The following is a 59990-nucleotide window of genomic DNA, read 5'->3' as shown; positions in this document are numbered from 1 at the left end:
CCCCCCTTTTTCCCCCCCCCCCCCCCAGGGGTCAGAAGGAGCCATACTCCCCGGCCGCATTCTAGAGGGAGCAGTCCTAGCTCTCCCCGTCTATCGCTGGGGTCTGATGTCCCCCCAGTTCCTTCTCCCCCCCCATTTTCTTGGAAGAAAAGATGCAGGCCTGTTTCAAAGCTAAGCATGATCGGTCAGAGGCATCCTTTTTTTGAAATGTAATTCCCCCCCCCCCCCCCCCACCCCAAGTGAAAATCCCAAAGGGGCTCCATTTGGTACAAAATACATGGGTATTCAGAAGAAAGGGAAGCCTGATGAGGGAGATCCCACCATTCCAGGGGCTCCTTGGCTGTTCCTTACTCTTGGTGGCTCTAAGTTATTCCAGAAGGAAAGTTGGGAAAACTGGCAGCAGCTTCAGAGATGAGGTTTGCAGCCTAAACGGAGGGAAATGCCTCTGAGGACGATCGCTTGTTTCTCCTTTAGGGATAAAAGTTCCAGGTGGGGTGGATGGAGCGAGCCCGCTGCCCCGGAAGGGTCATTGTGTTTATTTTTTTATTTTATTTCATCAGCTGGTAAAGTGAAATTGGGAGCATTAGATGAGTACATTCATAATCGCTAACATAGTCATTGGAACAGCACAGTCTGGGTTTGGCTTAGCAGCCTAAGTTTGACCTTTTGTCATCTCTCGGTGACAAAAGGTCTTGTGAGCATGAAGAGTTGGCTAAATTCTCCTTTCGGTAACTGATGGTGTCGCTTTCACCGTTTTATAGAACTGAGAAGTCTTTCCTGGAATGGGTGAGGGGTCCTCCTCTTTGCCAGATCACGCAGTGTGTGTGCGTGGAATTTAGTGACGTTTTGAGAAGACTATAGAGTAGTTCATCTAAGAACTTTTACAGACGCACGATGTCCAGTGTGGCCATTCTGCAGAGGCTCTGAGTAAGAATATGGGGTTAAGTTTTGTGTCTGAAGGACAGCGTGAGGGCGCCTGTGTCCTTGTTTAGTGTGAGGGGGTCAGGGTTACACTCTGAAAATCACCTTCCAGAAAAGTGATCGACTCCTAGGACCCTCCTAGCGTGGTGATGAGGCCGTGGAAGGAAATGAGCAGTTGTCCGTGCTGTCAGAAACGGGGTGAGAGGGAGAAGAGAAGTTGCTGTTTGAAGATGTGGAGTTTGCCTCCCCTCCTCCCTAAATGGGAATTGCACCTACAAAGTCACATGGCCTTTTTTCTTTTTTTTTCACAAGTACAAATATTTAAAGAAAGGTTCCTTCCCCAGAGGTCACCTGGGGAAGCCGTATAGTTTTCTCCTCTGTAATGAGCGTAAATGTTTTGAATGTAAGCTACTTAGGATCTTTCTAGGAAGTAAGCAAGACATAAGTTGAAATTAGGAATATCCATATTCCACTGCTGTGCATTCAGAAAAATGAATTGCTTACTCGAAAGCAAATCTGGGAAAAAGTCTAAACTTTTTTTCTTTAATATAATTTTTATTAATTTCAGAGAGAGGGAGGGTGAGAGAGAAACATCAGTGATGAGAGAATCATTGATCGGCTGCCTCCTGCACGCCCCCGCCTGGGGATCGAGCCCACAACCTGGGCATGTGCCTGACCAGGAATCCTGGTTCATAGGTCGACGCTCAACCACTGAACCACTCCGGCTGGGCAACGTCTAATCTTTTGAGTGAGGGCAGCATTTTTCAAATGAGTGCAACTTCCTGCGTTTTTTATCTTTTATTTTGAAAGGAACAGCATTCACGTGTACACATAAGTAACAGTACGTTCATCTAGGTTACCCTTCAGTCACCCTTTTAGAGGACTTTATGGGGTCAGTGGCTGATAGTTGTCCCCTGTTGGGAGGATTTGCACTATACATTGTTTAGGGAACCCAACATGGAAGCCGAAGCTTATTTTTACGGAGAGAAACTAAAGCACGAAGAACTCCGCTAACATCACTATGTTGAACTGACCCTTAGCCAGAACTCTTGTTTCCTATTTCTTCTGTCTCTTACTGCTCGTTTTAGCATTGTAAGTCCCAGTGTTCTGGAATAAGACAGGAGGCCCCTTGGAGCTCTAGTTAGTGAAGTATTGTTTCTTGTTTCTTCTCGATGCAAGTTCTTTTCAGGGAGCGGCAGAAACCACCTTGCTGCCCTAAACCGGTTTGGCTCAGTGGATAGAGCGTTGGCCTGCGGACTCAAGGGTCCCAGGTTCGATTCCGGTCAAGGGCATGTACCTTGGTTGCAGGCACATCCCCAGTAGGGGTTCCTAATTAGGAGTTAAGAGCTGTACTGTATTTTTAAAAGCAAGGCCCAGAGAGAGCATGCTGTGTGCGTAGGGTCAGGTGTTCAGGAGGGGGTGCAGCTAGGTTTAGGACTCTGTTCCTCTCCTGGGAGACAGGGGCACAGTTAGGACATTTGCGGGATACTTGACTTCTTGATGTACTGGGAGGATTGACGCACACTCACTAGAAGTCAGAGTACTTGTTGCTGGAGATTTTTGGGGTACTCTTCTGAAAGGAAATACTTGACTTTGGTGGCTGCTGGGTGAAGTGTGGATACAGATGGGGTTCTGATTTGTATCCTCAGCAGCACGTTTAATGCACAAGTGAAATGTTCCTTTACTTTCTTGGTTTGAAGCCTCAGGCCAGTGTTTTTTTTGTTTGTTTGTTTTTGTTTTTTAAATATATTTTATTGATTTTTTACAGAGAGGAAGGGAGAGAGATAGAGAGTCAGAAACATCGATGAGAGAGAAACATCAATCAGCTGCCTCCTGCACATCTCCTACTGGGGATGTGCCCGCAACCCAGATACATGCCCTTGACCGGAATCGAACCCGGGACCCTTCAGTCCGCAGGCCGACGCTCTATCCACTGAGCCAAACTGGTTTCGGCTCAGGCCAGTGTTTTTACATTTTTAAATCCATGCAATTCCTCTAAGTCTCATGACCACTTGCCATTTTTTAGTTGATGGTTTATTCCTTTAATATATTAGATTTTTTTGGAGAGTAAACCATGTGTTAAAATAGTATCTTGATATACCTTGATACCCATTTTTATGTATAGAGCATGGATCCAGATGACTAGTCTCTAGAACCTACTTTTAGGATCTGCTGCCTCAAAATCAGGGTGATATAGTGTGAGAAGTGCTAAAAATGGAGGGCAGAAGATGGGGGTTCTAGAAGCGGCTTAACTTACACCCCCTTGACTTTTTTCTCATCTGTAAAATGGGTATGCCTTTCTTGTTTAACTCACAGGGTTGTTGGGAGAATCAAATGAGATCTAGATAAATGGGCAGGTGGATGGAGGATAGTGTTTAGTAATCTACAAAGTTTTCTCTCCTGACAGAGGCTTGGGAAACAAGCTGCCTGGATTCAGATGTTAATGCCAGAACTTAGAAGCTCTGTGTTCTTGAGCCGTTATTTAAACTCTGTGCCTCTGTGTTAAAAATACTCTTCTCAGAGTACTATTAAATGTTGTTGTTTTTTTTTAATCCTCACCCTAGGATATTTTTTCCATTGGTTTTTAGAAAAAGTGGAAGGGAGAGGGAGAGACAGAGAGAGACACATCAATTGATTGCCTCCCGCATGCCCCCAACCAGGGCCAGGAGCCTGCAACCGAGGTATGTGTCCTTGACTGGAATCAAACTCAGGACCCCTCAGTCCACAGGCCGACGCTCTATCCACTGAGCCAAACTGGCTAGGGCAGTACTATTAAATGTTGATTAAAATGTGCTTAACACAGTGCCTGGCACTTATAAAGCAATACAAATAATAACAATATGCCAGCTGGGGCAAGTGAATGTTTTTAGGGGACAGAACCAGTAGTAGAAAGGACTACCATTCTCGTGATGAGATTCAAAAAGCCTGCTGTATGCATCACCTTTTTAAATTAAAAAAAAAATTAAATCCTGAGAATAAACAGTTAGCCTCAAGGAGCTGATAATGTAATTGGAAAGATGAAACTTGAAAGATTAGGGGGAAAGTTGCTGTGAAGAAATAACATTGCTCAGATAGTGTTTACGTTTAGGTCAGTTCCAGCAGGTTTTAGAGATGCTACCAAGATGAAGTAAATGCCACCATCCAGGCTGAACTTTCTTCCTTCCTTTATCCTGCATTCCTGGCAGCCAGAGTTCTTTGTAATTATTTATTGTAGATGATGAAATTTGTAACTCAGTGGGGCAATCGTGGCTTTGGTAATGGAATAAAAGTAAATCCAGATTTGAAAGTTCTGAGCTGTAGTCCTGTCTGTCTTGAATTATCACTTAATTTGAGATGTAAAGAAGTTAAAATGGGCCGAAACCGGTCTGGCTCAGTGGATAGAGTGTCAGCCTGCGGACTGAAAGGTCCCGGGTTCGATTCCGGTCAAGGGCATGTACCTGGGTTGCGGGCACATCCCCAGTAGGAGATGTGCAGGAGGCAGCTGATCAATGTTTCTCTCTCATCGATCTTTCTAACTCTCTATCTCTCTCCCTTCCTCTCTGTAAAAAATGAATAAAATATATTTTTAACAACAACAAAAAAAAGGAGTTAAAATGGAACTTTGCCTGTTAGTATTTGCTGGGATTTATTCTTATACCTTTGATGGTAGATGTTAGTTTACATATCCTGTATAATAAAAGGCTAATATGCAAATTGACCAAACGGCAGAACGACCGGCTGCTGTGATGTGCACTGACCACCAGGGGGCAGATGCTCAACGCAGGAGCTTCCTCCTGGTGGTCAATGCGCTCCCACATGGGGAGTGCCACTCAGCCAGAAGCTGGGCTCATGGCTGGCAAGTGCAGCAGCGGTGGCGGGAACTTCTCCCGCCTCCACAGCAGCGCTAAGGATGTCCAACTGCTGCGGGGAGCAGGCCTAAACCATCAGTCGGACATCCCCAAGGGCACCCCCCCATTGCATGAATTTTGTGCACCGGGCCTCTAGTTCAATCATAATTAAATACTAATAATTGAAATCATTTTCACATCTGGCTTTTTAAAAAAAAATATTTTTATTCATTTCAGAGAGGTAGGGAGAGATAGAAACATCAATGATGAGAGAGAATCGATCAGCTGCTTCCTGCATGCCCCTTCTGGCGATCAAGCCCACAACCGGAGCATGTGCCCTTGACCAGAATCGAACCCAGGACCCTTCAGTCCAAAGGCCAACGCTCTATCCACTGAAACAAACCAGCTAGGGCCTGGCTTTTTAAAAAGTAGCTCTGAGTAACTAAATAGGAGAGATTACTAACTGTCAACTTTGTGTTTCCAAGTATGCCATTACTAAACTTGTCTTTTCTTTTAAAATGTGGAAGTGTTGGTACATAAGAATAGAGAAAAAGTACCTTCGTCTTGGATTACATCCAACAAGGTTCTGAATAGCTGGGACTCCACTGTGTGGGCAGAAACCTGAAAAGGTCCTCCCTCCCTTCTTTCTTTCCTTCCTTCCTTCCTTCCTTCCTTCCTTCCTTCCTTCCTTCCTTCCTCTCTCCCTTCCTCCCTCCCTCCCTCCCTCCCTCCCTCCCTCCCTCCCTCCCTCCCTTTCAGAGCTTATGCATAGAAAATTTTAAATGAGTTTTTCCATTAAATATTCTCTCTAGGTGTGTGCCAAAATTCATTTATTTTGAAACTTGATTTAATACTTTATTTCTTTTTAAAAGCTATGTGCCATTTTCTCTACTAGATTTTGAGTAAAAAACAAATTTTTGTTGTTCGGAAAACGGCTAAGCTGATTCAGTTAGAATCTTTTAAACACATAATCTCGGACTTGTAATAAATGAACCTTAGTTGGGAGAGACTTTTTCTAGCCTGCGAGATGAAATGATGAGATTGTCATGGAAATGTATGCATTTTCTCCACTGGCCGTTACTGATGGTGAATGAGTGCAAACACCGGTCTAGAGAGTCAGAGCATCCTCGTTCCTGTAAAATTCATGATCTGTTTTCCTTAGGGTGCGAGGGTCCCCCCCTTATAAATCCTTTCTTTTTCTCTCCAGTTCTATTTGTAGAATTAAAGTGGTCACTTTCACTCCCTGAGAGCTCATTGGTTTTGTAGCTTCTGAAGCATCTCCCAGGTTCCGAGGACTATGCTGAGGCTAAAGGGAGTTACCTGGAGTCTGTTCCTGTGGAGACCAGGTGCCCGTGCTCTGGAGGGCACGTCCTGGGCTGTAGGTCACTGCCTTTCGCAATCCCTTGGTCTCTCGTCAGTATGCTAGGACTCCAGCTGTTGCGTGACTCCGCCCTGCTGTCCCCAATCTCTTGTTTGGGAAGTTGTTAGACAGGTGACGTTTGAGCAGAAAATATGTTTGCGTGCTCTGTAAGTTACCTTTAGACATAATGAAAGATATCTTCATCTTGCCCAGGAACAAGGCGCCTGTCTGACCTGTTGCTGAATAACAGGAGAGCCAAGCAAAGTTTTATATGTGGCACCGTGATAAAAGCAACTCTTTTAATGGGTTACCCCTGTACAGTCCACTGGTAGAAAAGGAGGGCTTTTGGTGTATATAGGCTTCTGGCTGTGGTTGATTTTTTTATTATTATCTTTAGTCCTCACCTGAGGATATGTTGTTATTGATTTTAGAGAGCGAGAGAGAGAAATATCAGTGTGAGAGAGAAATATTGATCAGTTGCCTCCCATATGTGCCCTGACCAGGAATCAAACCCGTAACTTTTTGTGTACAGCACAACACTCCAACCAACTGAGCCACCCAGCCAGGGCTGTGGTTGTTTTGTTTGTCTGTTGTTTCCTGTGGTAACTCACACAGATCTGTAATTGCTTTCCTAAAGTGGATAATAAAACTAGAATTTTTTTTTACATTCACTATACTGGTAGCATTGGCAGAATTTATAGATAATGATAACCAGCCTTTAGTTTTCTTTAAACTTTTTGACATAATTTCAGACCTGCAGAAGAGTTGTAAGAATTCCTATATACTTTCACCCAGATTTCTCAAATGTTAACTTTTGCTTTATTCTTCTCTCATGTTCTCTCTCTCTCTCTCTCTCTCTCTCTCTCTCTCTCACACACACACACACACACACATCTGTGTGTGTGTATATATATACTTATTTTACTTATTTTTTAAAAGTGCTTGAGAGTAAATTGCAGTCATCCCTCCTTTGGTGTGTATTTCCTAAAATCAAGGACAACTTCTTACATAACCCACAGTGCCAGGATCAAAAATCAGAAATTAGCATTGGTATGATGCTGTTAGCGAAACTGTAGTCCCCATTCACATTTGTCAGTTGTCTTTATAATGTTCTTTATATGAAAGAAAATCCCAGATCATGTGCTGCATTCAGTTGTCTTATCTTTTTAGTCGAACAGTTGTTCAGACTACTTATTGTGTAGAATGTCCTTCTGTGGCTTCAAGTTGGAATGCTTCATTTTCCCAAAGTATTGAGCCTCCCTAATTATGAAACTGGGAATAAGGACTAAGATGGCTAAGTGGAGATGGGGAAGGGACACCGTAGCCAGATCTGCTGGGAAGCCTGGCAGAGTGGAGTGGGCATGATCGCTGGCAGCTGCCATGGAAGGATGCAGCGAGATCCAGTCTCTCAGTTGAGCACCGCGTTTATAGGCGTGGCAGATGCTCCGTGTTTCATAATCTGCTCCCTCTCTGTTTGGTTCAAAGCTGTAGCTTAGTGACCAACAATAGATGGAGGTTTCTCTGACATGTGTATTATGTTATATCCTCCCCCTCCACCACCAACACACACACACACACACACACACACACACACACGGGCTTTTTATATCTTGTTTCATGGCAGATCCACTGGCCTCTGCCTGTGCTGTTGTAACAGTGTCTCAGATGGAATGCCCCTTTTCCTTAGTTATGTTAGTTACGTAGCCACACTAGGGAAATGAAAGCACAGTGGCTTCCAGTGAGACCTGCAGTCAGACTGTCTAGATGGGATTCCTGCCCCCTCTCTTTACTACTAGCCGTGTGACCTTGGGCCACTAGCTCAGCTTGGCTGAATCCAGTACAGGGGACTTTTGTGAAGATGAAATATGACTTATTACTAACTACAAATTTGAAAATAATAAAGCTGGCATTTATTGGGTGCTTACTATGTGCCAGTGCTGTGCTATGCTTTATAAAACATTGTTGATTGTGATATGCTTATTTTCCTTCCTCAAACTCTAGCCCCCGTAAGATAAGACGCAACATGTGTGCCCTAGCCGGTTTGGCTCAGTGGACAGAGCGTCGGGCCTGCGGACTGAAGGGTCCCAGGTTCGATTCCAGCCAAGGGCACATGCCCAGGTTGTGGACTTGATTCCCTCCCCAGTCGGGGGCATGCAAGAGGCAGCCAATCAATGATTGTCTCTCGATGTTTCTACCTACCTTCCTCTCTGAAATCAATAAAAAATATATTAAAAAGAAAAAAGAAGTAATGTGCAATGCCAGTATTTCTGATTAAAGTCTTGAAACTTTCCTGTCGGGCAGATTGAAAGATTAGCAGTAGCAGAGGTTTTCAATCACTGCTGCATCAGATCAGTTTTCTCCTGTTGCTGATCCAACATCTCTTTCTTTGGGAATGGGGTCTGTTGGGAATTTTTACTGGCTCGGTGCTGATTTCAGATCCTAGATATTAAGGAAATGGGAGTGGCGACAGGAAATGGGAGCCAGCAGCTGGGAAACAAGTTTGTAACTTGATGTCAGTGAACTGGTCTTCGCTCCTGTAAGACAAAATTACATGTAACTCGTTGGAAGAGCAGGTGTCTCACCATTTTGTTTAAGTTTTTCCATTCGTGGGTGCATGATATACAGCTGTTCAGAGCTATAACATTTTCCACTTGGCAGTTAACCCAGTAAGCATTTTATTTTTAAAGTATGACATGGTGTTCAAAAATTTTAAGTGCCCTACTTAAAGATTTGACATAAGCTATAAGTCTGTAAATTGTTTAACTTAATCCTATAAGCTCTTATGGGCAGATCCATTTTATCTCCATTTTTTTTCTCTTCTATTTAGACGTGCTTTTGAACATAACCCCGTGTACAAGATAGTGCACTATCTATTTGATTAGCTAATGTTGTTTTAAAGCTCTAATGATTTTCAAGGGAGTCTTACTTCTGATTACTCTTGTGTATTTAAGCCAGTGAAGAAAAAGAAGATAAAACGAGAGGTTAAGATTCTGGAGAACCTTCGTGGTGGAACAAATATCATTAAGCTGATTGACACTGTGAAGGACCCTGTGGTAGGTGCCTGATGGTTGGGGGAGAGGGAGAGAGAGAGAGAGTGTGTGTGTGTGTGTGTGTGTGTGTGTGAGAGAGAGAGAGAGAGAGAGAGAGAGAGAGAGAGAGAGTGTGTGTGTGTGTGTGTGTGTGTGTGTGTGTGTGAGAGAGAGAGAGAGAGAGAGAGACCCTAAAATACTGAGAAATATTATATAGTGAGGATGATTGTGTTTGTCTTTTCTACTGAATGATTTTGAAAACCAGAAAAAAAATCATGGTGGCCCAATGTGCAAATAGCCACCACCACTTCCATAGAACCTAACCTGTCTGCTAGATAGGCAAATCCCTGCCTAGGTGTATTACCTCATTATCCTGATTCAGCTTACAGATGTTTGCTGACTATCTCCTTTAAGACCCTGCTTTTCTCCCAGTTTTGAAACTTATTCCTACCAATCAGCATTATTTTACCTTCTGTTGAAAATCTGGGGTCACAGAAGGAAGAACTGAGAATCTCCACGTGGACACCTGGCGTAGAGAGCTGAGCAGGTCCCGGGCCCACTGACCTTCCAGGAGGCGAGCTTGCTGGTTCTCATGCTGGTCTTGAATTCAGCATCCACTGTTAGGGGCCACATTGTATATCCAGAAACATCTGAAATAGTTTGTTAAAATGCTTAATTTTGAGCCATTTTAGTAGAGCTGTTTACTTTTTTGTCTCTTCCCAGGAGTGACTTAACCTTTTGTCTCTTCCCAGGAGTGACTTAACCTTTATGATTAAGGCTTTTTTGGTATCGCTTCCCATCCCATTTCTGTTCTTCACCTGCTATACCTCAGATATGTCCGTTCTCCCATGATAGCTTGTGTTTATTGTCTTTGCTTCTACCGGCTAAAGACATCCTCATAATAATGTGGTAGCTAACATGTGTGTGCCAGCACTGTTCTGAGTGTTTAACTATCTCATCCTGTAATCCTCACAGCAGTCCAGTGGGGGTAGGTGCTGTTGTCTGCATTGTCACACTGTGCAGATAAGAAAACTGAAGTCTACAGAGGTTAAGTAATTTGCCCAAAATTGCACAGGGCTGCTGACCTGAAGAATAAGGAAAGTTTTTACTTTGGTCCCTGAAAAGACTGAGAAGGATGGTCATATTCTAGACCCCATCTAATTGGCACAATATATCCCCGCCTGATCAGCTCAGATTGATTCTGCAGTGACACGGAGCTTGGTGATAGCTGTCTCACTGCTTTTGTAATCTGTTACTGAAAGTGTGTGTGTGTGTTACACATATGTAACCAGTAATTGAAGTGGACGAAACAACCAGGGAACCCTCTCCCTCACCTGTAGAGAGGTCTGGTGGTGAAACCCTCAGCGTGGGCTAGTGGGGACCCTTTGGCCGGGACTGCCGCTCATCCTGGCAAAGGCCCGTGTCCGTGCACTGGCCTGTCACCTAGGTAACTTTCATCTGCTTCCTTTGGCAAAACTTTCCGGCTGGAAAGATTTCTCGGATGATTGTTTCTTCCTATAATGCTCTTAAGCCCCTGCTTTTCTCCCAATTTCGAAAGCTTATTACTGCCAATTCGCATTATTTTACCTCACTTAAGTAAACTAGACATTTGAAAATCTGTTTACAACAAGGAAATATTGACTATTTTGTATTCATTGCATCAAAGATTATAGTGCTTTAAAAATACTTGAGGAAGTAATTTCACATTGTGGCTTACTGATAATTATAGATAATTTCCTTTCGGATCCTGAAAAGACCTGTGCTAGAGCCCCAAGACCTATGATAATTCTATAAAATGCGTCTGGCTCGCTAAACCAAGATGAAAACATGTCGCTCCTTTCGTAGTTGGCAAACTGAAACCTCAAGAGTATAAATCTTCGCATTAACGTGCCAGGCCCGGTGGACAGGTTGGTCAGAGAATGTGCCCCTTTTAAAAACAAACAAAGAAACAAACAGAACTTTATTATGAAAAATTCCACCATTTACAAAAGTAAAGTGAGTAATATCATGAACCTGCCTGCACACAGCACTCAGTTTTAGCACTAAGTCAGCTCCTGGCCAACTTCGTTTCGTCCATACCCCGCCCACTTCCCCACCCTCCCATTGCCCACCATCCTGTTATTTTGAAGCAAATTCCAGGCATAAAATTTCAAGAGGATACTTTCTTGCTAGTCTCTCCCTGGGGGGTGAATCCTTTTCATCTAAGTGGGATTTGAGGATGGGCTGTACGACAGAAGAAACTACATTTATTGTTTGAATATTTAATAATTTATATTTTTTTCTTGCAGTCAAAGACACCAGCTTTGGTATTTGAATATATCAATAATACAGATTTTAAGGTACGTACTTTTTCTTTCTGCTTGCAGGGGTTTTGGGGGTGGGTGGTGGCAATAAGAACTGCTGATACTCTAGAACACGAGGGCAGAAAGGTCATTGGTGAGAGCAGGAAATCACACATTGGATTCCTTCTGGCATGACTCCAGGATGCAGACAGTGGTTAGAGCTCTCGCATTTGGTGTAGTTACTCATCACCCTTTGCCTCGCTTGCTCTGGGAATAGCTGCTGGGCTGGGTCTGAGCTAATGCTTCCACTCCTCTTTGAGATGACAGCTTTAGGTAGATGTTACCTTTGATTTTCTTAGGAATCTTACTTACATTGCTGATAGGAAGTGATGAGTGGATGCAGGGCTTGTGAAAAGAAGCAATACATTGGATTCAGACTCTCAGATGGTGTGTGTTCATGCACACTGTATACAGAGCAGATGGCGCAGAAAAGCCCTGCCCTGGTTATTTACGTTTCTTTTTTCTTTTTCTTTCTTTCTTTTTTTTTTTTTTGCATTTGCACATTTTATTAAGATACCCGACTCTTAAATTATTTCTTTAACTGGAAGCATCTCTGGAGAGAACATGCACCATCTGTAGGCATTTAAAAAGATACTCATTTTCCCTCTCCTGGACTTGAGCGCCCAGCCCCCCAGTTCACCAGCAGGAAGCGCTAAAGCCCCAGCCTTTGCCTTGGGGCGGGGGGGGGGGGGGGGCACGCAGGGGAGGGGTGCAGCAGTCCCTACCCCCTGGGTCCATTCAGGTCCGGGTGCTCCCAGACACCTCGGGGGCTCCTGGGGCATCTGTGCCAGGCAGCCTCGTACAGTTCTTATATTTATATTAATTTGGGCTATGATGTGTTCTTCAAAAGCAGAGTATTAAGCCGGTTTTTCATGAATTTGTTTTTAGTGTTTTCCAAACACCGAAACCTTAACTCATGTCAAGGTTTGGGGGCCAGGCATGCTGGACATAGTAGAGCACAATATGAAAACCAATATGAGAAGAGAAAGTTTTTTAAAAATCAAAAGCGGTGTTGATTTTAGGGGCATTTAGAGATTTTTCAGTGATTACAACTCTGCCAGTGAATAAAAGCTTGTGGTTTTGTTGGGATGGAAGTTAGGGACATCAAATCAGCAGTTGAAATACGCTGTCAGGAGTGATGCTTTGGGGTGAAAATAAAAGAACCTTACCTTCGCACTTAGTTTTTCTTAGGTAATCACTCTAAAAGGGCTCTGAAGTTAATCAGTGAACAATAAGCACTTATAAAACAATAAGCAAGTTTTATATACAGTGTTGCATTCCTCATATGTAACAAGTTTCCTTGTGACTCCAATAGTGAACTCTAAAAAGTGGGGTATACATTTTTTTCATTAATTTGCTATGAGTGACCCTGGTTTATCAAGGTGTGTGTGTGTGTGTGTGTGTGTGTGTGTGTGTGTGTGTGTGTGTTTCTGAAGAAATAAACAGGCTTTCATGAAGCCAAACATCTTTCTAATGCAAACATTTCAAAGCCAATCTTCATGGAGCTTCATATTAAAATCCCTTAGTTTTAAATGCCTCTGCTTCCTAATGAGTTCTTACCAGCTGTCCAGCCACATGTAAAATTTCACTTCAGCATTTGTGTTTCTTGAATTGCCAGGTGGATTTGACAACTGGCAGAAGGTCAGTGTTTAATTCCCTAGAGAAATCTGACTTCTTACAAAGGGGATGTTTGGATGGGATACATTGTCTAGGAGCTTTTTCAAAAAGGATCATGGGATTTTAATGTTTTTAGAGGCTTGCGTATCTGAAAACATCTTTATTTTATCCTCCCAACTAACGTATTTTCCACAGTTTAGAATTCTAGGTTGTAATTAATAATTTCCTCAGCCTTTTGAAGAGATTGTTCTGCTCTTACCACTGAAGCCATTGTGGTTTCGTCGTCTGTGATTGTCTCTTGTTTTTCTCTGGAAGCCTGCAGGGTCTCCCTTCCTGCCCAGGCTCTGAAGCTGCCCCGTGACATGCTTTTATATGGGTCGCTTTCATCCTTCGTTTTGGATACTAACTGGGCGTTTTCAATCTAGAAACTCGTGTCCTTCTGTTTCAGAAAAGTATTTTTCATGTTCTTTGATTTTCTTCCCTTCTTTGTTCTCACTTTCTCAAACTCATTCGGATGTTAGACTTCCTATCGTAGAGCTCTGTTTTGTTCTCCGGACCTTTTAAAATAGTATCCTGTTCTTTTATGTTTTATGTAATATCTTCTATTTTCTCACTGAGAAAATGTGTCTTTTCCCCCCATTATGTTTTCTTCATGCCTTTTCTCTGGTTTTCAAATTCTTTTTTTTTGGTGAGTTTCTATGCTCATACATGTATCTGAAATGTCATGGAGTTTTTGTGTGTGTGTTTTTTTTTAAGATGTGTTTATTGATTTTAGAAAGAGGGGAAGCAAAAGGGAGAGACAGAAACATCAGTGTAGAGAGAAACATCAACCTTGATCAGCTGCCTCCTGCTGGGGATGGAGCCCACAACCCGGGCATGTGCCCTGACCAGGAATTGAACTGGTGACCTCTTGGTTCATGGGTCAGTTCAACCATTGAGCCACGCCGGCCGGGCTCCATCTTTCCTGAAGTCTGTAAACCCCAAGCACTATTTTCGCTACATTTCATGGTTATGGAACTCACTTCTGTATCATTTTCAAAGCAGAAATACAAAGTCCCATCTTGTGGATTTGGGTTTTTCTCTCCAAACTTTACTTTGAACATTTTTAGACCTGAAAATTGGAAAGAGTAGCACAGTCAGTACCCTTATGCTACTCGCCTAGATTTACCAGTTAATATTTTGTCACATTTGCAGTTATTTCTCCTCCCCCCCCCCCCCCCGCCACTCCCCTCTTTATCTCTGTCTTTTTGCTGAAGTCATCTTAAAGTTAGTTGCCGACATTGTGTTACTTCACTCCTCAATATGCTAGCACTGGGTGGAGGATATTTTCCTACATGACCACAGTGCACTTAAGAAATTTAATATTTATGCAGTCATGCCACCTAATAGACAGTATAGAGTCCATACTAAAAGGTGTCCCAGCGATTACTGTCCTGGGAATGTCCTTTTCAGCTGTATGGTTGTGAGCATATGATCCAGAACCCACTTTTAAAAAAATTATTTTATTATTGATTCCTAATTTGATCACACCGTGTCCAGAGAACCTGATCCATATAATGTTTATTATTGGGAATTTTTTGATGATTGATGCTTGTGACTTTAGTACATGGTCAGTTTTTATATCAAGCTTGGTAATTTAGTTCAGATCTTTTAGGGCCTTATTTATTTTTTCCCTTGATATTTCATTTTATGGTAGAGGTACTGTTTTGGTCGATTTCTCCTGGAAATCATCAGGTATAACACTTCATGTGTGTCAAAGTGATAATAAAAGATACATGGTAATACTTAGAATGTGTTAGGCCTAAGCACTATATTCAGCTAGTGTTTTTTTGTACTGTATAAAATTGATATTGGATGGAGTAGTTGGAATGCTGTGTTGGCAGACCAAGGACATTCATTTACACAGATGTGTGATATAGATACCACATGATACCACCTTCCACAGATAACACCCAGTTAGTAAAATAGTCCATATTCATTTCTGGAAATAATCTACCCCAGGCCTCTGAGGGGTAGTAAATGCTGTTTTCCCTTTAATGGCCTATTTATTGACTTGAGGTTCAACTTGGCATCATCTCTGGGAGGGATCTCCTGAACTCTCACGGGAGAAGCTGACGTGACACGCAGAGATGGTGTCTTCGCCTGGTTTTGTACATACAGGTTGGGGGGGTGCTGGGGAGAACAAAATACTTGAGTGTTGGGCTGCTACGCAGTTGAATCTCCTGAGAAATGGTGCAGAGGTGTTTGTGCCCTTGTGCCTGAGTGCAGCTGGGCCCAACCGGGCCAGCCTCAGTGGGCACCACCGGTATGTGTACTGTAACGTCTGGTTCCATTCTCTGTGGTGCCCGAGCTGGCTGCTGCCTGGGGTTGATGAAATCAGACAGCCTTACTAGGCTGGAGGGAGAGTCACTGATTTAAAAGGGGACATTTGAAAAAAGTCCTGGTGTTCTTAGAAGTTGTTAAGTTTGATTTTTAGCAAATCAAAAAAAAATTGTTTTGAACAGGTAATGTATTTGCCTATATCTAAAATAGGAACTGGTATGCAGAAAAAATCTATTCCCCTGTGCCTCAGTGTCCATCCTTCCCCACCCCCCATATATATGAAACCACTTTTTATTAATCTCCTCATTCTTACAGAAGGAAGCAAGTGTGAATATGTAGTTTTATTCCCCACTCCTCCCCCTGTATTACACAGACACTGTTCTCTGTTCCTGAAGAGCTTCTCTCTTTATTGCTTGAGTCTTCCAATAAAGGAGAAACAAAACATCCTATGTAATAAAGAGCTAATATGCTAATTAGACCAAACAGCCGGACGACCTTCTGGACGAAGCTGGGGCTGTGCGGGCCGGCCGAGGCTGTGAGGGCCGAGCCCCTTGCATGAATTTCGTGCATCGGGCCTCTAGTATTTCATAAAGGTGTGCTGATTAATTTCATCGGAAGTGCTGCTTGGACCGATGGGGAGTGAGATCTACTTGGAATTGATGATCAAAAGTAATAATAGAGTTTTGACAAGGGTTCGTGTTTTAATGAACCTGATTCATAAAAACTACTCTGCCTTTTAGAAATTGAAAAATTTCAAAAATCTCCCAGTGGGTGGGTCTTTGGATTATCAATCATGAAAATGTTCATTTGTGAATCAGTTGTTTAACATTTCACTCCACCTCTCCTTTTTTCTTTTCCCTAAAACATTGATTTAGTTAGTTCTCATCAATATTGCCTATGAAGTGTTCTCTTTTCCCAGCCTGGTATTGGTTTGGGAGGAGTGGAGGGTATCGATTTTTTAAGTCTCGCCATTTTCAAATGCTGTAGCAGTTGGTTTTCCTCGTGTTTCTTTCGTGAACAGGCTGTCTTGCCGCTGTTTTCCCACATGGGCTGATGCAGTTTTTCAGGGTCTCCTATCCACAGAACTGCGTCTACACTCAGCGGTTGCCAGCCAGTGGTCTGCGGACCGCTGCTGGTCCGTGAGGTCCGGAAGGTTGTCGACCACTGCTCTACAGCCGCAGTGGGGCGGGTTTGTTTGACGTGCGGTTGGACAACTGCGGCTTCATATCAAGACAGTGCGATTGTGGGGGTTGAAATCAGGGAGCATTAAACATGCTTTTAAAGGATCCAAGTTGGAATAAATGGTTTTCTTCCCTGGAATTCCTTTCTTCTTTCTTTGGAAGGCTGAAGGATTAGACCCTCTGTAGTCTGTGTCCCCATTTGTTGCAGGTCAGGGAGTAAAACGTTCTGGGATTCTTTAGTGACTCATGCTTAAAGTTGACAGAGAATAATGACCAACATTTGGATGACAAGATGTAATGACACTAACATAACTTTGTTTTCTGAAATCTGTTTCAGCAACTTTACCAGATCCTGACAGACTTTGATATCCGGTTTTATATGTATGAACTACTTAAAGTAAGTGGCATCCGTGGACAGTGAATTCTGTTCAGGCTTACTCATTAAGGGGGGAGTTTTTGAGAGGACAGAGAACGAGCAGGATGTTTCTTGATACCCAGAGTACTTGGAGGTTTTGTTTGTTTGTTGTTTTGGGGTGGGTTTTTTTCCTTGAGGCCTCCATCATGGGTTCTTTACGTAGAAAGTTTCCAGTGGAACTGACAGAGATGGCCAAGTCCAGGGGCATCATAGCGGAGATTAGAGCCTCCGTCTTCAGAGCTCTTATTGCCCTTGGGTTTCCTTTTGCTGCTTAATATTTACTATTGATTTTACTGCATAAGAAATCACCCAAACTTAGCGACTTTTAACAGATAGTTTATTATTTCTCATAATTCTGTGGGTTGGCTGGGTGAGTCTTTTGGTCTGGGAAAACTTAACTGGGCCAGTTGGTCAAGATGGTCTAGGGTGGTCCAGGATGGCCTTGTTCACGTCTGGATGGCAGCTGGAGTAACTGAGGCCTCGTCCCCCAGGAGGCTAGTCTGGGCCCTTCCCGTGCAGGTCTGGCAGCAAGAGTGTAAGTGCCATGTAAGCACTCCTCTGTGTCATGTTTCTGATTGTTGACCAGAACAAGTCACGTGGCTAAGCCTAGACTCAACGGGTGGGAAGTGGATCCCACCTCTCGATGGACGGAGCATTGAGGTCACATTGTGGAGGGACGTGGATACCAGGGTAGCAGGCATTCCTGGCCGTCTCTTTCTTGCCGTCTCTTACAATCCCCTTCTTATATGAGACAACCCAGCTTCCAGCCCTGGCTAGTTAACCTTGACATGCAGGGAGAGTGATGGCTGGACCTTCTAGGAGACTTACTAATCCCAAGACTGAGATTTTCAAGCGTTACTGATTGATGGAGAAGTGCTCTCTTGTAGTTTGTCTAGGTAAACATTTAGGTAAAGAATTCTAAAAAGGTTTAGGAAATGGAGTGGACCGATGTTTCCTAAGTTTTTTAATGTCATGAAGCACTAAGAATCTAATGAAAACAGTGAAATCACTCCAGAAGTGCCTGTGTAAGTTTTAGGAGGGGTGTGGATCTCAAATTAAGAACCTCTGAAAGAACATAGAAGTGACGGAGGTGTTGGCGTTATTGAAAAATGCCAAGATGGAGTTTTGATGGAATTGGGAATCATTGCTTGAACAAAATACCAAGAGTTTGAGGTAGGCCAGCACCCCAAAGGTAAGGTTGAAACCTGGCACAGTGGCCCATAGACCAGGTAAGACATCCAGTGACGCAGGTCTTCACAGCTGCTCATCCGGGCGGCGGCCGGTGTCTGGTGTCCTCTCCGTTTTTCAGGGGCAGCAGCGAGGTGGTAGGGTCGTACTTTCTGCTGACGAGGCATGGAACTCCAGATGAAATTGGGAAAACGTCCTTCGTGCTTAGTGGTCAGAAACGACCAGATTTTAAAACTGAAAGAATTCCCCCAAGGAATTTAAAACCATGCCAGTAGCTCCACAGGGAGTCTGACTAGTAAACTTGGCAAAAGAATTAATCCCCTTTGTGAATTTCCTTTCATCGGGCAAATCTCACATCCCAGGGTGCGTCCTAGTTCATCTGGGCAAAGACTAGGCAAGATAACAAAACCAGCACTCACTAGATGTTCTCTCTGGGGGAGGCGGGACAGGGATGGAGAAGAGGCAACATTTAAACGTTGAAAATGTAGAAACAGGTTGAAGGCTGCCATGATTGCTCGTGACTCACCATTTGGGCAGAGTCGGTCTGGTTCAGATTCAGGGAGGTCTGTCCTCAGGAGCCCTGGTCTATCTCAGAGGCACGGCCACGGGAGTCTTGCTACAGCTTTGCTTTAAAACAAAACAAAAGAGAAAATCAAATTGAAGTAGAACCTACATAAACGAAGTGACTAAATCTTAAGTGTACAGTTTTTTTGGATTTTACCTAAGTGAAACCTTTACCCAAATCTACACAGAACTATGCCGTCCAGAATAGCTTCGGCCTGCAGGTAGGCATTTAAATTAAGTAAACTTCTTAGCTTTGTTATTCACATTCCAAATACCCAGTGGCCTCGTGTGGCTGTGGTTACCGTATTGGACAGTGCGGAGAGAGAGTGTTTCTTTATCGCAGGAAGTTCTGTTGGACAGGGCTGGTGGGGAATGGTATGAAAACCCATAAAGGCTCTCTTGTCCCCCTTCTATTCAGTGTCCCCTTCGCTGAAGATTATAGTCTGACCTCTACCACTATAGTTTAGTTTTTATTTTTAGTTATTTTTCGAGAGAGGAGGGGGGGCGGGTAAAATCAATTTTTGTTGTTCCACCTATTTATGCATTCATTGATTGATTCTTGTGTGTGCCCTGACCGGGGATGGAGCCCACAAGCTTGCTGTATTGGGATGATGCTCTAACCAACTGAGCTACCTTTCCAGGGCAATCACCACAGTTTAGTTTTGCCTGTTTTTGACCTTCATATAAAAAGCATCGGACACTGTAGACTCTTTTGTGTCTAGGGAAAGGGAAATTGGTTTATACCTGGAATGCTGGAGCTAGGGATCATTCCCTGGCTTCTGGCTTCCCTCCCACACAAGGATGCCTGGTACAGTGCCCTTGCTAGTCTAGGCCAGTGGTTCTCAGTCAGGTCCGCTTCGTACCCAGGTCATTTGGCAGTCTGGAACTGTCTGGTTTTCACAATTGGAGGGGTGCTATTGTAACCTGGTATGTAGTGGGGATTCTGCCTGACATCCTACAGTGTGCGGGGCAGCTTCCCGTAACGAAGAATTATCTGGTCCAAAATGTCAGCAGTACCAAGGTTGAGAAACCCTCATCTTGTCCCATGGAAAACTCCAAGAGCCCTCCGTGCCAAGCACAGAGTAGGCACCCTGAGATGCTGGGTTGCTGTCAGTATCACTCAAGGAGGATATTACGGGACTCAGGCAGGCTTCAGGTGCTTTTTAAGACAAGCTAAAGGGCCTACTATTGAAATTCATAAGAATAGTTATATTGTGTAAGAAAAGGGAGGTTCAGGGGCAAAAACTTTTTTTTTTTTTAGTTGCTTAAACATTTGTATTTTTATTGAATTTTTAAAAAATTTCTGCCCAGTTACGACAAATAGGAAACCGCATTTACAATTCACAAACTGTGGCATGAAAAATAACACACATCCCATCACCCATCAGGAATGACACCAAGCCCTTTCCATTTTTCCAGTCATAAGAGTCCATCACACTAGTGTCAGATATGAGCACTGTCATTTTTTTCTTGGAAGGGGAAGAACAATCCTGGCAGCACTTTTTTTTTCTTTTCTTTTTTTAATTTAAAACAAAAACAACCCTCCTCTTCTTGGCGGGGTCTGGCGTGCGGTCCCAGTCCCCGTAATGTATGGAGGCAGAGGGTAGGGGCTCCTGCCCCCTCGGCAGCACGTCTCCGGTGCCAATGGTTTCCAGTCCGCCGGTTCTATCCTCAAGCGCCGGGACACCGGGAAACTAACTAAATAAATAAAACAAGAACAGCCCAAATAAAAAATGGATGAAAGATTTGAGTCAACATTTGTCCAAAGAAGATAAAGGCTGACAAGCACAAGGAAAGATGTTCAACTTGATCACTCAATGAGGGAAATACAAATCAAAACTGCAGTGAGATGCCACTGCAGACCTACGAGAACGGCCATAATCAGAAAGGTGGACAAGGACAAGTGTGGGGCGGATGTAGAGGAACTGGAACCCTCACGCATTGCTGATGGGGATGTGATGTAAAATGGTGCAGCTACTTTGGAAAACAACTAGGGCAGATTTCTTGAAAGTTTAATGTAAAACCTACATGCAATCCAGCACTTGCACCTTTAGGAATCCACCCAAGAGAAATGAAAGCTTGTGTCACCTCAAAGACTTGTACATGAACTTAAGCAGCAAATTCATAAGAGCCAAAAAGTGGGAACCACCCACTGCACCAGCTGGTACAGTCACACAGTGGAATACTGCTCAGCCAGAAGAAAAGCAATATGGGTGAATCTCAGAAACATCTGAGTGAATGAAGATGGAGTACTGTATATTGTATTGTTTTATGAATGTCTAAAGGGCAGATAGATCATAGCAACAGATAGCAGATTAGTGGTTGGGAACAGAGCATGGGAGGAGGAGTAGAGGGCAGAGGGGAGTGGGGATTGAGTGAAGGCAAGCTTGAGAGGAAGGGAAAGGGAGAGAGAGAGAGAAACATCAATGATGAGAGAATCATTGATCAGCTGCCTCCTGCACACCCCCACTGGGGATCATGCCCGCCACCTGGGCATGTGCCCTGACGGGGAATCAAACCATGACCTTCTGATTCATAGGTTGACGCTCAACCACTGAGCCACACCTGCCGGGCTATAATCATAATTCTTAAAGACCAGCTGGCTCAGGGATTGCTTTTAAGGGTAATACTAATATTAGAATGTGTGTTAGCCTAGAAACCCCCCATAAGACACTTACTAAAAAACAAGCCACGCTGAAAAATATATTTAGGTGTCATGCTTCATGTCCACGTGGACTCTTGCGTGTCATTGAACCTCTATGAGAGGTGACTCCGGTGAGGTTCCCAGGTCTGATTTTAAACACATAAAATCAGAACAGATTAATGTCTGATTCCTAAACCCAGGTGGCTAGCTGCAAGTAGGAGAGGAGTTTTTGTATGTTTGTTTGTTAATCCTCACCCAAGGGTATTTTTCCCATTGATTAGTGTGGTGGGGAAAGGGAGAGAGAGAGATAGAGAGAGAGAGAAAGAGAAAGAGAAACAAGGAACCTGCAATCCAGGTACATGCGAGAATTGAACCTTTGACCCTTCAATGCACAGGTTGATACTCTTACCACTGAGTCAAACTGGCCAGGGCTCATTTCCCCCATTTTAAGAAACCGCCGTCAAAACCTTGACGTTGCCTCTTTAGCCTTCTACCAGCTGCCAGCGTGGTTTGCAGAGAGCAAGGGCTGCCTCCTGAGGCCTGTTTCTTCTCTTTTGTTACAGACAGTAAGCTGCCCCTGGGGAGACTATCCAAGTCGAGCTGTCAAGCAAATGCGAATATGATTGCCATGTGGGGGTGGTAGAGGGTTTGCTTACCTTTCTCTGTGCTTTCTTACCTAATAGGCTCTGGATTACTGCCACAGCAAGGGAATCATGCACAGGGATGTGAAACCTCACAATGTCATGATAGATCACCAACAGAAAAAGGTACCATACCAGCTAGGCAGCCGCCAGCCTTCCATTGGAAGGTGTAGACCACCCCCTGGCCAGGACTTAGGTGGTTTCTGGAGACCCGTGCTATTGGCAGACTGGTGATACTGTTATTTCCCAGTCTCCCGGTGTGGGTTCCTACTTTGCATACGTGTAGTACACAAGGAACATAGCCGAGCCTGACTGTACTCACTTGTTTATTGTTGTCATGGTTTTCTGGGGGGCCTCAAGAAAGAAACTGCAGCTGATGGTTTCTACTGCTTCATGACCCCTCAGACCATCTGCCTGGCCTTAAAAATATAATCGATCCCTCTTATTTTCAATGCTCAATGCTGGTCGTCCCTGATTGTTGAGTAAATGAATCACCTAGTAGATAATGAGAAGCTAGAGCAGTGCCTCAATCCTGGAATGGGGCATGTACCTCCACCCTTTCTGTTACAACTACAGCTTATAATGAAAGCTGTTGATGATGGGGGATGTGCTGCCCATACAGGTTGTATGGAGCCAGAGAGAAGCTTAAGCTCTATTGATCTCAAGAGAATAAGCCAGGATAATTTAAATTTTAAAAAAGAAAAAGCAAATACGATTCTGAGTGCCGTGCTCAGAAATGACCTCTTATGCAGTTACTGAAAGTATAATTTTTTTGCCAGTGCACTTGCTAACATTTTTTCATACGGCCAAATAATTACCATTTCCGGTGGTGTGGCCCTGTTCTAAGGCACAGGCATCTAGAAACTCTCCTTTCACATGTTTTATTTCCGTCATATTTGTAGCTGCGACTGATAGACTGGGGTCTGGCAGAGTTCTACCATCCTGCTCAGGAGTACAATGTCCGCGTGGCCTCCAGGTACTTCAAGGGACCAGAGCTCCTTGTGGACTACCAGGTAAAGTGGTTAGCGGAGTGCCGCTGGGCTCTTTTTGTGTTTCCTTAAGGGCTTTTCCTTTTTCCTGTTTTTTTGTTGTTGTTGCTGTTGTTTAAAATATATTTTTATTGATTTCAGAGAGGAAGGTAGAGGGAGAGAGAAATAGAAACATCAATGATGACAGAGAGTCAGTGATTGGCTGCCTCCTGCAAGTCTCCTATTGGGGATTGAGCCTGCAACCCAGGCATGTGCCTTGACAGGGAATCAAACCGTGACCTCCTGGTTCATAGGTCAACGCTCAACCACTGGGCCACCCGGCCGGGCTTCTTGGTTTTTATTGAGTCAGTTTGGATACATTCAAAGCCTGGTCTTTGTTCCATCCCAGAATGATCATGGCTGATTTTCCACAGCTACCTCTTTTTTTTTTTTTTGGCTCAGGAAAATGGAGCACCTGTGACTGACTGCTTGTCCTTATTTCCTCAGATGTATGATTATAGCTTGGACATGTGGAGTTTGGGCTGTATGTTAGCGAGCATGATCTTTCGAAAGGAACCCTTCTTCCACGGACAGGACAACTATGACCAGGTGAGCGACACCATCTGGCTCCTATCCATTTGGGGGCAGATGCCAAGAAAATAGCATCCCTTGATAGGGTGCTGTCCTTGAGCCACTGGTTCTCTCTCAGTGTCCTCATACACGCTTTTCTTCAGGGTGAAGGATTTCACAAAATTCGCCTGCTGTTACCCGGTCTCCAAAGATAGATGACGCTTACCTTATGCCCAACTTCAAAGTGAGCCTGTGCAGTCAGGCACCTCCTTACCTAATAAAACTAGATTCTAGTCACTAAATTTGATGTCCCCAGAATCGTCAGCTTCTAGATGATTCCTGTAGTAGGTTGCATTATTCTTTCAAAGGCATTTTGGAAATCTGCATTCATGTGTGTTCGTGTCCTTGGGTCTGCTGCCCGTCTGCCCGGGCTTGGGTCTGTACCTGGTCCCTGGGGAAGTCGTGGGTGGAAAGTCTGGTTCCCTGTCACAGCGTCCTCACGGGCGTGCACGGAGTTCTGTGCGCGGTGATTTGGTCAGTTTGTTTGTGTTTCAGCTTGTTCGCATTGCCAAGGTCCTGGGGACAGATGAGCTGTATGGGTATCTGAAGAAGTATCACATAGACCTAGACCCACACTTCAACGATATCCTGGGACAGTAAGTAAGAGGGAGAGGAGGGGAGGGGTGTTAACTCACCCCCTGCAGAAGGGGAAGGGTTGTCGAAATCACTGTCCAAAGCTCTTCCCCTTTCTAATTGTATCAAAATCAAGTAGCCTTCTATCCACCCCCGCCCCCCGTGCATTTCTTTAACTTATTTTGAGATATTTGGGCATTGTTTACATGTGTCTTCTAATAGTTTTACTTTTCTAAGAGATAGCCTGCTTATCAATATAAAATTACAATATTACAGAAAAAACGTTTTCTGGCTTAACATATGCTTATTTTAATGGAAAAATCGTAGAAATTTGTGATTCTTTGAATAAGAAACCATTTCTTTTGTTCTCTGTAATGGATTATTTATAAGGTAATTTTAAAGCCTATTTTCAGATAGAGTTGAAAATGTGTTGAAATTTTTCAAATAGTATTTTATGAAACCCATGTTTCTAAGGCCAGCAGCTCTAAATATAATGACTGAGCAATAACAATTTTTCAGTCACCTCTGTGCCTCGCCCAGAATTGACTAAAGCCATCTAAATCTTTTACATCCGAATCAGATGTAAACGTCTTAATGAATTCATCAGTCATGGAGCACTGTTTTGTTTGAGGATCATACAGATGTTAGCAAGTGCACTGGCTGGGATCATAGCTGTAGGGGCGGGGCAGGTAGCCAGAATGAGATTTAAGGAGCTTGTAATGAGTGCCGTACTCTCTGATTTTGTTGGTTTTGGCCCCACTACATAAGGATCTTGTTGAACTTCGTTTCAGAACGCTAATGCTCCCCTTTTCTTCACAGACATTCACGGAAACGCTGGGAAAACTTTATACATAGCGAGAACAGACACCTCGTCAGCCCCGAGGCCCTAGATCTTCTGGACAAACTTCTGCGATACGACCATCAGCAGAGACTGACTGCCAAAGAGGCCATGGAGCACCCGTACTTCTGTGAGTCTCCAGGCGCTTTGCAGAGGCCCCCTTTTTAAAGGAAAAGTTCTTACACCCTTTATCTTTGAGGCTGGTCAAGGGAATTCTAGGTATTTGAATTAATGCCGTTGGAATTCGGCCTCATTAGTTCTAGACCATTGAGACAACTTGGCAGGTCTGCTTCTTGATCCCGGAGGTATTTGCTTGTAGCTCCCTCGAGTCTGGTCTGTTAGACCAGCGGTCTCCAACCGGTGGTCCGTGAGGTCCGAAAGGTTGGCGAGCACTGTGTTAGGCCCTTCCCTGTGGCTGAGTTGGTAGATCACAAGTTTTCAAATATATACTTTTTTCTTGGAAACTAATCAAAGATATCACACACACACCCCCAGCACACACAGAAAAACAAGTAATTAGTTGAAAGTAATGTAACTATTAGTATATTTTAAAGGAAATAAGTTAAATAAATAAAAAGAATTTGCAGAAAGGAAAGCTGGTATGAAAAGACGTCACTAAAATTCTATCTGAATTATTGATTAAGAGGATGTGTATAAATTCCATTTGTGTGGTTGCTTGTTGTTCTGCATGCGTGCAGTTCTCTGCACTGATAAGGCACGTCTCACACTTTATTCTCAGCAGTGTGGGGTGGGTTAGGCCAGTCAGGAGACTGAGAATAAGGGAGGTTAAGAGACTGAGAATAAGGGAGATTAAGCTACCTGTCGCAATTCACTGTGTGAGTTGACCAACACTTTCAGCCTATCTGTTTCCCCTCTGCAATTAACTGAAACTTGCCTGAAGTTGACATCGCTCTTTGGTCTTGGAACCTATTGGCCCATAAGCATTAGAAGAACCTATTGGCCCATAAGCATTAGAAGATAGCAAATTTGAAAGGTCTCACCCTTCAGTGGTCCAGGGCACAGAAATCTATTTCTACCCTTTGAGTTGATGGAATTCAGAGCACTGATGTTTACAATATGTAATTCATGATCTGTCTACTTTTCTGAATACTCATGCTTCTATTTAAAAAAATTTTTTTAGCTACTACAGTGGGGCCTTGACTTACGAGTTTAATTCGTTCCGAGACCGAGCTCGTTAAGGAGCTCATTAATTCAAATTACTCTTATCAACTCAATGCCGAGAGACAGCTGGTATCTCAAAAAACTTGTTAGTCGGGACACTCGTAAGTCAAGGCCCCACTGTATTGCTTAAAATGGTTAGGTCATCTAAATATATGTGTGTGTGTGTGTGTGTGTGTGTGTATTATTTTTAAAATTTTTATTTTTTTAAAAAGTATATTTTTATTGATTTCAGAGAGGAAGGGAGAGAGAGATAGAAACATCAATGATGAGAGAGAATCATTGGTTGGCTGCCTCCTGCACACCCCACACTGGGGATCCAGCCTGCAACCCGGGCATGTGCCCTGACTGGGAATCAAACGGTGACTTCCTGGTTCATAGGTCGACATGAACCACTGAGCCATACTGACTGGGCAAAATGGTTAGGTCTTCTAATGGCTCTTTTCATTCACCCTTTTCTCTGAAGTGCCTATTATTGTGCATGCATTGAAGAAATTGGGGGTTGGGTATGATATTAGTATTCAAGGAAAATAGCACATAAGAAAGTGAGTAGAAATTTGAGCAGTGGGAGATGAGTGTCTGTGCCGCTCTTTGTGAGTCTGAGTCATTGAACTTGACTCTGAGGAAGTATGAGTGCTCACCCTGATCATTTTTCAGTACCTGGTTCTTCTATAACCACATGCTGCCATTTCCCCCGCCCTCCTGGTCCTGCCTTTCCCGGCAGTGTGTCCTCTCTGGCTCACTGTGGAAGGCGGGGCTCGGGGTGATGTTCCCTCCCTCCCCGCCCAGCCTTGCTGACTGGCCCTTTGCCTTGCAGACCCCGTGGTGAAGGAGCAGTCCCAGCCCTGTGCGGACAACGCTGTACTTTCCAGTGGTCTCACGGCGGCCCGATGAAGACTGGAAAGCGACGGGTAATGCGGCATTGATGCTTGCCAATAAAACCAAGCAACACAACACAAACCTTGAAGGAAAACTCCAGTGTGATACAAAGAAATTCTAGTCATTCCTTCTAAACGCAAAGAAGAGTAAAGACCTAAAAGTTTGTCAAAAAGAAAGAAACTCCCCAGTCCTAGTCTCCAGGGCGCTGACGCTCCGGCAGCGAGCGAGACGCTGCCCCTAGTTCAGGATCTGAGGGGCCTCTCCCTGTGGAATGCACGGGAGACGGGAGACTCGGAGTTGTACACTCACCTGTGTTTCACAGGAGACCGCCCGCTCTGAATGTCTGACTTCCTGTCTATTCCACTGTGGTCTGGGTTTCCTTGGGTGAGATTCAGGCTCGAGTTTTAGCCACACGTCAGCAGCCTGTACTGACACACCAGCCTCACTTACGAACAGGAGATATTAAAACAGCGACAGTATTTTTTTTTAACTCTTTTACAAATTCATGTTTTATGTATTTTTTTATGACATGAGCTCTCTAGGAAATGTACCTCAGCCCTGCAGTTTCCTCTAAGCCTATTAATTTGGGAGCAAACTGCAGTCACTCTCATGAGTCCCCTTGGGTGTCAGCAGACGTCACTTTAAACCCTGTGATGCCACGAACAGGTCCATCGTCTCTTCAGAAGTTAGATGCTAAGTGCATAACTTGGAGCTCACTGTAACCTTTGTTGATTTGCCTAACCATAAAATCTTGTTGCTATTTTTTTTTTGTGTAGCTTTTTTTTTTTTTTTTTTGCAGCCTTGTAAGAAAGCCTCACCATTTCCCAGCACACCCCTGTGTGTGCACCTATTTTAACGCATCTCTGAAACAAAGACGTTTTGTTCACAACCATAACTAAAGCTGGGAGGTCGGTCTTTAGACAGGTCAGGGGGGAGAGGGAGGAAAAAGGTTCTATGAGAATTTATTCAGGAATGACCTATTGGGCGAAGAAAAAAATATATATCCCCATCCCACCCCCTTTTTGCCTCTTTTTATCCCCGTGAGAAGTAATTCCCCGCTGTAATCAGGGTACTCTGCATTTCTAAGCTCTGATGGGTAATACGTGAATGTGATGGCAATGACAAGTCCCTCTCGCCTGCAGGTACGTGGGCAGGGCCACCCACGGCCCAGGCGGCGAGGGTCTTGGGGGAGGAAGTGGAGTTCCCGGAGTGAGTAGCAAAGCCTGGGATCCATGTGCCAGCCTTCACGTTAGCAAAGGAAGCTAGATTTTGTTTTAAAAAGTAAAAATAGTGCTGATTTCATTTGGGGGACTTGACATTAACATGATTTGCAAGCAGTCCCCGCCCCCCAGCTGCAGAGCCGCGCCACAGCTATGGGGACTCGCACAGCTAGGCTGGAGCTGGAGGGGTCTGCCACCACGTCACATTAGGGTTTCTTTATTAACTATTTAATAATGCCATACGTTTTTATAAGGGTAGATTGTTTGTTTGAAAGCATCTGTTTACATTCCATATTCCAATAAAATCATATTGGTATTGGTAGCAGGTCCTATCTCTAAATGTAGATTCTATTTTTGTCATTTGGTTGGTGGGAACTTGAAATACAAATAAAACTCTTATTTATAGAGTTGAGCTTACAGATTAAAAAATAAGATCCCAAAGCCAGGAAATGAATCCCGCTAAGGTTCTCATACATATACTACCTGCCTGCATTGCACATTCTGTGTATTAATGTCTGCATTTGTTCTGTCTGAAAATGAAAGACAAGGCACAAGCTCTTGGCTGAACCTAGATCACCGTGTCAGGCAGTAAAACTCTGGGATTGTCGGAAGCCTTCTCACGGGCCCTCTGAGGCAACACGGAGCTGTTGTTTATTTATCAGGGAGATGTGCCACTGTGTGTCTTTCCTGCCCCGCCCCTTCGTTCCCACGCTCTCCTCCCACACCTGTAAGTTGCCTGTCTGGACCAGGCCGGGAGCCGAGAGGAGGGCTTGGTGAGGTAGTGACCAGTGGGCCCCAGAGGCAGGACAGCATCTGGAGCAGAGCCGGCGGTCACTTGTCCTCTCTCTCCTTTGCTCGTAACTCGGTAGGTGCAGACGCTCACCTGCCTGCCCTGGCTCTGCAGCCGCCGCTTGGACAGGAGCAGTGCTTCCTTTATGCACACAGTTTCCGTTGCTCCCACCTGTCCTTTCCCTGTCTTCATGCCTTAGACATGCGGCAGGACGGAGTTTAAAACGCCCACTCCTTTCTCGTCTGGCCTCGACCAGCTTGCTGGCTGCTGCCACTGTGGGTTGTGTTTTTCCCTAAACAAGTGAGTCCAGTCCAGACCTTTTCTCTTAACCTCTGCCCAAACCATGGTGTGTCCACATGGACCTGGCTCCGCTGGTATTTGAGAGCATGTCCCCGGGTTAGGAGGTGGTCTTGGAGAGTTCTGAGAAAGAGGGGTGAGTGTGTGTGCGTGTGCGTGTGTGCCTGTGTGTGTGTGAGTCTAATATTTAGACTAAGCTATGGTAGATCTACCCACCCCCTATCCTTTTCAGTTAGCTATATTTCTTAATTCATCTCAGTAATTTTCATTTGATATTTTGTTTGCTTCATTACCTTATAACAGGTTAAAAGTGCCTATGATAAGGACTTATTATTTCCTAAAGAAAAGCAAAAAATGTGGGGAACAGGGTAGTGTTACACTGTCATCTCAGGTACTGCCTGTGTTTAAGAACATAGATGTGGTGCGGTGAGGAAAATGGCTCCTGTGCGATGTACAGGCGGGTAGCACAGTCTGGCCCCGCGAGCAGGGCTGCAGGGGTTCCTCCAGCTGAGGCGGCCGCGGGGAGGGCAGAACTGCCGATCGATCTTTTCACCTGTGGTTCACTTGCAGTTCACTCTCCCCTGGGTCATATCAGCTGGCCTGCTCCTGTCCCCTCCCGTCCCTGTGGTAGGGGCTGGGCGGGAGCAGCCGTCACATGTATAGTGCAGACCAAGCATTCGTGGGCCTTCTCACAGTGAGGCGCGTGCCGAGGCCAGTTCTGTGGGCACTTAACCGGTACTCACTCGCTGGGTCTCCTCACAGACCCTCTAGCACATCGGTACTCACGAGGCTCAAAGCAGATGTTTCCCCTTGCAAAGAGGAAGGTGCTCAGACGGATTCATTAGAGGAGACGGCTGAGCTGGGGATCCTTGGGGCTGGGAGAGGCCGGGCCAGCCGGCTGTTAAAGGAGAAGCTGAACCAGTAACAGTCGAAAGAGGGAATGTGACTCCTGAGGGGAGAGGACCTGGGGGCACAAAGGTCATGTTCTGGGTGCGCCCTGAGGCGGGCACTCCCCCTGGATTGGTGCCAGTGGGACCACAAGGTGCTCTCCAGGCAGATGCTGAGTCCCAGTGAGCTGGCGGCGGGGGCTCAGCCTGGGCCTACTCAGGGAAAGGACAGGTTCTCCCAGGTGCTGCGTGGCTGAGGATGGGAGCAAAATTACTTTGGGACACAAGCAACAATTGGAGGAGTTTTTGTATATGCACTGAAGTGGATCTAAGAGCCCAGTTAATATATCCTTTAATGCCAGGTCAGAGGAAATGGTTTGTTTAGAAACCTGCATTACTGCATGAGCACCCACCGGGAAAGCAAACCCCCCTCCTACCATTGAACAGGAGTGGGTACCAACCTGGCGGAGTCACGGAGATAGAAACCTTTTTGAAAGCAAAAGCTGGGTCCACACGAGCACACAGGAAGCCAAAGTTTGTCAGCGAGCTGAACTCTAAGACGGGAACAGGGAGGGGAGGTGGTGGGGAAACACCAGCTGAGAAAGCCAGCCATGGCATGTGCTTCTGAGCCACATGGATGTGTTGATGAACACGGCCCCACGCAGGCCGTGAGGTGAGGCGATGGGGCTGTGCAGGTGGGCAGACTTTTGTGTGGAGACTCAACCATGTGCTACAAATGTGATACTTAATTCCTGAACTACATGTATTGAGGATTGTTTTTAAAAAACCAACTTTCATTGACTCAATAAATTAACCGTTTTTTCACTTGCTGGCTTTTCGTGCTGTGAATGGTGACTGAGAGGTGGGGACAGGAACTTGGCACCCCGTGCAAAGCTTGGGTAAATCAAGACCCCTGGAGCCGACTCGCCTTCCGTTTGCCAAAAAGCAGCGCCCCCTGGCTGCGATCCTTACAGATGACCACGTCAGACACAGGGGTGGCCCCCTAGGTGCATCACTGGATGCTGATGCACGATTTCTGTGCTGCAGCCCTTAGCGGGAAGAAAAACGCCCTGGGAAATCCTATTTTGCTTAAATAAAGATGTTGGTCACCCACCTTCCCCAGAGGGCAACAAGCCCCTGCTCTGCGGACCTTAAGCTTGTGTTTCCTGTCTCGGGGGAGAGGTGGGGTCACCCTGGAACTGCAGAGATGTATGTGGTGGTGGCAGTAATCCGCTCGGTGTGAAGACAGCGGGAGGCGTGTCGGCGAGGGGACCTATTGCTGGTTCTTGGTTCTTGCTTCTGAACTGCACCCCTCAGACACCTGCTTCTTGGGGCTGGCCTGTTTTCTCCCCCAACCTGAGCCTTCATGGCAGTGCTCTGCGTTTAGGAACGTCTCCCCACCCCGTTCCTTGCAGCACTCGCGGGCATGTGCTGTTGTTTGGCAGACGGCGGTGTCTTTAATTAATGTTCTTTTTCTCCCCGACTGGTCCCTCTGTGGCGTTGGATGCTTGGAAATCAGTTTCTGAAGCGCTGAAAGGCAAACTAATTTCTTACCCGTATGCACCACGTGGCCTCAAATACTGAGCAGTAGAGCTCTTTACCCCGAGTTCACGGACCGATGTTCCTGTGACCGCCGCCCAGGTGCGCAGTCCTTCCCCTCGGGGCTGAGGTACCGTTCTGAGACTCAGAATTCTGCTGGCATCTCGCCTCCCACCCCACTGCGCTGGACATGGGAGGAGGGACGGTGTTCAGGCCACGCTTTCGGGAGAGTAAACACGGCGGGCAAAGGCAGGCTTACAGCTGTGAGCACACTGCCCTTGTGCCATTCTTTTGAGTTGATGAAGCTCTTGTAATAATCCTAACCTGCACGTCTTTTTCCATACGAACAGCTGTAAACCTACTTTGCTCACCCCTGTATGAGCCAGTTCCCCAGAGAAATACAGTCCTCTAACTCTTAGTCCCACGCTGTCTTCAGTGACGTGGATCAGATCTGATGGGGCTCCAGAGGTGGCCTGCGCAACTTGTGGCCAGGTTCCCACAGGACGGTCAGCGTCCCGGACCTGAGAGGCGGGGAAGAGACTTGGTCACCCCCGTGGTGTCCAGAACTTTCCCCTTGCTCTCGCACAAGGCCGTGCAAAGGCTGCCTCTTGATGGTGGTCAGAAGAGCAAGTTTGGAAAGGGTACCCCTCCAAACCCGATTTCAGGGTCTCCCTAGGTTTCCCGCAAAGTGGCACAGGAAAGGCAGGCTTGCACACACTTCCCGGCCCCCTCCTGGAGGAAGCCACGGACAAGGGAGGCCTGTCCTCACTCCCGGTCAGATTGATTAATGCGTCTTTCCCCTCCTCCCATCTCTTTCCCCAGGTCTGTTGCGGTTCCTCTCACTTTTCCATAAGCAGAACAAGAACCAAATCAAACGTCTTAACGTGTGTAGAGAGATCACGTGCCGTGAGCAGACACAAACGGTGGCGGGTTTGGCGAGCACGAACTAGACCAACCGAAGGGCAGCCCACCACCGTATATCAAACCTCACTTCCGAATGTAAAAGGTTCCCACGCCTTTGGCTTCCGGTTGACTTCCTCCTGACCCAGAAAGCATGGGAAATGTGAAGGGTATGCAAATGGTTGTTGGTTACTGTTGCTCCCCCGCGCCCCTGGACGGTCCCGTGGCCGCCTGGTTTCCAGCAGACCACAGACTCCGCAGCGGGGGCGCGGGGGCTTATATGGCATGATGGGCAGTTACATATTATAATTTTAAAAGTATATATTATTGAATAAAAGGTTTTAAAAGAAATGTATGGAGAGTTTTCAGTATGGAAGGGGCCATTCACGGAGACCCATGGCCAGACGGCTGAGTGACACACAAGAGCATCGGTGGCAGGTTCTGGCCAGAGGACAGAGGGGAAGTCCCACAGGTGGAGAGGCAGGAGCTCAGGATGCTCTCTACAGAGACGAGAAGTCGAGGAGGGGTGCTGAGCTCCCCCTGGGAAAGAGGCAGCGGATTCAAGGAGACTTGTGAGCCCAGAAAGCCAGGCTTTGCCTCACACACGCATTTGGCCTCCCTCGACTGGTCCTTGCAAAGCAAGGACCGTGATGTAGGCGTGCCGGTGAAGTCAGGAAGGTGCCTTAGCCCCTTGGCGTTCTCTTTGCTCCTGTCTCCATATTTATCCCACCTCCCAATCCTGTTCCCTCTCCCCAAGCCCCCTTCTAAAATAGCATCTTACCTTGGAGGATGGAGGCCGCTGTCCTGAGGCAGGGCAGGGAACGGGCTCTCAGGTCCCCATCCCGGGGCTGTTTCTGGTCGCATCAATAGGATGGCGTGGAAGCACTGGCTGTATTTATCCAAGGAACAAACTCAACCTGTTTTACAAACAAGGCTTCCCTGGCTCCCTCAGTCCTCCCCTCCTAGGACAGCTGTGTCACAGCCTGGTGTCTGGCGGTGGCCTGTGCCCTCCCACTGCCTATAGAGAGCAGAAGCGACAGGCAGACCCCAACGCCCAGGCGGCTGGATGCCCCCCACCCCCGTTCTTCACAAAGGCCACGTGGTCCGCATAACATCCTCTCTCCAGTCTTTGCTGCTTGCCCGGAACAGGTGACTGGCAATCCAGGTGTGGACACTCACAGTTCTTGAAGCAATTATGGGGGGAAGCAAAGAGGCCCTTCTGCCGTCACAGGGTCACAGTGTCCCCTGGGCCAGCTTCTGTCGTATCCAAGCAGTTCCTCAGGTGTGGGAGCTCAAGACCGTGCGTGCTGCTGGACACCAGCGAGTGAGGCCCGCAGGCCCACTGCCCGCGGACTGAGGCCAACGGGCCACCGAATGGATGGACTTAATACTTTCCAGCTCCAACACCGGCCTGGGGTCCTCAAGCAGTCTCTCTCACGAGGCCCTTTTGGACTTACAGTTCTGCAAATTTCGGTTGGTCTCCCAGGTCTCCGGGACACCATCTCAAGACCTCCTTGCCATGATCATGTCCCTGGAACTCCTGTGGACGTGGTGCTTCGTGTGCGCATGTCTCTCTACATAGCTTGTTACCGCCGTGCTGACCGTGGGGTTGCAGGGCTGCTGCCAGGAGGAAGGGTCTCTTCGGAGCAGATACATGGTTGTTGGCTTGGGAGTTCTTTAGATGCCACGCTGAACTTGAACTCTAGCTTCGTCCTCCAGTTTCCCTTCTCGGTGTGAACATGTTTTCCAGAAACTTCTCAACCAAGAGAATCTTGTTTTTCGTGGATGTGCTCGATGGGAGAGTGGTTGTAGAAAGAAGGAGAAAGAGGAGGGGTTTTGTGTTTAGTGGTTTTGGCCTTGAAAAAAGGGACAAGGAACCTGCTAACTCAAGAGCAGTCTACTGCCCATCCATGATGTGCTCAGAAATTCAGAACATCAAGTCACGTCTTTCAGTCGTCCTGCTTGTGTCTGGGTTGTTTAATACTGAATTTTCTCGATTACCAAAGTAATACATGCTCATGGTAAAAACGTCATGTTACAGCAAAGTACCTAACGAAAGCCTCTCCCCACGCACATGCACCGGCATACAGAAACGTAACCACGGTGAAGTTTGGCATGTACCTTCCAGTTTGTTTCCTCTGCATTTACTAACATTTCAAAACGACAGTGACTTTTATTTTTACAGAAATGTAATCAGACTCTACATTCTTTTTCTGCAATTTACGTTTTTACTTAATTGTGAAATTCCTACTGTGAGCACATATAGACCTACCTCACCCCTTTTCGTGCCTGCATAGTTTCCCATTATGTGATGTACCACAGCGGAAGCCATCGCTTACTGATAGACTCTTATCAGTACTATTACCAGTCAGTATTGCTGTGATGAACACATTTGCACATACATTTTTTTTTTACACAGTATGTATGTTTGTGAGATAAACTCTTAAAAAACTTGAACTCCTGTGCCATATGATTTTTTTTTTTTTTTAAGAAAGGGCATTGTTATGATTCAGAGAAAGTCTTCCATCCCTTCTCTCACTGGTGTGGGTTGGAACCGTGATGCCTTTAGTGGTGGAATCTTGTGGGGTTCTATCAGATTTGGGGCATGGCGCCCAGGGCCTAAGAATTCCCAGGGGCCTACAGAAATGTTTTCGATCGACCCGAAAAAAAAACAACAGTGTTGGCTCTAACATAAGAAAGTTGTAAGATAAAAATAAACGTGATTAAATGTCTTTCCAGTCCTGTGAACTTCATTAATGGTTAGATTCAATATTTGCTTTACAAAGTATTTTTCTCATGATAATTAGTGAAGAGTCGGACAATCACAAAATCAAACAATTTCAAAAGCAAATTCTCAAGATCTTTTCAAGGTTACAAAAAAGGGTTATCTTGAATATAGAAAATGGCTGCCTTTGAATGCATTCGAAATGCTGTGGAGAAGCCTTCAAAAGTAAGCATGCGGAGGGCCGGCCAACTTGTTCAAACACCCCTGGCCTTTGGGGGTTGAGCAGTGGAATGGATGAGCAACCCTTTGCGGAATTCTCCACAAACTGTGAAAATAATGTGCATTTCAAACGCATTGTGCTAAGAAGCCAGACTCAAAAGTCTACCTACTGAATGATTCCGTCTATGTTACGTTCTGGAAAAGGCAGAACAGTAGGGGTAGAGAACAGACCCATGGTCACCAGGGGTGCAGGGGGCGTTGGAGGAGGGGAAAGGGTCTGGTTACGAAGGGATAGCATGGGAGGATTTGGGGGGTGATGGAGCTGTTCTGCATCCTGCACACGGCAATGGTTACATGACTCGGTGCCTTCATCAAAACTACACACCAAAAAGAGTGCATTTTACTGTAAGTTTAAAAATCAATTTAAACATAACAATAATGTGCAAGGGCCCAACCAAGTCCCATTTGAGCTTCACTCTCACAGTTGAAGGAGCCTCATCTGCCCACCACTGGCTCCTTTACTTGGTGTTGTCAAGGCTGGTGGTGCTGGGGTACAGCCACTGGATTCGGGGGTCCTCCATCTGCCAGCTGAACGCCCCAGCCATCGCTCTTCTCCCCATCCCCATCAGCAAGGAGGGGTAAAGAATAAACTTGGCCTTACAGTGTGTATCAAGTCCCGTGTCTCAGAGGCCGGGCGCTCCGAGTTTCTGGGTTTGGATGGACATGAACAGACGCTGTCCACTGGGTTGTAGCATCTGACCAGGGCTTTTGTGCACTGAATAGGATTCTTATAGTTGCTGGTGTTTTACGTAATATCTCAGTTATTAAAGTTGTACATTGAAAAATCTCTTGTGTCTTTGAAATCAATTTACAAATCTTGTTATCATTACAAACTAGGTGGTTTTATATATAAATATGAACACTGGCTTAATCTTTGATCAATGCTGGATTAATTAAAAACATAACGGGTTAAACCATAAACATGGCTCCCACACAATCTAGTTTCCTTAGACATTTCAGAGTCACCCACACATTCAATCTGTTTGATGTGCACAAACACTTCCAATAGCTAACATGAAAGACCAAAATTCTGATGCAATCTTCCTAAGCATCCAAACACTAGACCAAAAAATGTTAAACATTCATCGTTGACAAATTTAATTACATTTCCTTTGACACTTTTAAATTAAAAAACCACAGAACTAATTTCAAATTCCTTGAAGCATTTCAAATTAAATTGGAAGTATCAGATCCTCTAATACTTTAAGTTATTTTAAATATTTCAAATATCTTTAATAAAAAACAAAATGTCACAATAATCAGAAACTTTCCCTCATCTGATGTGGATTACTGATATGGGTTTGATTTACTTGCTGTAATTTCTTGGTGTATTTTGACACCCCACCAAGATGTCATATTCCATCCAAACACAGGACTGTGGTTTGTTCATGGTCAGAGATTCTGGGCCGGGCACGGGACTGGATGCTACTTCTGTGATGGTTCAACCCGGACTTCAGGCTAACAAACTAAAGCCCTTCTTGTAGTCATGGGATTCTCAAGACCACCCTTATCTTGCACTTCTTGCAATTACTTTACCTTTTCTGCAACTTTTAATGGCCTGATGTGTATCAGTTGAGCTTCTGTACCTACTGCCCACATTGCAATTTTGCTGCCTCATTAGATCTTGCTTTTTTCATTTATTACTTTTAAAAACTGACTTGTATAATTATTGCAGGAAGCAACTTATTAGCAAGATTTTTCTTGTGTTCAGCCCTTACACATCTTCATGTTGATGAAGAGAAAATGATCTTGAAGACATAGTGTTAATGTGTTTCTTTGAGTGACATCTGTAGTTTTAGGTTATTTCAGTCTACATTACTTTTGAAATGAAGAAAAATGTCAAAGTGCACATTCGGCTCTAGTTTGTTCGTTCATTCATTCATTCATTCATTTATTGTGTGCCTGTCATGATGGCGGTACTGCATCTGGAAGAAGCATGCCAAAATTAAGTCTACAATAGGAGCAAAACATGTTCACTAAACACTAATTCATGTTCTTTAACCCTTTCACCGAATAATCTTTACTGTAGCCAAGGCTTGTGATCACAATAAGTTGTGAACCCTAACAGAAGGAAGAACTGAACACAGTTCATGTGGACACTCACTGAGGATGAGTAGTTAGGAGAAGCAAGCACTTTCATTTCTCCCACCAGCTTGCTCACTGATGGGCTGGCTATCTGCTCAGGGCACTTAAGCCCGTTTCCCCCTAGGTCCTAGGGCCTAGGATATTTTGAGAAATTTAATAACAATCAAGGGATAAATTGTTCACTGGCATAAAGTAGACAGAGTCCCCAGAAATAATTCAAGAATAACAGTTTCATATAAAATGTTTTGACTTTTTACTGTAATACAATCCATATCTCCCCTCCCCCGTCCCCCCGCCACCCAATGTCTGGAAATTCTGGCTCAGTTGTTCACGGGGTTGCTGTGAGGATTAAATGATTTAATAAAGGCTAAGGCGCTTAGTATAGTGCCTGACACATAATAAATACTCAGTTGATGTTAGCTATTATTAGCTACTAGAGGGGCCCGGTGCACAAAATTCGTGCACGGGGGGTGGTCCCCTCAGCACATCCTGCAACTTCTCACAATCCGGGACCTGGATCCGGCCAAACCAGCAGCCAGACATCTCTCTCTCAATCTGGGACTGCTGGCTCCTAACTGCTCACCTGCCTGCCTGCCTGATCACTCCTAACCACTCTGCCTGCCTGCCTGCTGAACGCCCCTAACCACTCTGCTGGCCTGCCTCATTGCCCCTAACTGCCCTCCCCTGCCGGCCTGATCACTCCTAACTGCTCCCCCCTGCCAGCCTGATCACCCCTAACCACCTCTGCCTCGGCCCCTGCCACTGTGACTTTGTCCGGAAGGACGTCCAGAAGATGTCTGGAAGATGTCCGGTTTAATTAGCATATTACCCTTTTATTAGTATAGATTATGAGGAGGAAGTTGGCTGCAAACTCCCTGTCAGCCACCACACCCAGCACAGGCCTGGGCACGGAGTATAATATTTAGGGAGATGCTCAGTGAGTGGTCTCCACCATTTCAGATATCTTTCCCATATGAAATACCATAGCTTATTTTATGTGTTTTTTTAAAAAACTGTGCTGAGTATTGATTTTTTTTTACAACAAAAATCAGCTGTTATTCAACTCAACCAACTTGATTTTGTTTCATTTAATTAAGTTCTGCTTTTATCTGATTGTTCAGGTTTTCTTGTTTGCTAATAATAATAATGCATTTAAGGCGATATATTTTCCTCAGAGTATTGCTTTGACTGCATCCCACATATCCATGTGTACGTGGTGTGCTCATAGCAACCCTGTTAGCAATGAAAGCAAGGATGCACACACGGCGCCTAGTACAGTTACTGCCCAATCCAGGTTACTGCTTTCACTCATCTGGGCCTCAGCCAGCAAGCTTCCTCGGCATCGCGGGGTTCCAGGTAAGCGCCTCATCCCAAGCGCCTTGCTCCACTTTTCTTTGGCGCTTGTAACTCCTCCTCGCTCCTCAGGGGGCGGGGCCTGGCCCTCCCGCCCTCTGGCCCCACCCCCGCCGGGTTCCCATGACAGCACGCCAGTGTCGAAAACACATTCTATCGTCACGTCTCCTTACGCTTCCAAAAGCTCCGCGATGACGACGGAGAAAAATAGTCCCTTGGCAAAGGCGTTCTCTTCACGAGAAGGCGGAACTAGGGCGGGGCTTACGGGCGGAAGGAACAGGAAGTCCGTGATCCCCACGGCGGGATTGGCTCCGCGCTCCCAGGGGGCGGGCCCAAATGGGCGGAGGGATCCACGTCGAGCTACGGGTGGCTCGCCGCCTCCACTTAAGGCAGGGAGCGCGGCGCGGGCGGCAGTTGCTGTGGTTCCCGTCCCGGCCTGGCTTCCTTCTTGTGAGAGCGGAAGCTCCCGGACGTGGCGTCCCGAGTCCAGGTGGTGGTGGCGGCTGTCGACCCCGAGGTCCGTCGCTCAGCGTCCCTTGTTCGAACCCGGGCCGGCCCCCCTGTTTCGCCACTTGGGGTCCGTAGCCAGGTCGCTCCGGCGCGGCCGAGGAGAAGGCCGCCTGCGAGATGTTCAAGAACACGTTCCAGAGCGGCTTCCTCTCCATCCTCTACAGCATCGGCAGCAAGCCGCTGCAGATCTGGGACAAGAAGGTCAGGGGCCGGGGGAGGCCAGGCCGGGGCTGGGCGGGGGGCGTCGTGTCAACAGCCGGGGGGCCGTCTGGGTGGGAGTGGCTGGGGTCTGGGTGTCCAGGGGCCGAGCTGTGTGGTTCGCTGAGGGGTTCCTCGCCGCAGACTTGACCTGGTCAGTCCATTCCTCGGAGCTGGGTGTCCCCATCTGTACCCGGCGGAGTCCATAGGGCCTCGTACGGCCCGACAGGCACACACTTGCTGGCGGTTGTTTTGGAAACGAAGAGATGAAAGCAGCTGCTGTTCACGGATCTCACTGATATGGACGGATACCCTGCCCGGTGCCAGGCGCGGTGCTGGGCGCCAGACACGGAGTTTTTTAAAAAATATATTTTATTGATTTTTTACAGAGAGGAAGGGAGAGGGATAGAGACTTAGAAACATCGATGAGAGAGAAACATCGATCGGCTGCCTCCTGCACATCTCCCCCTGGGGATGTGCCCGCAACCAAGGTACATGCCTTTGATCGGAATCGAACCCGGGACCCTTCAGTCCGCAGGCCGACGCTCTATCCACTGAGCCAAACCGGTCAGGGCCAGACACGGAGCTTTTGTTCCAGAACCAGTTCTATTTGGGCTTCCTTCGCTTGCCCCCCGCCCCCTCTTCTACTGATTCCAAAGGGTCAGACCGTGCACCTGCTGCACACTCGGGGTGACCGGGGGTCTGTGGCCTGCCCCCCCTCAGTGCCTGCCTTCTCCAGCAGGGGAATTGCAGGGTGGTGATGGAGTCTTGTCGGCATGAATAAACCCACAGCCTCGTCCAAGCCTCAGGGTCTTTCTTCGGGCATCCGGGCATCCACAGGATGGCCCCGACACTGACCCCAGGAGGCCATGGCCCCATCCACTCTTTGGAGATGTGCAGTGGGGGGCGTGTGTGTCTGGCAACGGGAGAGTTGGTCTGCGTTTTGTTACCTTGACATTTCATTTCTCATGCAAACTCCCTCACAGTCAGCTGGCTGCACCCTCCTTCATAGACGGGAAGGTTGGCACTGACTGTGGGAGGGAGGCTGGTCACTGAGGGCCTAACAGTGGTCATGCTCTCCCCGGGGGAGAATGAATGCGGAATAACCGGAGTAAGAGGTTTGCTGGTGGTGAAGCCAAGAACTTGGGATTTCACCTCAGAACGACTTTTCTGTCTTCCTTTACCCGCCGGTGAGCGTGTCGGGAGAGAACGGGGACCGCCTTCTGCCTGCGACCCCTGGGGAGCCCTGCGTTCTGTGAGCAGCTTCCAGGTGGCAGCTCACAATGTCCTTTTGATAAGGTCGTTGAAAGACTGGAGTGTAAGGAGTCTGGGCCTTGTGCGTTAGTGGGAACCGGACCACCGCCGCCTTCCACAGGGTTGCGGTCTGCAGCCGAGAGCCCATGCCCAGAGTATTGCACAGGAGAGCAGTTCCTTCACCTTTTTCCTACGTCACTAAGGGTTCCAGGTGCGTGCTTTTGTTCTCCGCGAAGAGACCCGCAGCCAGGGTACCAGGAAACTGGGAACTGTGCGAGGCTTCTCAGCTGTGGCTTGACTCAGTTATGGGGAGAGTGGCCTTGTGTGCCCCTTGAACTTGGAATTGTAACCAAGTGCCAGTGTAAGGCAGTGAGATAGAGAATGGGACGCGATGGAGGAGGAGACCTTACACTGAGAATTCAGTGCTCGGACCTCGGCAGTTCTGTGACGTGGAACCTGGATTAGAGTTGCCCGTTGAACCCTTCTGGGCTTGCTCTTCTGTAGTTATTTTTCTAATGCCGCTTTTTGACTAGTCAACATGTTTACACATGGAACATAGAAGCAAAGTAACCATGGCGCACTGTGTCCCTTAACAACGCCACTAGAGGTCGGATGGTACCCGAAGGACATAAACACATGTGAAAACGTTAGATCAACTGGTGGAGTACATGGAGTAAATTTTGGCAAAGAAAACTGTAGAACGGTGGTTCTCAACCTTCTGGCCCTTTAAATACAGTTCCTCATGTTGTGACCCAACCATAAAATTATTTTCGTTGCTACTTCATAACTGTAATGTTGCTACTGTTATGAATCGTAATGTAAATATCTGATATGCAGGATGGTCTTAGGCGACCCCTGTGAAAGGGTCGTTCGACCGCCAAAGGGGTCTCGACCCACAGGTTGAGAACCGCTGCTGTAGAGGAACACTCATTTTAAGCAAAATTCTTCCTCTGGGACAAGGGAAGGAATGGGAGAAAAAGAAAGTTTGGGGCCAGATTCACAGGCTTTGTTGTAAGTGCCTGTTCCCGGCTGTACCATACAGTCCTCAGGGAGTGTTGGGAATCCAGTTTGGTCCAGGGAACCCTGGGAATTGATATACTTATCAAAGATTTATTGAACAACAGCTAAGTGACAGGCATTGTGTAGATTTGAGGAGATACAGAATTGGAGAAATATTTTCCCTGCTGGGGATGAGGGCAAAACTTGATGGAGGAAAGAAAGGACTGTTCACGTTGATCAAGAAATGACCCTGGCCCTAGCCAGTTTGGGTCCGTGGTTAGAGTGTTGGCCCTCCGACTGTAGGGTCTCCGGTTTGATTCCAGTCAAGGGCGCATACCTCGGTTGTAGGCTCCATCCCCGGCTCTGGGTAGGGAGTGTGCAGGAGGCAACAAATCGATGTGTCTTACATCAGTGTTTCTCTCTCTGTGTCTCTCCCCCTCCCTTCCTCTAAAAATCAATGGAAAAAATATCCTCGGGAGAGGATTAACAACAACAAAATGATCCCAACCTTTGCCAGTAGGTACATCATATTGGCTCTAATGCATATTTTCAATTATTATTTTGATTTCTCAAAATTTTACTATTTTCCTTCCTGAGTTTATGGAGAGAGAATTCCTGTGATTTGTTTTCTGCGAAGAATAATCTTGGAAAAATTAGGTTTGGTTTCTGTTTAGGCTCTGTGTCTCCTTATGAATGTGAGGAGTGAATTTGCAAACTTTGTATTTGTGGGTGTGGTTACATTTGTATCCCACTCTTTGAGGTTCACAGCCCCTCTCCCCTTCTCATCCTTCAGATCTCAACTTAAACATTATTTCATTGAGAGCTTAATTGAGGTATCTCCCTCTGGACTACAAGTTCCTAAAGGGGAGGAGTAGTCTCTGACCTTGAAACCCCAGTGCTGGAGTGTCATCAGGCTCCTTGGATTTGTGGCCTGGTCTGTCTCAGGTCCTCTGCTGTGTGACCTTGGGCAAGTGCTTGACTGCTCAGTTTTCTCATCTTACAGTAATGCCCCCCCTCTCTCCTCGTTATGGAGATGAAATGAAGATGTATATGAAATGCTTAGCAACAGAGTTATAGCATACAATATTAAATAGGGCAGGAAACAGGGGTTTGCTCAAGAGTAAAAAAGTTTATATTTGAGCTCAGTATTCAGATGCTGAGGAATAGGAAGCCCAGACTTCTGATATCAGGATACGCAATTTAATCATTTTATCATGGCTTTCCCAGTCCAAAACCCTTAGCATGGTCTAGTGCAGTGATGGCGAACCTATGACACGCGTGTCAGAGGTGACACGCGAACTCGTTTTTTTGGTTGATTTTTCTTTGTTAAATGGCATTTAAATATATAAAATAAATATCAAAAATATAAGTCTTTGTTTTACTATGGTTGCAAATATCAAAAAATTTCTATATGTGACACGGCACCAGAGAGTTAAGTTAGGGTTTTTCAAAATGCTGACACGCCAAGCTCAAAAGGTTCGCCGTCACTGGTCTAGTGCCTGCTTACCTAGTTCTCCAGGCTCACCTGCCCTTGGCTCACCTGTCCTGGACTCCCGTCTATTGAACCTACTGAACTGAAAGGAGCCCTGTTCTCTCTCACCTTCATTCAAGCTTTTGTATTTGCTGGTCCCTCTGCTGGGACCTGTGCCTCCACCTCTACTTCAGTCTCTAGGCCACAGCTTACAAGCACTCCCTTGGGTTAATTTCTGTCCCCTTGCAGAATTTCTCCTTCCTTTTCATCATACTGAATCACAGTTGGTTTTTAAAGTTTTTTTTTAATGTATTGTTTTGAGAGACAGAAACATTGATTTGTTGTTCCACTTATTTATGCATTCTTCCATTGCTTCTTGTATGTGCCTGACCGGAGATAGATCGTCCCAAAACCCTGGTGTATCGGGATGATGCTCAATTGATTTTTTTACAGAGAGAAACGGAGAGGGATTGAGAGTTAGAAACATTGATGAGAGAGAAACATGGATCAGCTGCCTCCTGCACACTCCCCACTGGGTATGTGCCCACAACCAAGGTACATGCCCTTGACTGGAATTGAACCTGGGGCCCTTCAGTCCGCAGGCCGACGCTCTATCCACTGAGCCAAACCGGTTAGGGCTTAGCTTCTTTTTAAAAAAATATATATTTTTATTGATTTCAGAGAGGAAGGGAGAGAGAGAGAAACATCAATGATGAGAGAGAATCATTGATTAGCTGCCTCCTGCACACCCCCAACTGGGGCTCGAGCCCACAACCCAGGCATGTGCCCTTGACCGGAATCAAACCTGGGACCCTTCGGTCCGCAGTCCAACGCTCTATCCACTGAGCCAAACCAGCTAGGCAATAGAAATTAGCTTCTTATGATCTGTATTCCTGGCTAGCCTGGAAGCTTTCTAATAAGCTTTGCAATTTTTCAAACCAAGAGCTTAGGAGAAATTAGGGGTTTCTTAAGGTTTCCTTAATTTTCCTAGTAAGTATTACATTGATTAAAGGACTCTTATGTGTACTGTAAACATTACTTCTGGTTTGTAAAGAAGATACCAGGAGCTTTTGTTCCTACTGACTGCCTGTGTAACACATCATTCTCAGTCCTCACTGGTAATATCCTAAAAGCCTAGTAGGTGAGAATGTTAATTCCTACAGGCTTCTCTGTCTGTCTCCTCTCACCTCGGCTCTCTCTCAGCTGCTGCTCCTCCCCTATTCCTAAGCTAAATATTAGACCCAGAGTCTCTGTGGCTGTTGCTGGATGGTATTAGATTCCCATTTCCTGTTCCTAATTTAAAAAGTGAACGAAGTCTCCAGAAAGAAGCTCCCACGCCCCAGCTTCTAATGAGTGAACCTTGTTGGTCCATGTTAAACTGATGCAATTTCCAGTTGTAGAATTGACAGCACTCGGACATGAAGGTGGGAAAACTCTTTTTTTCAGACTTTCCCTGGGTCAGTCTGATGGTGTTCTCCATTGTTCTGAGTAATAGCTTTTCCTATAATTGGGCAAAGGCCTGGTTTTAGTGACACTTGCCCTGTGGAGGCGCTGTTACAAAGATACTGGTTAACAGTGCACACCACTGTCCTTACTTGAGCTCAGGGTTTGTTGCACGCGCCCAGAGTTGCCTGGCTGCTGTCTGATTGCCCTGCGAAGTGACCCACTGGAGCCTGGGAGGCCAAGGCCTTGTGTCGGAGCTATGCCCAACTCTCCCCACAGAGGTCTCCCTCTGCCCATTTTCTGAGGGAGCCCAGCCCCTAGCAGAGCTGGTTTTGCTGAAACGGACAGCGCTAATGGCTTACTGTAAATTGGAACATGTGTCATTTAGACTAGGATACCAGATGGCTGGGGGCTCAGCTGTCTGCCAGGACAAGTGGGTGGAACCAGAAAAAAAAAGAAATGGGTGGGGGGTAGGAAATGGAAACCACTCCTGTGTTATTTTTAACGCACCTGTAGAAATAGAGAACATTGGCCCGCTTCCTCCCAGTAGTATTTTCCCCGTCAGCTTGACCCTCCTCCCTGGGGCTTAAGTCAGTGTTGCTTATTAGTTGCCCCAGCAATGATGGAAAGCCTGGGAGAGTGGTTGCACGAAGGGCTGGATGGTGCCCTTCCTGGAGTCGGCAGAGGCTGAGGACCATTCTGACTTGCACTTGTCAGATGCCTGGGTGCTGAGGCTCCTAAAGTACCTCCAGCTCATCGCTTGGGGAGTTCATGAACTTTGAACAACTGTAAGATTGGCTTTATTTATTTACTTATTTATTTGGGGGGAGTAAAACACGTGTAGGCCACACTTTGATAGTGGGGATGTGTTATGAAATAAAAAAGAATTAATGTCACAAATAATTGGCACTTTCTAATTTAGAGGGGGAAGTAAAAACCTGCTTCCACCATGAGCAGTAAATGCTGACCGGCTCATCTTATCTTCATTTCAAAGCCGGCCTGCCGAGCGACCTCTGACCTGGAAGGGGCTGAGGACAGGAAGTGGATGCTTTCTGAGGCCGTGTGTCTTGTTATCAGTGTTGGTCAGAAGCGGGACTGAGGAGGGGGTTGCTTCCTGGAAGACCTTGCAGTAGACATGAGCCAGATTGCCAGGGGGGTGGGAAGCTTGCCCACACTCCTTCCCCCTTCCATCCTAGTTCTAGGGCCCAGAGAAGAGGTTTGGGAGGTTTCGCACCCTCTCAGTGCTCACATCTCTGATTAATTGCATCTCCATCTACCTCCATTCTTTTCTCCCCGTGAGTTTGTATTTGCAGCCCTTGAACTTCAATAAAGGAAAAAAATCATCATTCACTAATAGATCAACATAATTTGATTTCATAGCGCTGGCAGCTTGGGTTGTGAGAATACTGTGTTTTCTTCTTCGAGGCCTGAGCAAAACCCTACTTAGCTTGTCTCACCACCAGCCAGGCCAAAACTCGAGAGTGATAGGCATTCCTTCAAAAAAAACTGCCTTGGTTCCCCTGAGTTCTCTTTTTTTTTTTCCCCTGAGTTCTCTTGTTTGGGGGCCACATTCATTAATTTTGTAAGAAATAAGTTTGCGAGTGTGGTTGTTGCTATGTGGCTGAAAGAAAGTTCTCTTTAGGAAGTCATTGAAAGTCGACACTGAGATGATAGAGGCAGCTTCCCTAAGGCTCCTGCCCGGTGCTCCCGCCCTGTGAAGCCCGCTAGGCCTTCTGGAGTGAGGGATGGCTTGAGAGGCCTTGGGGATGTAAGATCTGAGGCCTGTGCTTTCAAACAATGTTGGATAAATTGCAACAATTTGCACTTTAGCAATAGTAGCCCATGGGCACTAAATACTTAATCCTTTCAATTTAATCATCTGTTTGAGTATTGCCTTAGTACCTTTTAAGGAAAGAATGAAGCTAGATTACAGGGAATAATCAGCGGTATGTTACAGAATTGGTGTTTGCATCTTGTTAGAATACTGCCAGCTCTTATCATCACATGATTTGGAAATAATTTCCTGACTGAGTCCTCCTTCACCAACACCGCCTGCTTTTCCCCAGCAGCTGTGGGCCAGCAACTAGAGGACTATCGCCACTTGGATGGGAGGGTTCCTGTGGGGGTGAGGTGGGCAGTGGTGGCATATGCTGCACAGATCCAAGCCTTTGTGCTCTTAATCTCCCTTGGAACGAGGCCTAGAATCCGAAGCGGGAGGGCATTGGGTGTCAGCAGCTTTGTTTGAGAAGCACTTCAATGTGACGTCTGTGCCTTGAGAACCAAGAAATGCCACATTGGCAGAGATCGGGCCGTCCACCCCGCAGTCTGTCTCTGACAGTGGCCCCAAAAGATGATCTGTGGGAAAGCCTTCCTGCTGGCAGCCTCCTGGGCTCTGTGGTGTGAGGCACCCAGGATCTCTGGCTTCCTGTTAGTAGTTCAAGGTGGATATGTTATCCAGGAATGTTTTAAAATCCTTCTTGAAACTATTCATATGTGCCAGTTCTTAGAGTGACAAAGTCCAGAAGTCAGCAAATATGTGAGTGTTTACTGTATGCCTAGCACAGTACTAAGCATTGTAGACGATACAAATGATGCTTAATACTTGGTCCCTACCCCTGAGCTTACACTTTTTTGAGAAGATAAGACTCAGTTGCAACTTGTAGAAAAAGATGGCCAGTGATAGCAGATGTCACCTGGGGAATGCCAAGCACACCATGAGTGGATCAAGTTCACAGTAACAGAGCTCAGAGACTGATGTTTAAAAATAGGATGACATATTATTAATAACCTATGGTGAAAAAGACAACTATTAGCCCTAGCTGGTTTGGTTCGTGGTTAGATCATTGGCCCGTGGACTGAAGGGTCAGGGGTTCAATTCCGGTCAAGGGCACGTACCTCTGTTGCAGGTTCCATGCCCAGCTCTGGTCGGGGCGCTTAGTAGAGGCAACCAATCAGTGTGTCTCTCTCATCGATGTTTCTCTCTGTCTCTCCTCCATTCCACTCTCTTAAAATCAGTGGGAAAAAAATATCCTCAAGTGAGGATTAACAAAAAAAAGAAAAATACATCTATCAGACGGACTGGACACTGTGTTCTCTCCCTTATGGGAATCTAATGGGAAGCCAAATGAACAATTAATTGAATTCGACAAACAGCCCAACACAGCCCGTCTTCACCATCCCTAGAAAAAGACCACATTTGTCTTTCTGATGAGTCCTGCTCTAAAGCTGGTTGATCCTTTTCATGTGTTAATATGTTTAGCCCTAGCAGTCCAGCCCTGTCTCTGAGGTATCTTTGCAAATCTCTGCTCTGTTCTTATTAGGTGCTTAAGAGTTGATTGCTTGAAGGTAATTCTTCTTTCCTAAATATTTTGAGAGGAGGCACCTGTATTGAATATTGATTCCTTCCCCTCATATACCTCCCACATATGCAGCCAACAATACAAAACAATGTAGGATGAAGAGCTGAATTGTGTAGTGTGGGCTATTTAAGCCAGGAAAACAAGTCGGAGAGGTCAGTGTGGGCTGGAAATGCTAATGAAGGCTTCTGTGTGGGGCACAGATGGGACTTGAGTTCATACTTGAAAAAGTAGAAACTCAGGGGAGAGAAGGTACGGAAGTGTGAAGGAGGAGTAAACCTGGGGGAGTAGCGCTCATGTTCTGGTTGCCCCTCCTCAGTGACACTTGGCACCTGCCTTTCTGGCTGAAGAAGAGTGAGGCAGCCTGGGGCGGTGGCCGGCCTGGTCGGCAGTCCTGGCCTCTGGCTTAGGAGCTGACATCGGCACTCCCTGGGTGTCTGTCCACATGTGTAAAGTGGAAACAGTGCCACCTGCCTTGTGATTTTTGTTGTGTGGGAGGGATTAAGTGAGAGAATGTCTATGAATGTTCTAATGCATAGTAGGAACTCATTAAATGTTAGCTGAATGAATGGAGCTGATTTCTTCGGGAAGAAATTTATCCTGATTTATAGGTTGCTGAGTCCCCTGTGATTCCTGTGGTGGTTGATGGGACCCGGCATAGCAGTAATAGCCTGGTTTGCTTACACATAAGCTTCAACATAGCATGTCACAGACTTCCGTGCTGTCCCCCTCTGGGCCACTGTGGTTTTCTTTAAACGGTCCCATTCAGAATCTTAAAGTTGTTGCCAAATATTTCCGTACTAACCAGTTTAATTTTCTTCCTTTTAGGTACGGAATGGCCACATCAAAAGAATCACTGATAATGACATCCAGTCCCTGGTGCTAGAGATTGAAGGAACAAATGTCAGGTAGGTTGAACTCTGTTTTCCTAGAGACACTGTCCAAGGAGGCGGTACCTCATGGAGGTGAAAGGCACAGGCTGTCTGGTCAGGCCACCTGGTGTGCATCCAGCTCTGCTACTTAGAGTTTACCTTGGCAAGTTACTCAGTCTCCTTGGTCTTCGTTTCCTCATCTGTAAAATGGGGATAATAACAGTACATCTTTCCTGAAGGGTTATTGTGCAGATTAAATGAGTGAATGTGGATAAAACACTTACTAGTAGAATCTGCTTAGCACATGTTAAGCGCTGTGTAAATATTAGATATTATTAATATTTAACCAAGGTGTGTGTGTGTGTTGGGGGTGGCCACTGTGGGTTTTGGTGCCAAAATGGTCTTAGTTTTGGCTTTCTATCATTTGTTGGTTCTCTTAGACCAGAAGTAGATCTTCTCTCACTGGAAGGACTGCCTCAGATCCACTGGTCTGGTTTTGCTTTTCAGGTATTTTATTGTTGGTGTCTAGTCCTATGTTGAGCTTTTGTTTCAGAGTCCAGCATTTTTTTTTTTAATTACTCGAGAATATGTTCTTATTGATTTTTAGAGAGAGAGGAAGGGGGAGAGAGAGAGACAGAGAGAGAAACAACGATGTGAGAAAGAAACAACAATCAGTTGCTTCCTGTATACGCCCTGACTGGGGATCGAACCTGCAACCCAAGTATGTCCCCTAACCAGAAATCGAACCCTCAACCCTTTGTTTATGGGATAATGCTCTAACCAACTGAGCCACCTGGCCAGGGCCAGAGTCCAGCATTTTTTAAAGCATTAGCTGACTTCAGGGTTGAGGGCTTCATTGGCTGATGTGTCTGGAACTTGTAGATCTGCCTTTCGATTTATCCTCTTGGGCCATGGGTTGTTGCTGTGCGTACACAGAGGAAAGGATCAGTAGTGTGTTTATTGGCATTTCCTTCTCTACAGCACCACATACATCACGTGCCCTGCAGACCCAAAGAAGACATTGGGAATTAAACTTCCATTCCTTGTCATGATTATTAAAAACCTGAAGAAATACTTTACTTTTGAAGTACAGGTAAGTGTGCACACATGAATGTACATGTTCTTGGCTGTGCCAGAGAGGTGTCCCATCAGCCTGTAGGAAATGTCTTCTTTTCTGCCTGTGCCGTAAACTTGATTCAGCCCTTACTATTTTGACATACATTTGGTATTAGTAATCATAATTTAATGCCGAGTTTTTAAAGAAACATGGTAAATTTAACTATAGTGATAAGATTTCAAAACTTAAGGGTTAGAATAGTGTTCATTTGGGGATTAACCGTTTAATACTGAGTTATTGTTGGTTTCTATTCTAGTGGCTGCCTCCTGCACGCCCCTACTGGGGATCAAGCCTGTAACTGGGCACGTGCCCTGATTTGGAATTGAACCATGTAGTGCATGGGTCCACGCTCAACCACTAAGCAACACCCGCCAGGCTATTTCTAGTATTTTTTATTTTCAAAGGGAAGAATGTTTATGAAGTCATTCTATGGCCTGAGAGCCTGGTGGGTGGGTGTGTCATATGTCATAAGCAGCTGGGGTTGTCTTGGCAACAAATAAGATAAACTTGCTCCTTCCAGGCCATCTGCATCCAGTGTGACCTGTGTCTGGTCTGTTTATCCTCCCTTGGGCCCCAGCCTTGGAAATCAGGGCTGTGGAAGTTCGGGTCCTTGCCTTACCCAGATTGCTAGCTTCTTCCGGGTGGAGGGAGCGTGACTCTTATCTCCATTTCACAGGTACTAGACGACAAAAATGTGCGTCGGCGATTTCGGGCAAGTAACTACCAGAGCACCACCCGGGTGAAACCCTTCATCTGCACCATGCCCATGCGGCTGGATGACGGCTGGAACCAGATTCAGTTCAACCTGTCCGACTTCACTCGGCGGGCGTACGGCACCAACTACATCGAGACCCTGAGAGTGCAGGTGCCAGGCCCTTTCCAGATGGAGCCCACGTGGGACGGGGGGTGCTCTGTCACTGGCTTGGGTCCACGTGACAGAAGAGTGGGTTTCTGGATCAGGCCCCCAATGCATGGGGTTCTGCTCAGAGATAGCGGGAGAATATGGCGAGCAAATCCCTCTTGTCAGAATCCACCCCAGGGGATGACGCTTGGACAGCACCGTGGGGTGGGGGAGCTCTAAGAGGACCGGGAGATGAGGAAGGACAGTCACGTTGAGTTTCTCAAAATAAGCCTGGCGCCCACAGATCCACGCCAACTGCCGCATCCGCCGGGTTTACTTCTCAGACAGACTATACTCAGAAGATGAACTGCCAGCGGAGTTCAAACTCTACCTCCCAGTTCAGAACAAGGGGAAGGTAAGCAGCCCGGACCCCCGAGGAAGGCCAGGCGGTGGGTCGGGAGGCTGTTCCTGGAAAGGGCTCTGCCCTGGGTCAGCTGCACGGCCTCTGCGTTGGCCTGGAGAACGGGGTGCCTTTCCATCTAAGACCTAAGTCTTCCCGCCGTCAGCACCGAGTCAGGAATGAGCCTGGAAGGTTCTGTTGTGCTCCTCCACCTCCACAGGTGATCCTGCCCCTCCTGGGGGTTCGGGGTGCAGGGAGACACAGGCACCCATCAAACCACTATTTTAAAAATCCTCACCGGAGGATATTTTTTCCATTGATTTTTAGAGAGAGTGAAAGGGAGGGAGGAGGGAGCGGGGAGGGGGGAGAATCATCGATGTGAGAGAGCCACATCAATTGGTTGCCTCCCGCACATGCCCGACCAGTGCCGGGGATCAAACCGCAACTGAGGTACGTGCTCTTGACCCTTTGATCCACAGGCCAACACTCTAACCACCGAGAAAAACTGGCCAGGACCCATTGAACCTCTTTATCAGCCCGTTGCTCTCTCTGACACGATGGCAGCGCTCCCTGCCTGCTGCTGCTGACGTGTGCATTTCCTGCAGCTCAGCATCCTGCGTGCCACAGAGCTGGGGGATCAGGGCCCTGACCATCTATTTCTGATAACGTGAATCGATGCCTCTTTTTTCCCCCCTCAGCAATAACTGGAATGCAACTCAAGGGATAGACCCTGGACCCGACTCTTAGTTTTAAAGGAAACTATCTGGAGGACAATGCAGAAAAACAAATATTTCTATTAGTTCACTGTGCTGTGGTTCTTGTGTCTGCTCCTTGGTGTCCCTTGTCGCGGACACAGTGACCATGCCGTACGTAACGCATCGTAAGTACAGTGGGGATGCGGGGCTCCTGGCGTTTATCCCGCCGCCACCCCAGCGCGTGGGAGATACCTTCCCACGAGCTTACAGAATTAAAGGTGTCCATTTCAGACCAAAATCTCTTTCTACGGTTTGTTCTTTGTTTTATATATTATCTAAATATATGTATATGCTTGTAATACTCATAATCTGGAAATGAATAAAATGTTATATTCTTGGTTTGTACATTTGTTCTTAGTTTGTGTCTTTTTGAATGGTGACGTTTCTAGTTTGTGTCTTTTTGAGTGGTGACATTTCTCTTTTCTTTGTGGTATGAAAATAGAATTCTTTCCAAAGACTGGCCCATGCATTCGTGCTGTGCAGTAGCTGGCAGTGAGCGCTTAGAACAAGACTGAGCTATAGATACTGACTTGGAACAGCTTTCAAGATGAACAAGTGGAAAAACCCAGGAATGGTGCAGGACTGAGAGGGGCACCTTCTCGGGCTTGGGTCCCGAGTCACTGAAGACCAAGCACATCTAGTCCGATTGCCTCTGTGCCAGCAGCGCCCCCAGCGCTGGGGCGGGCACCACCTCCCCACTCAGGCTCCACAGGAAGTACCTGCCTGGACTTGGGGGCTTCGGGGAAAGCGGCTTCTTTAAGCACAAATCAGGTGAGAACTGAAACCTCCCAGCACGTGCCACTCACACTCATCCTGGGGCATGCTCACTTAGACAGGTAATTCATTTACGCACGTGAAACCCTCAGCCACCGCTCTACATGTGATCATGCCTGGGGAAGCAGTTTGGGCGCAGACAAGAGCACATGTAGATGCACCTAGATGACCTTGAAGGACACACAGCACAGTGATTGCATCTGGAGAGAATGGTTATGGTACCCCTGGATGCTTTGTTGAACACTGAAGAATATTTTTCGAAAGGTAACATTTATGTAATAGAAACGTGGAAGTCGAAAGGAACGAAGGGCCATCCTAGGCACCGCGTTCTCCCTTCCACAGGGAGAGGCCAGGGTGGTGGGCGGAGCCGCTTCGGCTTTGATGAGAGGTGAGAGCACGCAGTGCCCGTCGGCATTGATTCCTGCCTCCTGAGCAGTTAAATGGTGAGGGCACCTGCTCCAGGTCCTCCTCAGAGTCTGCTCCGGGTCAGCTCGGCCAAGTCTGCGAGGGGGCAGGGGCTGCAGGAGGGGAGGGTGGACGAAGGTGCCCCTCTCTACCTCATGGCTCAGTTCCATTTCCCCTCAGTCGTTCGCTGCCTGGCACGTAGGTGGGCTCAGCTCATACTACTCGGCCCTTTGTCTCCTGTTAACGACCAGACTGGAGCCCCTTCCCCTGGGGGCCGCCCTCTCCTTTGCGAGCCACTGGCCGTTCAGACCATGTGACTGCTCTTTCAGGGTCAACGCGGCACATCTGAGTGTTGTCCGAGTCTCCGTCCTTCCATTCCTGCCTTAGATTCCATGTGTCTCCGGAGCTTTCTGGGTTTCAGGGGGAGCCTCAGAAAAGGGGGGGGGGTCGGGGATTCACAGAGCCGCTTGTCTATGGCCACTGTGGAGCGAGGTCTTCCCTCCAATCTGGAGTCTGTTGGGGATGAAAGATGCTTTTGTGGAGCCGGAAAGCGGGTTAACTTCTCCTCTCCCCTCGGTGCCGGGTGTCAGCGAAGTGCCCTGGAGCCCGAGAAAGACAGTAACGCGCTCTCCTCACACAGAGCCCCCTTCACCGCGCTGGCCGGACTATGTATGGCCATTACCTCACCGCCCTCTCCGGGGTGGAAGGCAGCAGCTGTTGCCTTTCCAGATGCTTCTCATAGCCATCCGAGAGGAAGTGAGGGGGCGTCAGGGTGATGCCATGAATTATCTAAGCTGGCCCTGGGCCAGCGTGCATGGTGGCACCAGCGGCTGCCTGGCCTGGCCCTCGGCTCCCAGCTCACCAGGAAGATGACTGGTGAGGCCACAGGAGGGGGAGGGAAGGACAGGCTGTGGGGCCAGAGTGACCTCAGACTGGAAGCTAGAGCGGGCAGGCACCCTATCTAGCTCCCGGCAGTCATGGCGCTTTAGAGGAACCACCTTCCCAGCGGGAGTGAGTTCACGGCATGAACTCGGTGGGACAGGTGCACAGCCACTCCCAACAGGGCTCGTTTTGGGGGAGGGCAGACCCACCAGGGCCCCTATTTGCCACTGGCTCATGGGCTGCCTCCCTGCAGCCAGGCCAGCCCCTGCCTGGGCATCTCTGGAGGAGACCAGTGGGCACCAGAGAACCTGAGCGGGTTTCCCTGGCACCTCGGCAGCTGGAGCCAAAGCCTCGGGGTCGGAACTCACTGGGAAAGGTCTTGGATCTCTCCTCTGAGCCCCTCTCGCCCTGATGAGGACACTGCAGCCCGGAGAGGCTTGGGCTAGCCTCCTAAGAGTGGCAGGGGCAGAATGAGGACCCGATCCCATGACGGGAGTCAGAGGCCAGCCCTGTCCTCCCTGGTGTTGGCGTCCCTGCCTCCTGCAGGGCTGGCTGTGCCCTTTTTGTAGAGGACATTAGGTCAGATCATGTCCACCTGGTGGCTGGGCCAGGCGTGTCTGCTCAGGAGGGGTCAAGGGCTAGACTGAGCTCTGCCTTCTCAGTGAGGGCTTCCTGGTTTGTCACTCCTTGATCACACATTAGCTGAACTCCAGGGCCTGAGGCTGAAAAGCTGTGGGGTAGCCCAGCCGGCGAGGCTCAGTGGTTGAGTGTCAGCCTATGGACAGGAGGTCACGGTTCGGTTCCTGTCAGGGCACATGTCCGGGTTGTTGGCTCAGTCCCCAGTAGGGGGTGTGCAGGAGGCAGCTGATCAATGATTCTCATCATTGATGTTTCTCTCTTTCCCTCTCCTTCTCTGAAATCAATAAAAAAATATATTTTTTAATAAAAAAAGAAAAGCTATGGGGCAAAGGTTTGTGTTGAACTAATGGACATAAAAGTAACACGTGCTCATGGGAAATTGAAACTGTACAAAGATTCCCAGTTCCCATTCCTGAACTGAACGTGTTTGAGTGGCCAGGCAATGTTTTAACGACTTTCCATGTACTTGTTTTACTGAATCATCACAACACGGAAACAGGAGCGATTATTGTCATTTCACAGATGAGAAAACCAAGGCACAAAGATCAGAGTGGCCAAGCTTGCACAGCGATGCCCCAGGTGGTGGGAGCTGGTTTCAAACTCAGCCCGTTTAACCCCAGCACTGGGCTCTTCAGGTACTGGACTTTTCTGACCCACTATTTCCTCATCAACAACATTAGCCTGATGATAGATCAAGTGTGTTATCGCCACATAATGGAATACTACGCAGCCATGAAGAGTGACACAGTACAGCGAGGGGCAACAACACAGGGCAGCCACACAACCATAATGCAGAGTGAGAACAGCAAGGCACAATATGTTAGAGATGATCCCATTTCTACACGATTTATAAGAAATTTTTATTGATTTCAGAGAAGAAGCAAGAGGGGGAGAGAGAAAGAGAAACATCAATGATGAGAGAGAATCATGGATCGGCTGCCTCCTGCACTCCCTACACTGGGGACCGAGCCCGCAACCTGGGCATGTGCCCTGACTGGGAATCAAACCGTGACCTCCTGGTTCATAGGTCGACGCTCGACCACTGAGTCACACCGGCCGGGCTCCACACCATTTTTAAATAGGCAAAGGAATATATTGTTCTGGGATGCATTTATAACGACAGCCTCTAGTGAGGCAGGGGACAGTGTCTCGAAGCTCAGGAGAGTGCTTCACCTAGCGTTGGGGGTGGGGGACACAAGTGACCACCCCCTTTCAGGGGGCTTCCAGGGGCACCGAGGCTCTATGTCCTAACCGGGGTCGTGTTCACATAGGGGTGTGCGCTTCATTACTATTCAATTACATACACCAAGCTATTCTTCTGATTATATTTCTCAATTTTAAAACAGTTCGATTTAGATGACTGCGCCCTGGCCTATTAAAATGCAGGCTCGCGGGGCCCAGCTCATTAACATGCAGATTCTCTTTCAGGAGATCTAAATCTGGCCCAGAAATCTACATGTTTAACAGCTTCCCTGATGATTTGTGATGTTTCCGTCACTTGAGAAGCTCCTCCAAACTGGAGGGAGCAAGAATTGATGGGATGGCTTCCGAGAGCAGAAAGGCCAGATGCTGGGAGGGGAGAAGGCATACAGCAGCCCCGGTCCCCTCCCCGAACACCTGCAGTTCCCTTTCTACCCTTTCTACAAAACCCTGCCTAGTAGGTAGCTTACATCTCTATACGTTTTCCCGTAATGCAAGCCACTGGGCGCTCCCACAAGGCAGCGGACATCTGGATGGAGCATGAGCCTTGGAAAAAATGTGCCTCTTGGTATCCATGGTGTCTGAAGCAAAGAAGCAAAGCAAAAAAATAAAAAAGCTGCAGGGGGAGTGGAACGCATTGGACAGAACCCTCATTACAGGGGTGGAGAGCATCACTATTGCATGAGGGTAATAACCATAAGGCCTCTGTCATCGCTTGGATTCCCCCCAGCGCTTTCTTCCTTTACATCTCAAGTCTTGAATCCTGGTGTTTGGGGAGGGAATACAGGGAAGGCAGTAAACACAGTAGGACAGATCCACGCACTCTAGCCTTTGGGTTCCGAGTCGCCCTCCAAAGCCGCCTCGACTGCCCTCGTGTTCACTTGCCCCGCAAAGCATCCTCCCACGCCTGGGGCCTCTGTTCTTGGTATTGGAAACCGACCCGTCAGATTCGTGGTGACTCGGGCCTCCCCCCATCAGAGAGGGTAGGCAGAAGCTGTCGTCCGCCCCCCAAGCGGGCTGCCTGGTGGTGGGCTGTGAGAGCAAATCGCAGCCCCAAGTACAAACCGGCCAGCGAGCCTTGCTTCTTCCACAGCAGACGCGGGCTTTTCCCACAGGGACCGGTTCTCTAACACCCGCTGGGTGACTGTCCTATAATTCCATTCTGACCCCATCTGCCTGGAGTTAGGGCCAGACCCCGAGGTTAAGGGCCCAACAGACTGCCCCCCCCCTCCCCCGCTCCCGACACCAAACACCAGTTGCAAGTCCACGTCGGTTTGGGCTGGCTCCACACTGGGCATTTCCAGGCTCCCTCCGTAGGGTCGATCACTTGCTGTCTCGGCTCACTCAGCTCAGGGAAACACGGCCACCAGTTTATTACATAGCAGAGGAGATGAGAGGGTACAGATGAGCCACCAGCTGAGGAGAGCGATAGGGCCCAGTCCCGAAGGGTCCCGAGGGCGGGAGCTTCTGTCCCCGTGGAGTTGGGGTGCACCTCCGCCCGGGCACGTGGATGTTTATCAACCTGGAAGCTCTCCCAACCTGCAAGCCGGCACTTGAGGGCTTTGCAGGGCGGCTCCAGCACGTAGGCAGGATCAATGATTAACTCAGGCTCCAGCCCCTCTGCCCTCCCCAGAGGAGTGTGGCTGAAAATTCCAGCTTCTCATCACAGCTCGGTTCTTCTGGTGACCAGGCCCCATCCAAAGCAGGGGGAGGGGAGTGGTCACTGATTAGAACAAAAGGTTCTTATCACCCAGGACATTCCAGAGGATTTAGGAGCTCTGTGTCCAAACCCCAGGCCCAAAGAAGCTCCTAGCCCCTTTTATTGCTTAGAAAATTACAAAGGTTTTAAGAGCTCTGGTCAGGAGCTGGGGCGGAAGACCAAACTACGGATTTCTTCTTAGAGCGCGCCATCGCCCTGTACGGCGTTCAGGGCTGTGCAAACTCCCTTGGAAAAGGGGATCAGGCTGCAATGCAAAGGTTTGTGGCCCTTTAAAAAATAGAGTTTAAATAGTGTGCTACTATGGTAACCACTAGCCACCTGTGGCTATTTGTTTAAATATATATATATATATATATATATATATATATATATATATATATAAATTTCAGAGAGGAAGGGAAAAGGAGAGAGAGAGAGAGAAACATCAATGATGAGAGAGAATCATCAATAGGCTGCCTCCTGCACGCCCCCCACTGGGGATCGAGCCCACAACCTGGGCATGGGTCCTGACCAGGAATCGAACAGTGACCTCCTGGTTCATAGGTCGATGCTCAAGCACTGAGCCACACCAGCCAGGCCCATTTCTCAGCATCCCAGGCTTGGAGGCAAGCCCAGTCTGGCCACAGGTGGGCCAAGCCGGGGGGAGCGGGGGGGCGGTGGCTGGGAGGCTGCCACCCTCCCGCTCCCCTCTCTCCCCTCCTATTCCCAGGGAAGAGGACTCTGGGAGGGGCAGGCTCCTCACCCCCATGTTCGACGCCCCAGCCTCCAGTTCTGTGGTTTTGGGCCTGGCTGTGGGCTGTGGGTGGGGGGTTCCCCGATTCCATTCCCCCCTTTGATCCCTTGCAGCTGTTGTCCCTTCCCAGGAGGGACAGTTGTGCTGGAGGGAAGGGAAATAGTTATTTTGAGTTGGCCACTGGCTTCTGACCAGGAGCCGTGATGGCCCTGTGGGGGCCTGGTGGTGGGTGGGCCTGGCAGGGAGGCCTCCGCACGATGAATTACAGGGGCGTGTGGGGCGCAGGACGGGGTCCTCACTGAGGTGGGGGCTGTAGGAGACAGTGATGGGCCAGGGACGGAACAGGCTTGAGAGCCCGGATGCAGACAACGGAGCCGGTGTCCTGAGCGTAGACCGATTGGCAGGAGGGCTGGGGGAAGTGGACACAGCACCCCCACATTGGCCACTGGCAACAGAGGGAGGAAAAGGAGGTCCCTGTGGCAATGGTGGGGGCTTTGGCAAAGAAGGGGGTGTCTCTCACTGAAGGAGCTGCCGTAGGGCCTGGCTGGCCGGCAGCTGGTGGTCACAGTCCCCCTCCTCCAGCAGGCCCTCCTGCCCCTCCCTCTCAGCAGAAAGCAAGTTTGCTGGAGACCTTGCCCTCTGGTGGCTTCTGCCCTTCCAGCCGCTGGGGTCACTGTAGGGCAATGAGATGAGTGGACGTGACCACGCGGGCCTGGGAAAGCCAAGTGGCCGGTAGCTAAGCCTTTTCCTTAGCCGAGCCTCCCCCTTTTGCAGACGTGGGAGTTACAGCAAGGACACGCACCTCACAGGGCGTGCTGGGGTTCACAGAGAGAATGCATGAACGTGCTGGGGCAGGACCCAGCGCTCCCAGTGTTGTCATGGTGACAGTGGTTGTCCGAGGTTCATCACCCTCCCTGGCACCATCATGGCTGGTCTCCCTCGTGGGCCTGCATGGAGGGACCAGGAGAAGTTTTGTGGGGAGGACAGGAGAACAAAGGAAGCTTCGAGAGGGAGGAAGTTGGAGGCGCCCAGAAATTTGAGGAGGCGAGAGGCACTCCTCCCTGGGACCGTGTGCCCATCTGCACAGCAAAGGGTCAGCTTGCTATTCCCTAACACCCTGTCCATGGCTCAGAGAGGCCAGGGGAATGTGGGCTGGTGGGGGTGGGATAGAAAGTGGGGGGGCAGGCAGCCTGACAGAGAGGCAGGCAGTCTAGGGGGGGCAGGCAGC

At 47.3% G+C, this 59990-nt stretch overlaps 2 protein-coding genes and 1 non-coding gene across 3 annotated transcripts; all 3 read left to right on the top strand.

Moving 5' to 3' along the window:
- The first annotated feature begins 9044 nt into the window (after window positions 1–9044).
- CSNK2A2 (casein kinase 2 alpha 2) lies at window positions 9045–33102 on the top strand. The gene is made up of 12 exons (XM_023762856.1): window positions 9045–9161; window positions 10113–10184; window positions 11426–11476; window positions 16937–16996; window positions 21974–21976; window positions 22094–22177; window positions 22954–23064; window positions 23527–23628; window positions 24145–24245; window positions 25042–25190; window positions 27057–27150; window positions 32674–33102. The coding sequence occupies exons 4-11, from the start codon at window positions 16979–16981 to the stop codon at window positions 27131–27133; spliced, it is 645 nt and encodes a 214-aa protein (XP_023618624.1). The 5' UTR covers window positions 9045–9161; window positions 10113–10184; window positions 11426–11476; window positions 16937–16978; the 3' UTR covers window positions 27134–27150; window positions 32674–33102.
- Window positions 20308–20455, top strand: LOC111828011. Its single transcript, XR_002831766.1, has one exon. It is a non-coding gene; the product is annotated as a small nucleolar RNA SNORA57 (small nucleolar RNA).
- A 6469-nt stretch (window positions 33103–39571) lies between the features above and the next one.
- On the top strand, window positions 39572–52647 carry CFAP20 (cilia and flagella associated protein 20). Its single transcript, XM_006099210.3, has 6 exons — window positions 39572–39904; window positions 49253–49332; window positions 50278–50389; window positions 51090–51278; window positions 51559–51669; window positions 52353–52647. The coding sequence occupies exons 1-6, from the start codon at window positions 39821–39823 to the stop codon at window positions 52356–52358; spliced, it is 582 nt and encodes a 193-aa protein (XP_006099272.1). The 5' UTR covers window positions 39572–39820; the 3' UTR covers window positions 52359–52647.
- The last annotated feature ends 7343 nt before the right edge of the window (window positions 52648–59990 follow it).

Source organism: Myotis lucifugus, unplaced genomic scaffold (assembly GCF_000147115.1).
Source record: "Myotis lucifugus unplaced genomic scaffold, Myoluc2.0 scaffold_263, whole genome shotgun sequence".
NCBI classification, from domain to species: domain Eukaryota; kingdom Metazoa; phylum Chordata; class Mammalia; order Chiroptera; family Vespertilionidae; genus Myotis; species Myotis lucifugus.
This window is presented reverse-complemented; position numbering and strand designations above follow the sequence as displayed.

Bases quoted from the DNA above. Each gene is read 5' to 3' on its own strand.
- CSNK2A2 (XM_023762856.1), top strand. The intron at 23,065-23,526 runs GTAAAGTGGTTA...TTATTTCCTCAG, and splicing joins AGCTCCTTGTGGACTACCAG to ATGTATGATTATAGCTTGGA. The intron at 25,191-27,056 runs GTGAGTCTCCAG...TTTGCCTTGCAG, and splicing joins CATGGAGCACCCGTACTTCT to ACCCCGTGGTGAAGGAGCAG.
- CFAP20 (XM_006099210.3), top strand. From the start codon at position 39,821: ATGTTCAAGAACACGTTCCAGAGCGGCTTCCTCTCCATCCTCTACAGC. The intron at 49,333-50,277 runs GTAGGTTGAACT...CCTTCTCTACAG, and splicing joins ATTGAAGGAACAAATGTCAG to CACCACATACATCACGTGCC. The intron at 51,279-51,558 runs GTGCCAGGCCCT...TGGCGCCCACAG, and splicing joins TCGAGACCCTGAGAGTGCAG to ATCCACGCCAACTGCCGCAT.